Below are 71,204 nucleotides of genomic sequence, written 5' to 3'. Positions count from 1 at the left end.
GCCCAGTATTCGCCCTGGCGACGTCCTTACGGCTGGAGCACCTCCCCTCCCCCGGCTCCAAGCATCTTCCAACCTGGAGCGGAAAGCCCTAGCATGCAGTGGGGAAGCCAGAAAGGTGCCCCTGGGTGGGCTGCTGCTTCTTTCTGCGGGGCGAGCAGGAGGAGGGCCAGCTCCGGCCTTAGAAACACCTGGAAATTTGGGGGCGGCTCCCGCGAGGCGGCGGCTGAGGGAGGGACCCCCAATGATGGAACATGCAAAACAACAAAAATACCGGTGGCCCTTAAATGACCTCGAATAATTTGAAAACTTGTCTGAGTTTCCTCACCGAAAGTGTTTAATTGATTGTAGGATTTGCCTGGAGACAAGAACTGGAAACGTTTCAGTTTATACCTTCATTAGTTCAATATTAACACACCATTCCAAAAATTAGCAACTTATACAAAATTGGAGAAATTTTACACAAATTTTACACCCTTCAGCGTACTAAAGTACAATCAGTTGTGAAGACACAGTAGTTGAAAACATCTATATTGTTCATATAACAAAAAAAAAGTTCTGTGATAACAATTAAAATTCATTTTGGCTGCCCTGGTACATGGGCTGGCTGTTAAGATACCATATCTGGGATGGGCAGCGTAGAGGGATAGGGATTGGGAGGGAGGAACCAGTGGGGCACAAGGCCTTAGTGCAGCGGTCCCCACCCTGAGGCTCACGGGCTGCATGCGCCCCTCCCCCCACCTTTCTGTGCGGCCCTCCCACCTGCTTGCCTGCTGCTATCACCCTCAGGGCATTTTCCCCCAGACCCATACTGGTCTTCCTGCCTCAAGAAGCACCATCTACAGCTGTTCCTCCTGTCCCTTTCTTGTAAGAAAGACAAAGCAACATTGTTGGGTTTTGTCTCTATGGTACCTTCTGTCAGCCCCCTCTTGTTCTCATCCTCCACAATAGCATTTTGGCCACTACAGGTGTTTTGCTAGCTAGCAAAGCTCAGGCACTCAGACCACTCGGCTTTTTAACTCCCCCTCTCCACTCACTCACTCACTCACTCACTCACTCACTTCCCACCACTCCCAACAATAACATCAATTATTATTGAATCAGAGTCCAGTGGTACATTTAAGACGCAACAAAGATTTATTCAGGGCATGAGCTTTTGAGTGCAAGCACCCTTCGTCCTTCTTGAAGTGAGGCCTCCAGAACTGCACACAGTACTCCAGGTGTGGTCTGATCCGTGCCGTATACAATGGGACTATGACATCTTGTGATTTTGATGTGATGCCTCTGTTGATACAGCCCAAAATGGCATTTGCCTTTTTTACCGCTGCATCACACTGCCTGCTCATGTTTAGTTTACAATCCACAAGTACCCCAAGGTCTCGTTCACACACAGTGTTACCTAGAAGCGTATCCCCCATCCAGTAGGCATGCTTTTCATTTTTCTGACCCAGATGCAGAACTTTACACTTATCTTTATTAAATTGCATCTTGTTCTCATTACATGAACTCCTTACATGACCGTGGGAATATATAGCAAAACTGAATTCTGTTACATTAGTAAACTGTGTCACACATCCAAATACAGCCAATGATAATTCTTTGCCAACAGCCAATCATTCCCCTTGAAATTCAGTTGTTATTCACACAAACATGGGAGAAATAAAACTGTCTGGGAAAGTGAGCAAAGGCTATCACATCGCCATATGTTGCTTGCCCCATCTGTTCCCATACCTGTGTGAAACATTCTTACAAGGTAATTGCCGGTAACTATCTTATCCCAATTATTATTATTATCCTTTAATTTATTACCCACCTTACCCTGGAGGCTAAGGCGAGTTACAATACTCCATAAAACCCCCAAAATACAATTAAATAAAACAATATAAAACCAATACATATAAAAATATCCTCCCCCATAAAACCAAGATGAAACGGCAAAAAAACTCCTGCCCTAAAACCCCGAGGTCCATTCCGCACGACTTTCATGTAGCAGAAGGCTTGCAAATTGTAAATGCTACTAATTTGCAGTTCCGCAAGACGTCGCACACAATCTGCAACACTCCTGCAACAATTCTACGAAAAGCGATTCGTTGTAGCGCTTCAAGGGAAAAGTGGTTTCACCCTCAGAAAAGTGCTACACTCTTGCGAACAATCTGCAACACTAGCGAAAAAGACCTGTGTGTTCCCATTGTTGCGGTTCCAACAAAGTCCCTCCCCCTGGCTCTCTCCTCCGAACTTCCGGTGAAGCGATTGCCATTTTTCCCCCCTCGGAGCGAGCGGAAAGCAACGAACCAGCGAGGCTTCATTCACTCAGTGAGGCTTCTCCGGCAACAGTCCCTCCACATAAGTGCTTTAAAGCCCACCTAAGTCCCCAAGCACAACACAGCCCCGTTTGCAAGTTCTTAAAGAGAAAGGGGCTTTTCTGGAGCATGATAACAACCACCCATTGGCTGTTCGTTTGTTTGACGGCCAGGGGCGGGACCAAGCACAGAAAGAATCGCTTCCTTTCTAGCTATTTTTGCGAGACCAGAAACCTATGGGAAACGAATGAAACGCTACTGGATTCCACTACAAAGGCAGGTATGCGTAATGCCGAGATTGCACTTTTAAAAATAGCTTTTCCGCTTTGTGGGACCAATTGGCAACATTGGCCCTTGTGCGGAAACACCCTGAATCTTCACCACCTAGAGGGGACAGTGCAGAGGGTGCTGATTAACTTTGCTACCACCACTCCTCCGGGGGGGGGGGGCAGATCTGCCCATCCTCAACCACAGACCTGGCAGAAAAGCTCCGTTTCGCAGGCCCTACGGAATGCAGAAAGTTTCTGCAGGGCCCACAGCACAGCCAGGAGCTCATTCCACCAAGTCAGGGCCAGGACCGAAAAAGCCCTGGCCCTGGTTGAAGCCAGGCGTGCTTCACTAACAAGTCAGTACCTGTACAGCGTAAAGCCCTGTGGCAGGCATAGGGCGAAAGGCGGTCCCTTTGATATGTGGGGCCCAGACCATGAAGGGCCTGGAAGGTCAAAACCAAAACCTTGAACTTGATCTGGGCTGCAACTGGAAGACAATGCAGCTGCCTAAGCACAGGCTGGATATGGGGCCTCCCAAATGTTCCTGTGAGGACTCCCAACAGCTGCATTTTGTACCAGCTACAATTTCCAGGTCAAGGACAAGGACAGGCCTGCACAAAGCAAGTTACAGAAATCTACCCTAGAGGTGACCATTGCATGGATCATTGTGGCTTTGTGGTCAGGGGACAGGTAGGGCACTAGTAGCTGGGCCTGGTGAAGATGGAAAAAAGCCTGGCCCCGTAACCTTCTTGACCTGTGCCTCCATGGTTAGGGACGATTCCAAATTAGTGACAAAGAGAAAAAGAATCTATCCAGTGGCTTAAGTCTCTTATATTATTTATTCACTTCGACTCACAGCCTTGAATCTCCAGGATACAGAAGCGTTTATCTAAAAACATTAACAAGGACGGGCTCACTGCCACTGATGAAAGACTGAAAACGGAAAACAATCTAGAGACCGTTCTGGCAGAGTCGAAGTGAATAAATAATATAAGAGACTTAAGCCACTGGATAGATTCTTTTTTTCTCTTTGTCCATGGTTAGGGAGGCATCCATTGTCACCCCCAAATTCCTGACCTGGGAAACGGTAAGTTGCATCCCTGCCAGAGAGGGCAAGCGCGCTTCCTCACCCACCTGCCTACTTCCCAACCAAGACAAGTTAAGATTTTAACATATTTTGTATTTTTAGCAGGGTTCGTCCTCCAACAGATATCTGGATAATTGAAGATTCAAGTGGGTAGCTGTGTTTGTCTGAAGCAGCACAACAAAACAAAATCCGAGTCCAGTGGCATCTTTAAGATCAACAAAGATTTATTTAAGGCGTGAGCTTTCGACTGCTTGCACTCTTCTTAGGCACTGTCATGATGGTCAGTTCATAGTCTGACAAAGAGTGCTTGCACTCAAAAGCTCACGCCTTGAATAAATCTTTGTTGGTCTTAAAGGTGCCACTGGACTCGGATTTTTTTTTGGGTCATTGAAGTCACTCATGACCACTGTTTCCCCCCTCTTTTGCAAACTGTGCAATTTAGCAGTGTCTCATTCAAGTCCTCTGAGTGGCTTGGTGGTCTATAGCAGACCCCCATAATAATACCACTCTCAGGTCCCACTCCTTTTATATTTACCCAAATACACTCAACTGAACTTTCATGCTCAGGAACCTGTATTTCTTCACAAATATAAAGATTCTTAACATATATTGCTATACTTCCCCCCTTCTTTTCTTGTCTATCCCTGTTGAATAAATTGTACCCCTTGATTCTAGTATTCCAATTGTGAGTATTATCCCACCACGTTTCTGTGGTTCCTATTAGGTCATAGCCCCCTTCCTGTATTAGAATTACTAGTTCCTCCTGCTTGTTTTCCATACTCTGTGCATTAGTGTAGAGACATCGTAATCTATCCTTTGTTTTTTGAACTTCCTTGTAAGTTAGCAGTTCCTTGCCTATGTAACATTCCCTGTAGATTTGCAGTCTTCCCATCTTCAGTTCTTGTCATCACATCAAGTTCTGAATTTTTGTCTCGCTCCCCCTTTATATTTAGTTTAAAGCCCTCTTCACTAGGTGTGCAAGGGTTCTCCTAAAAATACATTTTCCATCCCTTGTGAGGTACTATCCCTGATAGTAGCCCCTCATATTGACATCAGAGACCATGATCCAGAAATCCAAACCGTTTCCAACAATAGCCAGTCATTTACTTGCATGATTTTTCTCTCTCTTCCTATGCCAGGAAGGACTTCCTACAACAGGAAGGACTGATAAAAACACAACATATTCAATGTATTCAATGTGGTAGGCCAGATTCTTGTGTAAGTTTATTTGCATCTACAAGCATGAGGCATGTTGAAGAACAAGAAGAGCTGCATATGTCACTGTTGATTTTTTCTTTGGCATTATAGGAGAGACATTACATTATAGACATGCTCAATTACTAAGTTTTATTAGGGGGATATTCCAACTTCAGAATTACAGAAGAGTTGTGTGCCCTGCAGAGTTTGAAAGGCACCAGAACTGCAGAAAACTTGGGGCCATTCCGCACCGGGATCCATGTTGCAAATTGGTTGCGGAACGAAAAATCGCTATTGTAAATAGTGGAATTCGTCATTATGCATACCTGCCTTTGTAGTGGAATCCAGTTGCGTTTCTATCGTTTCCCACAGGTTTCCGGTCTTGGCAAAAATCGCTAGCCAGGAAGCGATATTGCTGAGCAGTGTCCCGCCCCTGGCCGTCAAGCAGCCAATGGGCGGCCGTTATCATGCTCCCAAACAGCCCCTTTCCCTTTAAGGAAGGTTTAAAAAAATACACACACACACACGTTGCAACGAATCTGCGTTGATTTGTTGCAACGGAGAGACCCATCCAGCTAGCAGGTGGTGTTTGAGCTGCCGTTTCATCGTTGCCACGCTCCCCCCCAGTGAAAAAAAAAATACCCCCCCCACACGGGCACGATTTTCGGCCGAAAACAGTGTGAAAAATAAAGAGAAAATAAACCAGCAAACGGGCCTCTGTGTTGCTTGTGCTTGGTAACTTTAAACAGAGGGAATGCAGCCGGGGAAGCCTCGCTGGGTAAATGAAGGCTTGCCGGTGCATTGATCTCCGCTCGCTCGGAGAAAAAAAAATGGCGATCGCTTCGCTGGAAGATCAGAGAAGAGAGCCAGGGAGAGGGACTTTGTAGAAACTGCAACAATGGTAACGCACAGAACTTTTCCGCTAGTGTTGCAGATTGGTTGCAGGAGTGTAGCGCTTTCCGGAGGGTGAATCCACTTTTTGGGATTTCCCTGAAAGCGCTAGTATGAAGCGCTTTTTGCGGATCGGTTTCAGGAGTGTTGTAGATTGTCAATGGCGTTGTGCATAATGGCAAAACTGTAGCGATTTCAATTTGTAACCATTGTGCTATTTTGGACGAGTGCGGAACGGCCCTTGTTCTTGAAGGTGTGTAAATCAGTAGAAAATCTTGGTCTGAATTGGACTAAATTGAAAAGCATCACAACTAATGGTACAAGAAATATGGTACAAGAAATATTGTGGGAAGTAAAACTAGTATTTTTGCAAAAATCAATGGATACTGAAATTAAACTGTACATTTCCCATGCAATTTCACAGCATCTGCCATTAGCAAGACTTGTGTAATAAGATTCTTCAGTGGGAAAATGTGATTGTTGCATCCAGCATTAATTACAGCAGGCATCATGGCCTTGCTCATTGTTTCAGAATTTTCTCTCAGAGATAGATGCAAAATATGGGGATATATTGTACCTGCAGAAGTCAGGTGGCTTAGCAGAGCCGAAGTCCTCAAACTTTTTTTTAAGTCTTCATCATGAACCTTTCATAAGGAGAAAGGAAAAGGTCTGACCCCGAATGGATTTTTGATTTGGCATTCTTAATGGATATCACAGAGCATCTGAACACATTGAATCTAAGACTGCAGGGGAAAGGAAAGCTTGTGTGTGACATGTATAGTGAATTGGAAGCTTTTGAAGTAAAATTTAAAAAAATTCTGAAGCAAGTTAGTGAAGATAACTTTTCAAACTTCTCATGCTGCAGTGGGCTAAAATTAGAGAAGGATGGGAATTTAACGTTCAGTGTTGAAAGACACATCAAATCACTGAAGCTATTTCAGGTGGAATTTCAGAACAGATTCACTGATTGTCATAAGCTTTGAAAGGAAATAAGAATGTTTCAGAATCCATTTAAAGCAGAACCAGAAGATGCAAGTAACCTTTTCCAGATGGAACTAATTGATTTGCAAGCCAGTGATCATCTCAGAGACATTTACAAAGAAAATAGTCTGTTAGATTTCTATTCTGGTCTACCTGATATATTTATCAACCTAAAGAAATTTACTGCAGGCATATTCAGTCTTTGGCACCACATACATCTGTGAACAAACCTTTTCCAAGATGAAAATTGTGAAATCAAAGTGTAGGTCAAGGTTTACAGATGAACATTTACATGACATTTTAAGAGTGTCTGTCACAAACAATGACTTGGACATCAAGAGCCACAAAAATCACACTGACTAGGAAAGCATGTGCAGCTAAATAAAAGGATTCCACAGTAAAATATTGATCCAGAATGGATTGCGTTAAAGTTAACATTTCTTCATTTACCATTAAATGTTTACTTTTGATAATAAGTAGCTTAATAATTTTGTTATATTTTGGTTTAAGATGTGGCCCTCTTTAGGCACTAGGCAATTGAATGCAGCCCCCATGTGCCAAAAGGTTGGGGACCCCTGTCTTAAGAAATTCAGGTGGAATACCATCTTCTGGTGTTTTGTGGCTTTTTAGCTGATAAGTGCCCTAATCTCACTTTGTGATACAAGTGGCTATTCCTTCCATCATGGAATATTCCTTTGGTTAGGGGGTGTCATAACAGATCTTCTGGAAATGGATGATCCATGTATGTGGAGGGATATGCATTTCTGCCAGAGTCTTGCCTCTCAGTTTTACCCCCGATGTAAGTTTGCAGAAGAGGTATGTATTTTTTCCTTTACGGCTTTGATAAGTGTTTCCCATAACTCTAGCTATACTGATTCTTGCTTTTTAAAGTTTTTAAAAAGATTTTTTAAAGTTAGCAACCAGCAATGCTAGTGTCAGAACTCCCCTGGTTTTCTGTCATGATTTTTGGATCCTTGATGCTTGAGATCTGATGCTTCCCAGATGGCTGCCTTAGCACCTCAAGGTTGCATCCTGTTGTTTGGTTGTTTAGTTTATGACTCCTAGCTTTCCCACTGCCTTTCCCTACTCTATCTCCCCTCCCGCTCTCCTGCACACTCCCAGCTTCGCCCTTTGTAGTGTAGGTTATCTGGAATGTTGTGACTTTCTTTGAAATGCATTTTGCCCCATTCCCAGGGATGGGAGGGGGAATGGTCTTCAAAGCATTATATACTCTGTCCATGGGCAAGGCCCTCAGTTCTGTCTATGCAAGTGTGCCGGATGTCTTCTTTCCTTAATAAAGAAACTTTCTTATAGAGAAGTTTGGGAAATAGAGCACTCTGACAGTTAGAACTCAAGTCATCCTGTGCATTAATGCCCAGCCACAGACCCTACCATCAGCCCTATCACAGCCGCTGCCACAGTGGAAAGCATCTGGGTGAAAATAAGCGAGGGGAAAACAAACAGTGTGGTGGCTGGTGTCTGCTACCGACCGCCTGACCAACGAGAGGATGTGGATGCTGCACTTTGTGAGCAGCTTGAGAAATACTGACCAACAGGCAAGAGATGGTGGATGAGGTGAAGGAGGTGGGGACCCTAGGGGGAAGTGACCATGTCCTCATAGAATTCCTTTTGAGATGGGGAGCCAAGGAAGCTTGTAGCCAGACGCGGATGTTGGATTTTCGTAGGGCAAACTTTCATAAACTCAGAGACATGATGTGTCATACCATGGACGAGAATGCTGGAAGGGAAGGGCAAATGAGAACAAGATGCAATTTAATAAAGATAAGTGTAAAGTTCTGCATCTGGGTCAGAAAAATGAAAAGCATGCCTACTGGATGGGGGATATGCTTCTAGGTAACACTGTGTGTGAACGAGACCTTGGGGTACTTGTGGATTGTAAACTAAACATGAGCAGGCACTGTGATGCAGCGGTAAAAAAGGCAAATGCCATTTTGGGCATCAAAATCACAAGATGTCATAGTCCCATTGTATACAGCACTGGTCAGACCACACGGAGTACTGTGTGCAGTTTTGGAGGCCTCACTTCAAGAAGGACGTAGAAAAAATTGAAAGGGTACAGAGGAGAGCGACGAAGATGATCTGGGGCCAAGGGACCAAACCCTATGAAGATATGTTGAGGGACTTGGGAATGTTCAGCCTGGAGAAAAGGAGGTTGAGAGGGGACATGATAGCCCTCTTTAAGTATTTGAAAGGTTGTCACTTGGAGGAGGGCAGGATGCTGTTTCTGTTGGCTGCAGAGGAGAGGACACGCAGTAATGGGTTTAAACTTCAACGATATAGGCTAGATATCAGGAAAAAAATTTTCACAGTCAGAGTAGTTCAGCAGTGGAAGAGGCTGCCTAAGGAGGTGGTGAGCTCCCCCTCACTGGCAGTCTTCAAGCAAAGGTTGGATACACACTTTTCTTGGATGCTTTAGGATGCTTAGGGCTGATCCTGCGTAGAGCAGGGGGTTGGACTAGATGGCCTGTATGGCCCCTTCCAACTCTATGATTCTATGATTCTAAGGAAAAGCAATAGAAGTTGTCTCGTCAGTCCTTTACAGCAGTGGACCCCAACCTTTTTATCACCGGGGACCAGTCAACGCTTGACAATTTTACTGAGGCCTGGGGGGGGTAGTCTTTTGCCGAGGAACGTTGCCACCGCCTGAGCCCCTGCTCCACTTGCTTTCCCGCCAGCAACCGTGACTTCCCACCACCCACTGGGGGTTGCTGCCAGCAGCAGCTGCGCAGTGCCACGCTGAGGGGGAGCCCCAGCCATGGCAGCCGCCAGAGAGCACCAAAAGTGAGCCAGTGGCAGAGTGGCAGGGCAGCCCCCGAGGTAGCAGCCAAGGAGGAGTCGCAGCCCGGTACAGACTGATTCACAGACCGGTACCGGTCCCTGGACCGGGGGTTGGGGACCACTGCTTTACAGCATAGCTATTGTATGACCTTATACTCTTTCAAGAGATTCCTTAATAAGTTGAAATTGGTCCTTAAATATAAAAAAAACGTCCCTTGAAAAAGCTGTAAGGTGAAACACGGGACTTGTGTGAAATAAGAATAAAAGAATTATTGAAACTGAAGGGAAACGACTCTATATAAGTCTAATTCTGATATTTACTTGCCATATTGGTTTCCCAGTGCATCCGTATTATTCTACAAGAAACTTGGACAAAAAAGGAGCTGAGAATGGATGAGTTCTATTCATATCCTCTGGAGACATCCGAAGGGCAGGGGAGGCTGGAGGCATTTTGAATTCCTCTAAACTGGGAGCAATTTGTCCCTCTCAGAAACTTAGCATTGGCTATTCTAGTTAGCTGGGAGGAATACAAGATAATGAAATATTATACAAAGAAGGGTAGCAGACCATAAAGCCACCTGGGAGTCCATAGAGGAGTACATATAATCCTTGGGATATCCTGAATTGGGGAGATTGGTGCTAGGGGACCTGAATGCACGAATCATAGAATCATAGAGTTGGATCTTCTAATCCCCATCCCCTACTGGAGGCCTAAAGGGGCACCAAAGTGGGAAAAGAACACAATGCCACCTGGACCATGGCTTGCCCACCTACCTATTCCTCTTCCCCTGTTGCAGCAAGTGAATCATAGAATCATAGAGTTGGGAGGGGCCATACAGGCCATCTAGTCCAACCCCCTGCTAAACCCTTTGACCTGTGGGAAAAAACAGACGTAAAATAGGCGCTGAGCCTTTCTGCTTTTTCTGCATCCCCCATTAGAGTTTGTCCATCCGCACCCAACAGTGGGCCTATTGCCTCCTTTACTTTATGTTTGCTCCTCACATAACTGAAAAATATTGTATTGTTACAGTGGGCTTCCCTGGCCAATCTTAGTTCACTCTCAGCTTTGGCCTTTCTGACGATTGATCTACAGTGCCTAGTAACCTGTAGGTACTCTTCTTTAGAGCCTGTCCTTCCCTCCATTTCCTGAACATTTTCCTTTTCTTTCTTAGTTCCTCTTGAAGTTCTCTGTTCATCCAAATAGGCTTCTTAGAGCTCCTGCAGTGCTTTCGTCTTTCTGGGATAGTCATTGATTGAACATGCAATAGCTCTTGTTTGAGTAGCGCCCACCCTTCACATGCTCCCTTCCCTTTCAGCATTCTCGTCCATGGTATGACACTCATCATGTCTCTGAGTCTATTAAAGTTTGCCCTACGAAAATCCAACATCCGCGTCTGGCTACAAGCTTCCTTGGCTCCCCATCTCAAAAGGAATTCTATGAGGACATGGTCACTTCCCCCTAGGGTCCCCACCTCCTTCACCTCATCCACCAACTCTTGCCTGTTGGTCAGTATTAAGTCCAGTATGGCTGAACCTCTTGTGGGTTCATCTACCATTTGATAAATGAAATTGTCAGCCAGGCAGGTCAGAAAGTTGCATGACTGAGGACGCTTTGCAGAGTTTGTTTCCCAGCACACATCTGGGAAATTGAAGTCACCCATGATGACAAGGTCCTGCCGCGTGGATATTTTCTCAATCTGCTCACAAAATGCATCATCCACATCCTCTCGTTGGTCAGGCGGTCGGTAGCAGACACCAACTACCACACTGTTTGTTTTCCCCTCGCTTATTTTCACCCAGATGCTTTCCACTGTAGATATGCTCTCCTTCACTAGAATTTCCTGACAGGTAAGCCCTTTCCTCACATACAGTGCCACTCCTCCACCTCTTCGATCTATCCTGTTTTTTCTGAACAGTTCATATCCATCCACCATTACATTCCAGTCATGAGAATGATTCCACCAAGTTTCTGTGATGCCTTCTTGCAACATACTTGCTTGAGACTTAGGTTTTGATCATGTCTTCCTGGCATATGATTGGCAGCTAGAGGGATGAGATTCTCATGGTCCTCTAGTGTCTCATGAGTATCTCAGTGATTGGATGTAACTCTCTCACACTCTCCTCCATGCCTGAGTAGTAGGATGACTCTAATGCTGGCACTGAAGTGAAGGAAGTCGAGAAGTTGCTTAATGATTGCCTCTCTGGTGCTTCCATTTCCAATGATCTTGCTTCTGATTTTGATAGCTGAGATTTCTCTTTCGGATTTGTCTTTTCAATTGGGCTCATTCTTTTTTTTAATACTTTTGCTTTTGATTGCTGCTCTTTATCAATCTCTACTGTCTTCCACCGTGCTTGTTGTTTCTTTAAGACAGAGGCGTCTGCTCCTTTCTTTGGAGTATTGCTGAGATTGGCTAGATTGGGCCTGGAAGGCCAGTTGCAGCAGTCCCCAACCCCCAATCTGGGGACCGGGACTGGTCCATCGATCAGTCGGTACTGGGCTGCGGCTCCTCCTTGTCCTCCTCCCCGGCTGCTACCTCAGGGCCTGCCCTGCCCTGCCACTCTGCTGCTGGCTCACCTTTGGTACTCTCCAGCGGCCACCATTGCTGGGGCATCCCGTCAATGTGGCACTGCGCAGCTGCTGCTGGCAGCGCCCCCCCCCCAGCGGGCGGCGGGAAAGGAAGCAGAGCAGGGGCTCAGGCAGCGGCGACATCCCTCGGCAAAAGACTACTACCCCCCCCCCCCCCCCGGGCCTCAGTAAAATTGTCAAGCATTGACCAGTCCCCAGTGATAAAAAGGTTGGGGACCACTGGCCAGTTGGACTTTAGAGTATTGCTGAGATTGGCTAGATGTCAAGCGCTAAATAACATTATCCACCCTTTTCCCCTTGCTGAATCCGTATCAGCTGGAATGCTTCTCACACCTCTTGGCATTTGTTTTACACAGGGGAGGGGATGCTCTGTCCCTGAAAACTCTGGTTAAAAAGAGGAGGTGGTACCCAGCCAAATGTTTCCTTTTCTCTAAAAGGACAGCAGCAGACCAGTTTAACCAAAAGGTAATTACCAGCCTTTTATAATAGTTTTTACTTGGCAGCCAATATGTTTCTATTATACATTTCTCAGAGAGACTGCATTAGCTGAAACAGAGTTTGTGGCTGCTGCTTTCTTACTGTTCCATCACCCATAGTTAACCCTATGATGCCCTATGTTAAATGCCAGTTGGTTTGTTTGCAACCTGCAGATGTTTACATTTTCTTATTGTTTTTGCATATTTGTAGAATGAAAAACAGATTTGGCTTTATACATGTTTAAATGATTGCCTTTTTCTCTCTGATCTTCTAAAGTTTCTGGCACTTTAAAGGTTTTCTTTAGGTTGTTTAATTTCATGTTAATTTGATCAATTTTCATATAAAGGCTGATTATGTTCTCGGTTCTAAGGAAGGTTTGCATGATAGGTATCTTCATGTTACTTGCCTGCACTGATATTTTCTCAGGAGTCAAGTGTTCCAAGGTCAAACCCTCCTCCTCTGCTTGTCTGCTAGAGCAGTGTTCCCTAACCCCCAGCCCGGTTCCAGGCCATTGAGCCCTCAGTACCAGGCCGCGGCGGGGGAGGCGTGGGTGCTGGTGCAAGCGCCGGGAGCGCTGCGGGGGCTGCTTCTCCCTCCTGCCCCCTCCACCACGGCCCCTCGCTCGCATTCTCAACTTTCCCCGGGTGGGCTAAGCAGGGGACCCCTCTGGCCACTGCCGGAGACTTCCTCGCTGGCGCTCCGCTCCCTGCTCATTGCCGCCATCCTCCTCTGCCTCAGCCTCTCCGTCTGCTCCTTCTTTCCTGCCTCTCCCATCACACTCTGGCATTCCCTTCGCTCGCCACTGAGGAGGCTCCGTGGTGCCTTTCACCTTTGCAGGGCTATGGCAGTGCCTCCTCCTCATCCCCCCTGCGCCACCATCGCTTTCTCTGTCCCGAGTGTCAAAACTTTGTTAGGGTGGTGGGACGGGGCTGCGGCAGGCGGGGTGTGGGGAGCGATTGCTCCCAGTGCGGGGAGCACCGGGCCGTGGGGGGGAGGTGCAGGCGTGCTGGTGGGCACAAACACGCCTGCGCGTTTGTGCCCGCCAGTGCCCGAGCCTCCCCAGACCGAAAAAGGTTGGGTACCACTGTGGCTTTCCCTCTCCTTGGGGGGGGGGGGGGGCATTTCCCAAGGCAACAAATCTGTTATTGGATGAAATAACTACCGTATTTGCCGGCGTATAAGACTGACTTTTGACCCCTAAAAAACATGCCTCCAAGTGGGGGGGTCGTCTTATATGCCAGGTGCACTTCAATTGGGATAGACATAGCTGCCTCCCGATGTTCGCCCAGTGCCCATAGATTAAGGTGACCAGAATTAAGGGACGCCGAGGCAGAGGTGGCGGCGGCGGAGGTGGCGGCGCTCCCCCCCCCTGGGCTCACCAACTCTGCTGCTGTCATGTGAACTCCTCCCGGCTCGGAACTCGCTGGGCCCGCCAAACTTGTGCCTGCGTGCACGCCCCACCTCGCCATGGCAGCGACAGGCCCTCCCTCCCACAAAATACTCTGAAGCGGGAGGGGGGAGAGAGAGAGCTCCCAATGGGCCGGCCGGGTGAGCCAGGGGCAAAGGAGTGGAAAGGCGGAGGATGCTGGGGAGGGGGGGAGGTGCCAGCCTCTGCTCCCCTCCCGCGGTTTCTGGTGTTTTGAAGCCGCCCCCATTCCGGAAGAGAGCACACGCGGCCAGCCTGGCGCGCAGCCCTCCGCTCGCTTGCTCTCTCCCTGTTTGTTTGCAGTTTGCAGAGGAAGCTGTTTCAGTTCAATTCACAGAGGCGCTGGCTCTGAGAGAGAGAGAGATGACCCTTGCCTTTTTGGGGGGAAGGGAGGTAATCACTAATCCGAGCATAGTTTCTTGCTTTCTTTTCTTTTTTATTTGGTGTGTGGAAGAGTCTTATACGCTGAGTATATAACAAACTCTATATTTTGAGTGGAAATGTTGGGGGGGGGTCATCTTATACGCCGGTCGTCTTATACGCTGGCAAATACGGTACTGTTGCAACCTCATAGTTTTTGTCTGTGAAGAAGCAGTCCAACTTGGGCTGTTTTTCTGCTCTCTGGCCTGGCTGCTCTGGAGTACAGTGTCTCTGTTTCTTCATTCCCATCAGTATAGGCTTCTCCATTGCTTAAAAAAGCTAGTTTTTATTATTATTGCCTCTCTCACACTTTCCACTGCTCCTACATGAGAGAACTGGACACTCTTCCATAGCGATCCCCAACCTGTGGGCTGCGGACCACATGTGGTCCTTCGACTAATTGGAGGTGGGCCCCGAAGGACGCCTTCTCCCCCCCCCCCCCGGCCCTTTACAACACACTTTGGGTGTCATTGTCTCCCGTCACTCCCAGATGGGACTGTCTTGTTGCAGAGAAACAAGCTCAGGGTTCCCATTGATTTGTCATTGTCATGAGTTAAAATTTCCATGAAAATAAAATGTTCCTTATGTTCATTGTTGTGGCGTGTCTGTATCTTATTTTGAAGGGATGTTTAAACATTACCATAGCGATCAAAGAGTGTTAGGGCAGTGGTTGAGAGTAGAGGAATAAACTACCCCCCCCCCCCACCGGGACTCAGTAAAAGGCATTGAGTGGTCCTCGGTGATAAAAAGGTTGGGGACCACTGCTCTTCCAGATACTCTCTGAACTCCAATCACTACTGTGTAGCTGGTAAAAACAGCACAGCACAACAAAAGGCAACTGGCCTGTACAATGATACACGTTAGAACCATCACTGTATTGCAATTTATTGATTTCATTTATGTTTATAATATATCATGACCTCAGGAGAAAGCAAAAGCAGTAAGCTGTCTCACTCATTTTCACAATGGTCCCACAAGCAGACGGCTTCTATCCTCACTTTCTAGACAGGGAATTGAAGTGGAGAAAACAAGGTCTAGCTCTCCAAAGAATCCAGACCCTGAGCTGACAGTGGCATAGAGACTTCTAGGCAGAGTTCTCCATGCTGTTTCTGTCATGGAATCCATACAATTCTGTTGGGCTGAATTCTCTTCTGTTTTCCACCACCATGGGAAGGCAAAACTGATTGCCTCCCAGTTGGGCTGCCAAAAGGGGTCACATGGTAGCTCCAGAAGACCAGCATTCCAGGAAGCTGGCCACCAGGGAGGGGTATGTTGATATCCCACCAAAAGCAATTCTAATGGAGGCAGGGAAGCAGCATAAAAATAACCCAGCCCACAAGGACAGGGCTCTCATTTTCCTTTCAGGAGCTGCACAGAGTAGTCCAAACACTGCTACCTAGTTAAATTGCAGGCAGGCCAAGAAAAGAACAAAGGTGACATTTTTAGAAGAACACACATAGTGTGTTTCAAAGAAGGCATCTGTGGATTAAAGTGTTCTTTATGGCATCCATTTCTGACATCGTCCAAGACCGCTAGGTGACAAGGCTAATGTGTCCGGAGTTGATAATCTGGAACAAAATGGTAGAAGACAAGGGTAAGCTGGATCAACCACTTGGCTAGGAGGCCTGGGGGCTGGAAGAAGTTTTGCCTCTTATTTGAGCAACATTCTTTCACTGGCACTGTGAAGTCCCAGCAAGGAGGAACACTTTGCAGGGCTCGCAATTCCCATGGAATAGTAAAATCATTGGAAAAATTCAAACTCTGGGCCTCGATCCGAACCATCTAATAGAACTTGGCCTTAAAACAGCCAAAGCTGTAGTATGGCAACGTTTTTTTGATATAGACTCTCAGGAGGAATTCTCAATTCTTCCTAGAATCTATAGCACTCTGAAAGGATGGTCAGGAAATACTCCAGCTCTGTATCTCACAAACATCCCAATAGCAAAATACCATTGAGCACGTTTTAACTCATTCCCCTCAGCTTCCCTCGAGGGCAGGTTTCTCAATCGTCCGCTGGAGGTTTCTCAATCGTCCGTGTATGCCCCTGTGATAATGCCCGGCCTGAGACAATTTCACATATCTTATTATATTGCCCTTTTTATGAAACCATCTGAAAATATCTAATCCTACCCTTACTATCCCATTACACTAGACATTCATCTCTACCATCACATAACAGTGACATTCTAGTTAAATTCTTGCTAAGGGATAAAGACCCACTTATTTCTAACATGGTAGCAATATTTCTTTACATCTGTACTAGAATTAGATCAAAAAGAATGTCTGAATGATAGTAATGGATAGGTAATGGATAGGCCATCTTATCACTTGGGTTAATGGACTGCTCTAGAAGATGTATTGATTCCTTGTCCCTGCAGCTAACTTCCTTGAGGTTTCTTCCCCCTTCTCCTTTACATGTTAATAACTCTTCCCCCCTACCTACAATAACATATTATTTGTTCCCATCAATACATTGTTTTTAACATTGTTTTATTATCTTAATATTTTTATGTAGCAATACGTTTGTATTTTTACTACACATATCGATTAATTTTTATCATTGCAGTTTGTATTGATGCATTATTTATATGGGTCAATTGACTGAATAAACATACTGACTTTGCAGGGCAGTTTTAGGAGGTCCCTACCTTCAAGTTTCCAGCTAGGGAAGAATAGTTGGTTTTTATACTCTGCTTTTCACTGCCCAAAGGCATCTTAAAGCAGCTTCCAATTACCTTCCCTTCCCTAGAGTGCGGACCTCTAGGAATTTCAGGGCTCTCTCAGCCTCACCCACCTCACAGGGTGCCTGTTTGTGGGGAGAGGAAAGGGAAGGTGACTGTAAGCCACTTTGAGACTCCTTCGGGTACAGAAAAGTGGCATATAAGAACCAACTATTGTTCTTCAGTAATATCAGGGCTCTCTCAGCCTCACCTCCCTCACAAGGGGTCTGTTATGTGGAGAGGAAAGGGAAGGTGAATGTAAGCCGCTTTGAGATTCCTTCGGGTAGAGTAAAGCGGCATATAAGAACTCTTCTTCTTCCTTCCTCTTCCCACAACAGACACCCTGTGAGGTAGGTGGGGCTGAGAGCTCTGACAGGACTGCTTGGTCAGAACAGCTCTATCACAAATACCAATGACCATCCAGACAGGGCTGGGACAGGGCTACCCTACTCATTCCAGTGGCATTGGGTATCTAAAGAGCTTAGCAGACCTCCCATCCCATATTCATTTTACTTACACAGAGCAAAGCTAACTATATGCTGACATACTTTAATGACCCCACTATTTACCAGGAATGCCAGACTGTGGCCAGGCCCATCTGTCCACTGCTGGCCAGCTGGCAAGCTGTGTGTGTGTGCGCGCGCACATGTGTGTGTGTAGAATTACATGCTCTGAACGGGAGGAATGCCTGGCATTTCAGCAACATGTCTACATTAACTGGATGTGACATAGAAACATCGGGGGCCATGTTTTTTTTGGAAAAAACTAATTCTGCCATAGGTCTTTGCCCACCCCCACTCTGCCTACAGCACACCACTGGTTCGCCAGAAGTTCCACTCTGCTCCTTGGGAGTCCAACCCTGTCCCTTACTGGCTACTTAGATGGGCTGGGCAACTGTTCACTCTGGTTCACAGGGCCTTCTCAGTCCTGGCATCAAAACTTCCTCAGGGAGGTTCACCTGTATCAAGGTCTCCCACCAAATGAAGACTTTGCTCTGTTTAGCATACCCCCCCCCCTGGTTCTTGTGTTGTTTGTGTGTTTTCTTTTCCTTTTCACCCCTAGAAGCTCATAGAAATATGAACTTGAGCACCAGAACATTTCTAGATATCCTCTTTGGAATCAGGTCTCGCCCACGTAACTTACCCCCGCTCTGGGTGATGTAGCGGACCCATGGGAGAGCCTGATAACCACTTTTCTCTATTATCTTCATGTACCGCACCTGTGGGAAGAACAGCAGCCCTCCAGCACTTCCGAAACCAGCAAGCGACTGATCAGCACACACGCACCCCAATATCCAGAGTTTTAAGCACAGCCAGTGTTGGTGCCTGTCACGTGTGGGATGTTCCTCACAGGCAAAGAACTAAATTTTGAGATGAAAAACTAGTTCTGATCTCAAAGAAAGAATTGACAACTTGACCAAGGGAAGCCTCCTTCAGGCAGAGACTCAGCACTCTATTTCAAAGGGCAGTTGTATAAACACAAGGACTGGGTTCCTGACAATAAAGCTTCTTCAGATAATTAGTAAGTTTCTGGTTTCTATCTGTAACTCAATTCTGGTTCTGACTTGTCAAATGGCAAAAAGGTGTTATGTTCCAAGGTAGCTCAGATTGCAATGATACACATCTCTGTTATTGTTTCCTTTTTTATTTGGAACATTTTAAATTTCATAACTAGTATGATGTTATACACTAGAACTGAAATTATACCCTTCTATTTCTTAAAGCGGGTAAATAATTCTAGGTTTGATTAGAATTGTTGTATTTCATCACCAACCCAGTTTTCTCTCCAAACCCAATCAATGTTTTCAAAATATACAAATCTAAAGTTTTGGTCAGCAAAAGGGGTACTATCTACCTTTTAAGATTTAGGGAAATAATCAAGGGAGGTGGTTTCAGAGGGCAGTCGTGCTGGTTTGAATCTACTCTGCTAGCATCTGATGAAGGAAGCTTTGGGTCCTGAACACTTATTCCCTGGAGCCCGAGTTGGTTTTTAAGGTGCTAAGGACTTGAGCCTAGCTGGTCAAGGGAAGCTCATCTCTTATTGTATTTCTTGTATGGATTTATACAGCTCTTACTGTAGAGATCACCATCTATATATTTTTTCCCATGTGTGCCCCCTATCTGTGGATAGCTAAATCCACAGATAGGGGACACATGGAGGCTAAAGGGATTTTTCAGCACACTTGCAGAAAATTTTTAATTTAAAAAACAACCATACGGGAGAGGTTTCAATCTCCTGAAAAGTAAGAGAGAGCCGTGGCAGAACTGCAGCAGGGCCTAGCAGCTGGGGTCCATACAAAAATCCCTGCCATCACTGTCATCAACTGGGGGAATCCTCAGGGGGCTCAGCAGTTGGAAGGGGCACACAGGGATTGCCACCATTGATGGTGGGATGGAGAAGCGGCAAGAGCCATGATGGCCCTCAGGATTGCAGCAGCAACGGGAGGTAATTAAGACAGGGCGATGAACTATCACTCCCGAGTATTGTCAGTCCCCACTTATTTCATGCCAAATTTTCTAAGCCTGATGAAAAGTTCTCCTCATGGAACAGCTAGTTGTTCCTAACTTCTTAATTCCACCCCTGCCACACAGATTTGGAGCTCTGACACCAGAACCGTCCCAGCTACTGTATCACCCAGCCCATGCAACAGTCTCTTCACCACACAGAAAGAGTGACTACTGTAATCTCTCTGGCTCACCTGTATACCAGAGACTGTGAAGTAAGGGATCTCAAACCGGACCGAGATGGGTGGCCGACCCTCCAGCTCTTCATTTTCAACACTAGGAAGTCCAAAATGAGCTCGCATCAAATATTCCTTGCCACCCTGTGAAGCCAGATGCAAGAAAAGATTGAGATTAATAGGACAGCAGAGACCAATCAAGGTCATGACATAAGGCCAAGGGTCAGGAAGGATCTTCCAGGTAAAGAAATGGCAAGGAAATCCAATGGCCACAGTCTTGTCATAACAAGGAGAGCTGGGGATTTTATACCCCACTTTTCACCACCCAAAGGAGTCTCAAAGCGGTTTACACTCACCTTCCCTTCCTCTCCCCACAACAGACACCATGTGAGGTAGGTGGCAGAGAGAGAGAAAACTCTAACAGAACAGTTGTAAGAGAACTGTGAAATGCCCAAGGTCACTCAGCTGGCCGCATGTGAAGGAGAAGCAGGGAATCAAACCTGGTGTTCCATATTTTTTGAATTTAGTTATATGGTCTTAGACCAGAATACTAAAACATTTTATTGATTGATTTTTAGATTTTTACCCCACCACTCTTGACGAGTGTCGTCTCGTGACAGCTTACAATACAAGACAAAGAAACACAATATAACCCATAAACCCTCATTAAACATTAAAACATTAACACTATCCAAAACTATCAAAGATGGCGGTATAACTTCCTAATACTCCTAACCCCAATTCTGCTGTTCCAAACTACAGGCCATCATACTGGCTCTCAATGATAAAAACTTGAGGGTTCAGATGGTAAATGCTCAGGGCAAAGCTGAGCTTAAAGGATTAAAGAAAAATGCTTATAATACTCAAGCATTTGAAACAGTTCATGGGTATATTAAAATTAAGTTAAAAGATAACATTATGAAAAAATAATGGAGAAGAAAGAAAAAATTTAAGAGATTAAAAGTTCAGAATTCTAGATCTTTCAATATATTTTTTGCTTCTGGCAAGCTTGAATCACAAATGCACAACAGAGAGAGATCTTAGGCTTTTCGTAGAGAAGATGTTCTCTAATCTGCTCTGTATTGATTTGATGAGGCATCATGTCTATTAGTGCAGGGGTCCCCAACCCCCGGTCTGCGGCCCGGTACCGGGCCACAAAGGCCATCAGAGCGGGCAGCCAGCGGCCGCGCCTGCCTCCCCCCCCTGCAGCTAGAGGGGGGGAAGAGGCCAGCACGCCAGCCAGCACGCCAGCCGGTGCACCAGCGACGCTAACGCGCACGTGCGGAAGTGCCGCGCGTGCGTGTTTGGGCCCCCTGGTGGCCAAAACGCGCATGTGCGGCAACTCTGCGCATGCGTGTTAGCGCCACCTGGTGGCCAAAACGTGCATGAGTGGCAGTTCCGCGTGTGCGCGTTTTGAGCAACTGCGGCAGCCGGGCCGCTGGCTCTCCCCCACCCTCGGAGGCGGTCCCCGACCAGATGAAGGTTTGGGACCGCTGTATTAGTGGACGAATAAGTTTGGAGTGTCCTTAATAATAAAGCGGGCAGTGGGTGAGAATGTCTTCTATTGTCTCAACTTCTTTTAGAGGACAGGAACAGTTGCTCTGAAATAGGAATTCTTCTGTATTTGCCCTCCAGGACTGCAGAAAGCAAAGCAGAACATCTAGCCAAGGTGAAGGCTCTTCTGTGTTTGGTGATAGTTGATAAATAGGCAGCTGATGTTAGAATATATCTTGAAGATATCGGCGCTAAGAAGGTAGAAGCATTTGCAACGGCCCTCGGTTGTTCAGTATCTTCAGTTCTTTATTTGATAAGTCACCTTGCGTCGACCTTACCAACCCTAAGGAGGTCATTGAGGATGAGCCCCAAGTTCGCCTGTTGGATCCCATTATCTTTCAGCCAGCCTGACTGGAAAGAGTCCTTTCCAGTCAGGCTGGCTGAAAGAATGACCTAAATGTTCAGATGTAGAATGACCTAAAACAGACCCTTACATCAACCCTTACCATGCTGGTCTCAAGTAGACAAACTGGAACATGTCCAGAGGAGGGCAAAAAAAATGATGAGGGGTTTGGGGACCAGGACACATAAGGAAAGGTTGTTTAGCTTGGAGAGAAGATGACTGAGAGTTGAAGAGGAATGTAGACAACCTGGGGCATGTACAGAGGAGGGCAACAAAGATGGGGAGGGGTTTGGAGACCAAGAAGAAAGATTGGGGGAGCTTGTTCTGTTTAGCCGGGAGAGGAGACAACTGAGAGGGGATTTGATAACCATCTTCAAATATTTAAAAGGCTGCCATATAGAGGATGGAGAAGAGTTGTTCTCTCTTGCCTCAAAGGGACGGACCAGAACAAATGGGATGAAAGTAATTCAAAAGAAATTCCATCTAAACATCCAGAAGAAGTTCCTGACAGAGCGGTTTCTCAGTGGAACAGGCTTCCTCAGGAGGTGGTGGGTTCTCCATCTCCGGGAGTTCTATGAAGGTTCAAGGGGGTGGCAGGTTACAGTGGATGAGCAATAGGGTTGTGAGTGTCCTGCATAGTGCAGGGAGTTGGACTAGATGATCCAAGAAATCACTTCCAACTCTATGGTTGTATGATTCTAAGTCTGATCATAGCATTCAAGACACATCTGGGTGTTTGTAACACAGCTCTTAGGAACTTAGATTGAACTTTCTCAAGGGGCTTTAAACAGGATTCAGGGGGAACAAGGAGGAACCCATAAAGCAGTTGAGCCCAAAATTTGTCTTGAAATAACTTTAGTGCCACTAGGATAGAGTAGCCTCCCCTAGAAGAGAAACACTTTGTTATACTGAGAGCTGACTTGCCTCCTTGGTCAGCGGCATAGATGTAGTATGCACTCCTAGAGGAGGACGCTTGAAAAATCACCCCTAGATATTTAGATTTATGAAATCTGGAGAGTATCACTTGGGTTTGATTTTGGGATCACTGTGGGTAGGCAGATAAGTTGTGAGTTTCTGCATTGTGCAAGGGGCTAGAGTAGCGATCCCCAACCTGTGGGCGACGGACCACATGTGGTCCTTCAACTAATTGGAAGTGGGCCACGAAGGACGCCTTCTCCCTCCCCCCCCGGCCCTTTACTTCATCCCCCCCAGCCCTTTACAACACACTTCATTGTTGTTGCATGTCTGTATCTTATTTTGAAGGGATGTTTAAACATTACCATAGCGATCAGAGAGCGTTAGGGCAGTGGTTGAGAGTAGAGGAGTAAACTACCCCCCCCCCACCGGGCCTCAGTAAAAGGCGTTGAGTGGTCCCCGGCGTTGAGTGGTCCCCGGTGATAAAAAGGTTGGGGACCACTGGGCTAGAGGACTATCTTAAGATGTGAGCTTAAGTTGTCAGTTGGCTTCACCCTACAACTTCAGGCCATAATGGCCCAAGCAAAATCGGAAATCATAGCCCTGGTGTGGATCATCAAGGTAGCCTTGTGTGCTCTTTTCAGCGCCATCTCATTATGCCTGAAAGTGCTGTCCTTGAGGACGTTATTGCTATCTTTTGGACAGGACTGTGCCTAAGTGCAGAGGCACCAAAGGTGCATTAACCAGAGGTCCTCCATAGTTTTTGTTGGCAGATGTTTACATTTCTTTGCCAGGGATATCAGGGAAGAGCCACCTCCTGGTGTAGCGCATTCTGACCTCATAGTTCGTTGGTAGTGGCAGGGAAAGGGGAAGATGCTATTCTGCTGCGGGGATCCCTGAATATCCTGTCATTCAGGTGTACCATCTCAGGTTCCTCGAACTCCTTGGGGGGTTAAGGAGGCACTGGGAGCCCCTGAGACTCAGGTGGATCTCACCAGAGAATGCCATCCTTGTAGAAGGTTTTCAGAGCACAGGTTCTCTGATGTCTGAGGAGGCAGTAGACGAGCCCACCCCCAGTGCCCTGGGGGATTTGCTCAACAGGGCAGCCAGCTGCTGCCCTGCAGAAGCCACAAACTGCATTCCCAATACAGAATCATCAGGCCAGAGACCTAGGCAGTTGAAGGAGTCTGTATACATCTGACTCTGCCGCCTGGTAGACTCAGGCCAGGTTTCAGAGCCGTCCTTTTTGCTCTTGGGAGCAGTAGAGCCCGTCTCAGAGCCATCTTTCTTGAATATCTGGGGCCATTCCGCATAAATGTAGCAGAAGTTTTACCTTTGGTACACGCTACTAATTCAACGTTCCGCATGATGTTGCACACAATCTGCAACACTACTGCAACACTCGCTTCGTTGTAGCGCTTTTCGGGGAATCGGGAAAAGTGGATTCCCCCTGAAAAAACCACTACACTTCTGAGCACAAGCTGCAACACATCAGCAAAAGACATGTGCGTTCTCAATGTAGCGGTAGAAAGAATATCCCTTCCCCACTCTTGCCCCGAACTTCCAGAGAAGCGATCGCCATTTTTTTCTTAGACCGGGGAAAGCAATGAACGAGCGAGGCTTCTCCGGCTAAAGTCCCTTCACAGAAGTCCTTAACAGTGAAACAAAGCTCCCTACTGCAAGTGTCTTTGAAGTTCCCAAGCACAACACAGCCCCCTGTTCAGCACTGCCCATAATTTCGGCCACAAATCGTACCCATGGGGGGGGATTTTTTTTTCTACTTGAGGAGCGTGTATACGATTAATCGCTAGCTCCTATGCCAGCAAAAAAGGTCTTTCTGAAACAATTGAACACAGATTCATTGCAACTGGTGTGTTTACGTTTAAAAAAAAAACAGTTCTTATAGGGAAAGGGGGTTTTCGGGAGCATGAACACAACAGCCCATTGGCTGTTCCATTTGATTGATGGCCAGGGGCGGGAAGAAGCGCAGAAAAATCTCACTTCCTTTGTGGCGATTCCAGCGGGACCGGAAACATGTGGGGAATGAATACAACGCCACTGGTACTTCAATATTCCACTAAAATTAAAGGCATGCAAAATGGCGAAATTCCACTATTTAATATAGCGTTTCTGCATTCTGAAAACATTTGGCAACATTGGTCCTTGTGCAGAAAGCCCCCTGGTGTTGTTTTGGAAATGAGTTGAGTAAGCCACAAGCCTTCCACCTGAAAAGAGGGCTATCCAAAAACTGGAAGGCCAATCATTGGTCACCCAGATGAGGCCACCCAGTTCATTTGAATTTGAATAGCCCCACCTGACCAAGCAGAGGAATGACCTAACAATCTTTGGATGACTTCCCCCACTGAAGTAGAAGAACTAGTATTAGAGTTATGCATCAGTTCACTGGCTGACATTTTCTGGCTGGCTCTGCTTTTTGTCGCAGCAATTGTGTTATTAGCTCCACCTACTGCAGCAGCCATTTTGTGATTGCGTCCACCCTATGGTGTAATTCCAAAGGTTCCCATAGGCTCAGAAAGGTTGGGAGACACCCCCCCAGGACCATTCCCATGATGAGACAGCACCTCAGGACTCCCTAGGGAAAATAGGCATCTTATTTAGGCAGACTCAAAACTCTCACTGACTGGACCACTAATCTATAAAATCCTAGACGGCCATAGAAAAAAGAAGGGCAAACCATGCACCGGGAAGGACTTGATGCTCCAGATGACAACGTTCTTCTCTGGCATATATTTTGCATTACCAATGCTGGTTTTGAATTTGGGAGAATCAGCGTCACTTGGGACTGGCACAGCTATCTCGACACCATTAGCCACCGACTGCTTCTTGAACTGGCCCTTCGCCTTTTGAAGGAGAAAACTGAATGAGAAGGAGCCTCAAGGCAGTTTGTACCACCCCCTTCCAATGTCCCCATGCCAAAAAAGAACCACTGCCAAACTAATTCAGTTACAAATCTGAGATTTAGGACCAAGGTGGCCCAAGAGCTCAGAGATTGATTAGTCATATCTGTAGTTGAGTAGGTAGAGTCATATGGTGCAGCAGCACCCCACCCCAATATGTCATGCCCTATCTGTGAATTCACAATCATCCCCAAATAAGGAAAATCTATGGCTTTTTATTGTGTTGATAAAAGGGAATATGGGGAATCAGTTTTTATCCTGGTTACCTGAAACGAGAGGTAGAGAACCTGAAGTCACATGTGCTTGCCATGTTGTTTCCATGACTGGTATTGTATCTGTATTGTCCATGTTGCATTCCTCCTGTGTACTTTTGCGCTAAGTACTGTCTTGTTAACTGCTTGACCCAAGAAACAGGCACGGCTGGAATATGTCAACTATGTTGTTTTAAATTTGTAAACCTAGGGAGGCTGGAAGCAGTCTCCTCAGTACTTCTCTGATATCTCCTGACCTTGGGCAGCAGAGACCAGCCCCTCTCCCCTTTGCTCTAGCATACTTGTGGCTTGGAAAAGTGTCCAGAAATGGCAACCTGGGTTTTGGCACCAAAGAGTACCCGAGGAGTGGATCGGGAAGTAACCTTAAAGCCAGGTGGGCTTCTGCTAACTTTAGTTTTGGCAAAGTTTTAATGTACCTGCTTCGTTAACCCTTCAATAAAGAGATTTCTTTAACCAAGACTGCTTATTGGGGAACTCAACTGGAGCATAACCCTTGGTGACCAAAATCCATTTTTCCCTGCTGTTCTCCCTTGGCTCATCACCTGTTCTCCCTTGGCTCATTCCATTCATCGTGTATGTTTTATTCCTCTTTAATATGTTGAGTATCCTGGGAAGAAATAGGGGCAAGTTTTCGCCTTTGTATGCAGCAGGAAAGTTGCTTCAAGACTATATTAGGGCAAGGACAGAACAATGAATGGCCAACTGGATTTTAATTCAGCCTTACCTAATAAGATCCCAGCCTCAGTTGCCCTTTTCTGCACTTTTTCTAGCTATACAGTATCTATTTTGAGATGCAGGGATCAGTACCAAGAAAGGCCTCATGGTGATATGGTCATAAGTGTATCACCTTTCCTTGGAGAACGGATGTCATGCCATACTGCAGATGGATGGCTCCTTCTAAGATCTCTATACATGGTTGCTTGAGAACACTGCTGCTAATTGTTCATTGGAGAACAAAGACAGGCAATTGCCAGTTGAGCTTCTAGTCCCATTGTGCATTTAGCACGGAGTTAATTTCCATAATGTTTTCCAACCGCCCAGAGCTATAAAGAATGGGTGGTATAAAAATCCAAATAAATAAATAAATAAAATAAAGTCTCCTTTTCAGTCCTGCTCTTCAAAAACTTCTGTTCACAAGTAACATGAACGAAGAAGAGCTACTTTTAAGATTCAACATGATAACAGGCCACACTAGGGCTGTTAAGGTCCAGGTGCTGGCTGGAGAACTCCAGGCGATGAAGATCAGTTCACCTGCAGAAAATGACGGGGACAAAATGGAGAGGGAACAGAGGACAGCGACGAAGATGATCTGGGTCCTGAGGACCAAACCTTTGGAGGAAATGCTGAGGGACATGGGAATGTTCAACTTGGAGAAGAGGAGGCTGAGAAGTGACAGGATGGCTCTCTTGAAGGATATGAAAGGTTGTCACTTGGAGGAGGGCAGGGAGAAGTTCCTGTTGACAGCAGAGGACTAGGGGCAGGGAGGGCATCCAGGATGGCCCCCCGGGAGTTAGGGCCAGACACCACTTTTGGAAGGTGAACTTGATGGCATTATTTTATTTATTTATTATTCAGTTTCTATAACCACCCCTCATTGAGGTTTCTCCCTGTGCCAAACAGCTCCTCCCCCAAAAATCTCCAGATATATATCTGGAGCTGGCAGCCTTAGCCCCCTTGCAATGATAATCCAGGATATCACCCCAATTAGTTTCAAAATCTAGGATGATTTGGGGCCTGCAAAATAGAGCTCTTCCATGCGGCATTTGGTCAAGGTCAGTAACAACATTTATTGTTGAACATTAAGATTACTGATACCTGACTTTGATAATATGTTTGTTGAAGAAGTTAAAATTGTTGACACAGTTACCAAACTTATCTTGTACTCTGTTACTTATCTAATGTTCTCTGTAAATCTCTTTGTTCTGCAGGTATGAATTTGCGAGTTGTCCCCACCCCCGGGACACACACCTGGCATCAACCAGGGTCAGGACCTACTAGGTCCTGGTCCCAACCTGGTGTAATGAGCCCCCAGAAGAGCCGAAGTCCCCAATAGAGCTATCACCATTCCGCAGGGCCTGTAAGATGGCGCTCTTCTCCAGGCATTTGTTTGAGCCTGAGCTAGAAAGACGGGTCCCTCCCTCTATAGGCCCCTAGGCCAGGCACTGCCAGTAAATACCCTCCAGGCCATGTTGACTGCTGCAGTAGGGTCAATACTGGCGGCGAAAAACAATCTACAAAATGCAATCTACAAAATCCCATCCCCTCATACCTTACTGTGGAATTTAGGATTTTATTGTTCGACTAGTATTCAAGCCCGCTGTATTCTGAATACAGTGGGCGCTAGGCAAGGGAGCCCCCGGCAGCCGGGCAGCTGGCGGGGGCTCATTGGGCTGCGGCCTAACGGCCGCCGGCAAAGGAGCAACTGCGAGCCGCGCTGTGCGCGGCTCGCAGTTGCTCCGGGGCGGAAATCGGAGGGACCAATCGATGGTCCCTCCGATGGTCTGTCCGGAGGAAGGGTCCAATCCGGACCCTTCCTCATCCCGGACACATCCCGCCCCTAAAGGCCTTACTGTTTTATTTAGTCCACGGCACCGCGGGCGGTGTTCAGATTGTTCCATTATGTGGATTTTAATGTTCTTATTGTAAACCGTCATGAGTCAGCCGGGCTGGGAATGGCAGTCAACAAATATAATTATAAATAGATAGATGGATGGATGGATGGATGGATGGATGGATGGATGGATGGATGGATGGATGGATGGATGGATGGATGGATGGATGGATGGATAGATGGATAGATGGATAGATGGATAGATGGATAGATGGATAGATGGATAGATGGATAGATAGATAGCCCTGAGCTGCAAGGGCGGGCAGAATAAAAATACAAATAAATAGAAAGAAAATACAACATTTCCCCTCGTATGTGAGCCCCTTTCACCACAGAATTTCTCACTTGGGGCCTCTTTTCGGCTGTCTTGTTGCCCACTGGAACATATTATCTTTCTTTTGGAATGGTTTCAGACCAAGAGTATGTCTTGTTCCTCTGGATTAGAAGCTGAATATAAAGAAAACCCTACAGAAGCAAGTCACACATTGTGGAGACTTTGGACTGGAGCGGAGCATTCTTCAGAGGAACTCACCTTAACCATAATCTCTACTCGACTGTGAGAGAACTTCTCAATGACTGACTCAATCCAGATGAGGGGCTTCACCTTCAGAGAGAGACAGAAAAACAAACGATGTTCAGTAGCGTATGACAGAATCCTTCAGCAAGTATCAAGAGGGATTTCCACTGAAAAAAGCACACAAGGATCAGAAGTGCCTACAGGTAAGCTGATGAAGTTGTGTGTGTACAGCAAAGAAGGCACACCATCTTAGTCCATCCCATACTCTCAAGCAACCACAGCAGAGTAGTAGAGCAGGGGTAGTCAAGCTGTGGTCTTCCAGATGTCCATGGACTACAATTCCCATGTGCCCCTGCCAGCAAACGCTGCCCGGGGCTCACTGTAGTCCATGGACATCTGGAGGACCACAGGTTGACTACCCCTGCTGTAGAGGATCTGGCCCTAAACTATTGGCCAGCTTTCATCTCACAGTATGCATCACCTTGTCCTGTCCTGCACTGAATTTCTCTTGCCATGTTGTCATCCACTCACCTGGTCTGCAGAGATCTTCTTGCAGCCCCTCACAATCCACCCAGGTTCTCACCATCCTGAAAAACTGGCTGTCACTTGCCAACTTGGGCATCACAGTGCTCACCACCACCCCTGCTCCAGGTCACTGATGAAGGTCGTGAGGTCATACTAGCCTGGCCTTCTCCTCAGAGCAACAGTCACCTGTGTGTTCAGTCGATAGGACATGAGCTCAAAATCTCCATCTGGCGGTACAAAGGAGATGGTGCGGTCATTGTCAAAACGCGACAGCCGTACGCACTGGTGGAACTTGACATCCTCCAGCTCCACAGACTTATTTTTTCCACCTGGAAGTCAACATTGGAAGAGGAAGTTGTTAGAAGGGAAGAGGCAGAGGCACAACTTTGGTAATGAGAGAGCAGCCACTCACATTGCAAAGAAATGCTAAAAACAGTTAGATTTGAATCCAGTAGAACCTTAAAGACCCACAAGTTCATTGGTGGTACAAGCCTTCAAGACTCATATCTCCCTTCATATCTCCTTAGGGCCAGCTTGGTGTAGTGGTTAAGAGTAGCAGCCTCTAATCTGAAGAACTCGGTTTTATTTATTTACTAGGCGCAAAAACCGTTGTCTCCAAGAATACAACGGGCGCTAGAGCTTGGCAGTGGGAAGAGGAAGGGGAGGAGTTGTCCAGTCTGTAAGGGCATGGGGTTGAATGTGTGTGTTGTGTGGGAGATTGTGGTGGCATGGTGGCAAATGAGGCCATGGGTGTGGAGATATGGGTGTCAAGAACCTGTGGTGTGGAATGTTCGTTGAGTGTGGGAGAGGACTGACCTTTGGGAATTGTGGCATAGTGGTAACAGATGAGCTTTCCAGAGCCATGTCTTCAGATATGTGAAGGGAAAATCAGACTGGAGACTCTTCTTAGGGGAAGATTACATGGCAACCGATTCCCCCCAGTTCTGTGTCATTTCCCTTCTTGTGTGAATTAGGCCACATTCACCGAAATGCCCCTATGCCCTAATACACATAGGGTAGTCACAGTACACAGGTGTCCACCCTGTTCCTTCTGTCTCCCATATTTTCACTGTTGGTAAAATGTTATGTGGCCACATGCTTCTTTCATGGTTGCTCCTTAGAAGAACGGATTTTTGTACCCTATTGCTTAGTACCCAAAGGAGTCTCAAAGCGGTTTACAAACACCTTTTCCATTTGTCTCTCCACAATAGTCAACCTGTGAGGTATGTAGGGTTGTGAGAGATCTGAGAGAACTGGGAATGGGCCGCAGTGACCCAGCAGGCCTCAGGTGTCTCAAAGCATTTTCCAATCGTCTTCCCCTTCTGTCCCTATAGCAGACTCCCCATGAGGGAGGTGGGGTAGCGAGCCTCACAGGGAATGTGGCAACCCTAAGAGGAAGACTGTCTGTGCACACCTTAGTAAGGTTTTTAATACTGTTTTTTTATTTGCCAGGCCAAGGTTATTTGCCAGTTACTATTTCAGTTACTATGTGTCTCCAGACATTTACTTGTTCTCTATTTAGTTTCAGGCTGTAAATATTTATTTAGATCTTCCTGCACTTTCCAGACTCACAGGACTGATGCTGGTCTGCCTGTCTGCGCCCCAGAATACAAACAGTTGCTGATAAGGGCTGGCCATAACCCATAGGCCAGGAGGGACACTCCTGCACCACTCCCTACCAACTGCAGGCAAAAATGGCTCATTTGAAGGCTGGACTCTGAGGCATTGTACAATTTTGAAGTCCCACCTCCAAACCTCCTGGAATATTTCCAACCCAGGGGTAGCCAACCTACAGGTGTGTCCTGGAGAGCTCCTGGAATTACATCTCACCTGCAGAGTATAAAGATCAGCTCCCCAGGCAGAAAGGGCTACTTTGGACAGGGTTGTGGTAGAGAAGAAACATTTAAAGCTTCCCACACAGGTTGTTGTTGAATTGAAAGACTTGAGGCCTACTGCACAGGGTTGTTGTGCAGATGAAACAAGAGACAAAAGAGCCAGCTTCCTCTGCAGAATAACGCTGTGCAGTGGCCTCAAATCTGCAGAGTTGCAAAGAAGAAAGACACATGGCTTGGCTGTATCTAACCCCCGGCCAGAGCAGTATTTTAAGAGAGAAAGGGCTTTTCTGTGGCCTCCCTGTCAGGCAACTGTTTGGCAGAAGGGGAAAGTCCCCTCCCCTCAAAAGGAAGGCCCTCAGGCTCCCTTGCGTTGCTCTTGGAAATGCCTCCCTCCCCTCAGTCAGGGCCTGTCAGAGGTTCCTTCGCAGCAGGCCTGAAGGGGGGGGGGAGGGGGGGAAGCTCACTCTGCAGCCTCCTGCCAGCTCTGTCAGGTTCTGAGGCCATTTGCAGTTGGACATGGCAGTTAGGACAGCCTTGGGGTGAAAAGGGCTGGCGCAGCCTGTCCAAGCGTCTGTTCTCATCCCCCTTGGCAGCCCTACTGATCTCCTCTCCCTGCGGTGGTCAGGAGCAGACTGGCAGCCAGACTGGGCTGGGTGAATGGAATTTTGGTCTGTCCTGGTGAGGGGCCAATAGGAAGGCACTTTGCGCGCCTCCCCATTGGTTGCTTGGCCCTGGATGGACACTTGGAGGGCCCAATCAGGAGCCGCTTTGCGGCTCCTGATTGGGCCCTCTGAGTTTTTATCCTGGACAGGGCCTGCCCTAACTCCTCCCCAGCTGGCCTTGCTCTTTTATTTAATAGGACCGGTTAAAGACTAGCCTGCAAGCCCATTGCGTCCAGGAATGCAACGGGCACAAGCAGGCGCCCAACCTGCCGGAGCAGTTAGCAGTGGGGCCAATGGATCAGTGAGCGGGTGGAGGGCGTGCGGTGGTCGAGTGGGGTATCGTGCTGCTGGCTGGGGCAATGGCCCTGCAGCTGGAAGGTCTGGCGTGCAGCAGCCGAGGCGGTAGCCGCACTGAAAGTTGGGGTGACGGCTAGGCTGCTGGTTGGCCCGCCATGGCTGCTGGTGAGCGGGCCGATCAGCGGCAAAGGCATGGAGCCATGAGAGTGCCCTCCTTATCGGCCAGTCAGCGTCTGGCCGTGAGGCCAGCTGAGCGCCTCGCAGCTGGCTTATGGAGGCGGGTGCTTCAGGGACCGGCCGAAACAGGCTGCACTCAGCTTTGCTGGGTGTGCACAAATTGGCCCATGCAGGTGGAAGTGCAGGCCGGACACCCAAAGATGTCCTGGACGGCGCTCCGCCTAGAGTGGCTGTTTCGAAATATTAGAGCCACCAATGGTTAGTATTTTTGTATTTACATACCACCCTTCCCCAAGGAATCAAGGTGGTTTACATATAATTAAAAACATACAATAATATAAATAACCAAGTTAAAATCTATGTACTATACATTTTTAAATCCAGAATTAAACTAAAACTAATTTGCCTAGGCTCAGGGAAGGCGAAGGGATACCAAATACCAATTAATGAGAGGTAATAGGTGATTAGGTAGGGAGGCCAGTGGAATTTTAGACATAATTTTTGGGGACTCAACCATAGGCCTAGTAGAACAGCTGTGCCTTATAAGCCCCGCAGAACTTTCCATGAAAGAGTGTTCCACCATGCCGGGGCAGTAAACGTCAATTTGATTTCTTTAGGGCTGGGGATCCTAAGTAGATTTTGAGCAGCAGATCTTAGTGTCCTTACGGGGATAGGTAGAGTGGCCGTCCCCTCCCAATGTATTGTCCCAATGCTTGTCTGAACCAGGAGCCACAAGCTCCTCTCGGCTTAGCCATCCCACTGACTGATACCTGTGTTTTGTAATTACTTACGTCCAGTGAGTTCAAAGAGCACCCGGTCATTGAGGCCCAAGCGCAGTTCCGGCATGCCCGAGAGGAACACCTTCAGCTTGATGGAGCCCATGATTTCACTCAGGAGGACACTCCCATTGGCATTCACCTAGAAGACAGCAGTGCGTTGGCATCTGATAGAACCCTTCCCACATGCTTGGCCATAAACACGGCTGCTCCTTCCGCTGGAAGGTGGTGGAAATTGTCTTCAGGTTGCATCCAGCTCCTGGAGACTCCATGGGGTTTTCGCAATAAGAGGTGTTCTGGGGTAATTTGCTGATTCCTGCCTCAGCACAGCAACTCCTGGGTGGTCTCCGATCCAAGGACTATCCAGGGCTTGGCCTGCTTAGCAGCTGAGATCTCACAAAGGTGGGCTAGCCTGGGCCATCCCACACAGGGCTTGGATGGAGGAAATGAAACACACCGCATCTTTAAATGTGCTATATGCACATCAAGTACCAGTGCCTAGCCAGGAAAGGTTTGTGCTCAGCTGATGTAACAGGAATAGGAGAAACTGTTACTTGGGAGCAGATGAGGGGTAGCTGGAGGGGGGTACATTGTCCTAGAGCCCCAGCTGGTTACCAAAAGCTCTCCTTTGGTTGTCTGTGCCCTCAAAGGGGGTCCCTGTAAGGAAGAGGTCCCCTGTTTTTTTGAGCCTGTGGGCCCCTTTGGGATTCTGACACAGGTTGGTGGCTGGAATCACAAAATGGATACTGCAGGAGGTAAAGCCAATCACACCATGGTCAGGAAATGAGTTTGTGCATATTTCTTACAGTAACTCTTCACATTTCAGGGAGAAGCTTTATTTAACAGGATTCTTTCTAAAACTAACCTATTACTTTATTCTTCAGTCCCACAGTGGCTGTCACTGCAGTGACTGCCAAAGGAACATTTCTCAGAATTATCTAATTGGCTGATCACAAACTCTGCCAGCAAAAGCCCCATCTGCCCCCACCAGTGGGCCTCCTGCTGTAAGAGCTCAGAGCTAAATTGGCCTTCTCCTGTTTGTGCTCAGGGCCCCTTGGCTGCTCAGAGGGACAGCCAGCCCAAGAGAGGCCTACAGCCCTGCATGGCACGCCTGATGTCTGAGCTCAGGGGGGCTGAAGCTGTGCTGGTGCTAGGCAGGGAGGAAGGCGGTCAGGGCTTCTGAGCCTGTGGGCACATTTGGAAGACGAAAAATGGCTGCTACAAGAGGCGGAGCCAATTGCAAAATGTCAGGAAAGGAGGTTATGCATAGCTCTAATAGCAACTCTTCAACATTCCAGCAGAAGGTCTGCTTAACAGGAGGCCTTTTAGAACTAGCACACTGTTGACAAGTATTTTCCTGATTATACACACTGGCTCTTCAGACATGAGCTGAAGATTCTTGTGCTTTAGCATACCACAGCAAGGATTTTTTAAAATCTCCACTGCCAGACAAATCTCCAGTGGCCAATCAGAGCCTTGATGGCAAGAAGCCCCACCCATTTTCTAGAAACATGTGGTTGGCATGGCCCCTACAGACACCATGTTGGGGATCCCTGCTCCTATACCATGGCTGTAAAGCCAGTGCAGTGTAGTGGTTAAAGGAAGCAGCCTCTAATATGGAGAATCCGGTTTGATTTCCCTCTGCTCCGTGTGCAGCCACCTGGCGGGCCAGTCATGATTCTCTCAGCCCCACCTAACTCCCAAAGTGCCTGTTGCAGGGAGAAGAAGGGAAGGCGATTGTAAGCTGCCCTGGGACTCCTTTGGGAAGTGAAAAGTGGAGTGTGGTGGGTTCTCCATCTTTTGAAATTTGAAAACAGAGGCTGGATAGCCATCTGACGGAGAGGCTGATTCTGTGAAGGCTCAGGGGGTGGCAGGTTAAAGTGGATGAGTGATGGGGTTGGGATGTCCTCCAATTTGTGGGGGATTGGACTAAATGGCCATTTCCAACTCTATTATTCTATGATTCTAAGAAAGGGAGAGAGGAAGGAAAGAAGAAAAGTGGAAGGAAGGAAGGAAGAAATGAAGAAATACAGGCAGGAAGGAAAGAGGGGGGAGAAGGAAGGAAAAGGTGGGAGACTGGAAGAGAGGGAGGGAGAAAGGAAGGAAGGAAGGAAGGAAGGAAGAGAGGAAGGAAGCGAGAGAGAGAGAGAGAGATAAGAGGGAGGGATAAAGAGTATGTGGGGAGTTTTCAGTTATGTGAGGAGCAAACGTAAAGTAAAGGAGGCACCCACTGTTGGGTGCGGATGGACAAACTCTAACGGAGGATGCAGAGAAAGCAGAAAGGCTCAGCGCCTATTTTACATCTGTTTTTTCACACAGGTCAAAGGGATTAAGGCACATCTAGAGATGGCAGTAGCTAAGAGATAGTGTCTGGGTGGCAGGTTGACATGAACAGAGAGGTTGTCGAGAGGCATTTAGCTGCATTGGATGAGTTCAAATCCCCTGGACCGGATGAAATGCACCTGAGAGAGCTCAAAGAACTTTCCGGAGAACTTGCACAACCCTTGTCCATCATCTTCGGGACCGCTTTAAGGACTGGAGATGCCCCGGAGGACTGGAAGAGAGCAAACGTTATTCCGATCTTCAAAAAAGGGAGGAAGGATGACGCAGGAAACTACAGACCAGTGAGTTTGACCTCTGTTGTGGGGAAGATAATGGAGCAGATATCTGCAAACATCTGGAGGACAATTTGGTGATCCAGGGAAGTCAGCATGGATTTGTCTCCAACAGGTCCTGTCAGACCAACCTGGGTGTAAACTGCACAGAGCTTTTATTCCAACCCCAGATCGATTCAGTCCCTGCCCTCTACACAGAATGCGATTTCCATTTGGATTTTGGGCAATTTTAATTTTCCTTCTGCAGCAAGAAGGATTGATCTGGAGTGACCCTATCTTTATTGTGCGTTATCTCAGATTGCTTTTAATCCTGAATATCCAGCTTGGGAAAGAAAGCTCCGTGGTAGAGAACCTCTGATAGGCTACACCTGGTCATGTGACACGCTTGCCTTAAAGGAGAAGCCCCTAATTTCTCTCAACTTCTGTCGGTCCTGGATTTTTCCTATCTTCTCTGCCTTTTTCGATCCTCTCCCCCTCCCCTCCAAGAAAAGAAAGAGGCTCCCTGCCTGGCTTCTCTCCCCCCCCCCCCTTCAAGAAAAGAAAGAAAGAGGCTTGGCTCCCCCCCACCTTCTGAGTCTCCCTAACCAGGTGCAGAAGACTTTCCTGTTTCAATGGGGAAGGGGCGGAGAGAGGAAGACCCGAGTTCAAAGCGATCTGAATTCAACAGGATTGACAATGGAATAAAGAAAGTAAGTGCAGACTCTGCCCTGGTTTCCTTCTTTGACCATGTAACTGGTTTGCTGGATCGTGGAAATTCGGTTGATGTAGTTTACTTGGATTTTAGTAAAGCTTTTGATAAGGTTCCCCATGATGTTCTGATGGATAAATTGAAGGACTGCAATCTAGATTTTCAGATAGTTAGGTGGATAGGGAATTGGTTAGAGAACCGCACTCAAAGAGTTGTTGTCAATGGTGTTTCATCAGACTGGGGGGAGGTGAGAACAAGATGCAATTTAAAATGAAAGCATGCCTACTGGATCGGGGATACACTTCTAGGTAGCACTGTATGTGAACGAGATCTTGGGGTACTTGTGGATTGTAAACTAAACATGAGCAGGCAGTGTGATGCAGCGGTAAAAAAGGCGAATGCCATTTTGGGTTGTATCAACAGGGGCATCACATCAAAATCACAAGATGTCATAGTCCCATTATATACGGCACTGGTCAGACAACACCTGGAGTACTGTGTGCAGTTCTGGAGGCCTCACTTCAAGAAGGACGTAGATAAAATTGAAAGGGTACAGAGGAGAGCGACAAAGATTATCTGGGGCGAAGGGACCGAGCCCTATAAAGATAGGTTGAGGGATTTGGGAATGTTCAGCCTGGAGAAAAGGAGGTTGAGAGGGGACATGATAGCCCTCTTTAAGTATTTGAAAGGTTGTCACTTGGAGGAAGGCAGGATGCTGTTTCTGTTGGCTGCAGAGGAAAGGACACGCAGTAATGGGTTTAAACTTCAAGTACAACGATATAGGCTAGATATTAGGGAAAAAATTTTCACAGTCAAGAGTAGTTCAACAGTGGGATAGGCTGCCTAAGGAGGTGGTGAGCTCCCCCTCACTGGCAGTCTTCAAGCAAAGGTTGGATACACACTTTTCTTGGATGCTTAGGGCTGATCCTGCGTTGAGCAGGGGGTTGGACTAGATGGCCTGTACGGCCCTTTCCAACTCTATGATTCTATGATTTTAACTTATCTGCATAAGGTGGGGGTTGGGAGGGGGCGAACGAGCGGCAGATGCCTGTCCCAGCCCTATTCCTGGCCCAGTGGAGTAGGCTGCTGAATTGTTTCTGACCTGTGGGGTCAGGGAGTGATGGAGTGTAATGTCACTTCTGGTGGCATGAGACCTCTGGGGGCCTAGCAGGGAAATGTGGCTGCTGACTTCACTTCCGGGGTTCTTGAAGCTTGAAGAATGTTTCAGGCGTTTCTCACTGGTAAAAGGTTGGGAATAGGGATGTGCACTTCAGCTCGGTTTGGCCGCCTCCACAATCACTGAAGCCCGAAGCAGCGCGTAGGAGGCCAGCACCATGGCGCGGAGAGGTGGGGTGGCAGCGGCACACCAGCGGCGGCTGCACAGAGGCGCAGAGCTCCTAATTGGGAAAGGCTGTCTAAGACACAAACAATAGCTCTGCCTCCTTCATGCCAGAAAAGTTTTGGCAGCCAGTCAGAGAAACAGGTGGGCAAATTGGCAGTTGGGGACCAAGACAATAAGTCCTATGAGGTTCAATTTAGGATGGCTCAATTGAAGTCCCTCCTTAGCCTCAAATTCTGCCCTCCTCAGGATCCACTCAGGATCCACTCCCAAAATCTCCAGGTATACCTGAAACCTGAGCTGGCAATGCTAGCTTACTTTCTTGCTGAAGGCAAGGGTCGCCATGCCAACTTCCCTCTGAAACGGTAGGCTAAGAGAGCCCATACTGGCCTGATTCAACATGGCTTCAAACCCAGAGATGTCATATTCACCTCTGGCTCTTGCCATGGCAGCTTGACCAATGTCCCCAGATCTTCTTGGGCAGCCAGCTGCCCCCCTCCCTTCTGTTCTGTCCTCCCAGGTTCTCTGGCCCTTGGGCCATCTGGTCTCTTATCATATTCTTAATATTATGGCAGCCTCTTCCTGCCTCTGGGTGAATTGTGTATACTCTTTGAAGATAAAAGGGGTACCTTATGCAAGATCACACACTGTGGGAACAAATGGCCCGGGAGGGGGCAAATTGGGACCTATATCTGCAGCTCCTGAATGTTGTTATCTTCAGCAACTAAGCCTTCTCTGTAGCTGTTAGTAGGCTCTTAATAAACTACTGAATTTCTTTCTATGACTCAAAGTTTGCCTTCTTGGGGAGAATTGTCATGGAACATGATAAGAGATCGCTAGGTCCCTTTCCTAAAGGGCTCACTTTGACAGCCAGAATTTTCACATTTTTTTTAATATGCCACCACCTTCAGAGATCTGCTTGAGGCAAAGTGTTTGAATAATGCACTTTCAATCATGCTGAATAATGCACTTCCAATGCACTTTGGAACTGGAAATAGCAAAATCCATTTGCAAACCATCATGAAAATGTATTGAAAGTGGACTGAAAGTCAGCATGTATGAAAGCGCCTTAAAAACATAAACTCACAAAACTGCCAATAAAAGTCCCCCCTCACCAAAAACATATTTGAGTAGGCACCACTTCCTCACTGAACTCCCATCAAACTGTTTTATCTATGGCTGTACGCTTGTAACTGCAGAGCCAGTTCAGAGGCAGGAGGGGGAAAGTTAAGAAGGCCTTGGCCACCCTATCTCAATCTCAACTCAATCTCAATACCTGCACTTTCAGGTATTTTTCAAAAAGAGAGGAGAAATGTAAAAGAATGAAATATGCTCTGTTGCTTCATCTTTAGAGCAGTGGTCCCCAACCACCGGGCCGGGCCATGAAGGCCCTGGCACAGGGCCGCGGCTCCCTCTCCCCGCTCCCCCCCCCCCCCGCAGTAAGAAACTTCCCAGGCCGCAAGCTTGCGGCCCGGGAAGCTTCTTACTGCGGGAGGGCGGGGAGAGGGAAGCAGGGCATGCATACGTGAAAGTGCTGCACATTTTTGGCTGCACATGGCGCATGTGCGGCATGCGCGGCCGGGCAATCGCCCTCCCTGGTGCCAGCAGTCCCCAGCCTGAAAAAGGTTGGGGACCACTACTTTAGAGAACTCTCACAGAAAGGAAGACCCATACCTACATCCAAAAACTTTGTAGGTGCATGAAATCTTCCATACATGCTCATGCCCCCCCCCCTCAGCAAGCAGCACTTGCCAAAATACCTTATTTAACACAACTATTGAGGATTGAGATCCCTGTACTCCATTGTCTCTGGTAATCTTGAACCAGATGGGTAATAGAGGCAAAATTTTTCCCAGTCAGAATAGTTCAGCAATGGAATTGGCTGCCTAGGGAGGGGGTGAGCTGCTCTTCACCAGCGGTCTTCAAGCAGCAGCTGGACTTGTCAGGGATGCTTTAGGCTGATCCTGCTCTAAGTAGGGGGTTGGACGAGGTAGCCTCAATGGACCCTTCCAACTCTAGGATCCTAGGAATCTATGGTCCCCAAAGCGAGTGCAAATCATAGTGCTGAGACCATGCCAAACTCTGCATGGCACAGTGAGCCACAGCTCATGAATCTCTAGCATAACCAACCATAAGCATATTACAGGTATACATGTTGGAAATTTTGGCAGTCACATTATGGCTGAGAAACCCCTGAACATTCCTCAGGCTTTGAGAAACCCCAGAAGTGGCATGATTGTGCAGAATATGGTTGGGAAACACAGCTGTGTTCATGCCCACCCAGGGCCCCTCCCCTTCCCACCTCTTCGAGGCCCCTCATTGGCTATTTTGGGAGTGTGGGAACAGGTCAACAGGACCATATATGGTCATATAATCTAATAAACTTAATTAACTCCCACCCATTCAGGAAAATATTCCAAGACTGTCAAGAAACCCCAGGGTTTCACAAAACCCCGGTTGAGAAAGCCTGGTCTAAAAAGAAGAGGAGGAGGTTTTTATACCTTCTTTTCTATACCCTGAGCGGTCTCACCGTGACAATCACCTTCCCTTCCTCTCCCCACAAAAGGCACCTTGTGAGGCAGGTGTGGCTGAGAGGTCACCCAGCAGGCTTCATGTGGAAGATGGGATCAAACCTGATTCTCCAGATTAGAGACTGCTGCTTTTAACCATTACACCATGTTGGCACATTAAGGAAATAAATAAATGATTTATTTGTTTTATGGGTACAATTTGCCTGTACTTGTAATCACTTGTATTATAAGTAATTGAACACTTAGAGCATGTGTACTGCAAACATTTGTCCAGGAAGTCAGAGATGGGTCGCATTCTACTTCCCAGGCTGCTATCACAATATTGACCTGGCCTCTCTGAAGCCAGCTAGGCAACCTGTTCTCTCCCCACCTGCAGGGCAACACAAGTATTCCTCCCTTGACTCACCAGGAGGTTGACCGACTCAATAACATCAATGAAGACTTCGTTCTTCTTGTACTTGAGGCCCTCTGACCGCCAGGAAACTGCATTGGTGACAGTGGATGGGACACGGGATTTGGCGGTCTCCAGCTTGTTGCCCTGCTGCGTGATATATCTACAGTGGGGAAAAGAACACAATCAGAGCTGCTGCTGGACCATCTAGAATTGACTTTGTGGAATCCCCACCTCTCCTGTCTGATGGAGTTTCCAGTTGCATCTTGGCCAAATATTGCCAGCCCTAACATACTAGGCTATGTTGCTAGGAGCATAGAATCCAGAGCTATTATAATACCCCTCTATTCCACTTTGGTTAGACCCCATTTGGAATATTGTGACTAGTTCTGGGCACCGAGGATATTGACAAGTTGGAGTGTGTTCAGGTGACTAGGATGGTTGAGGGGTTGGAATCTGTGTCTTAGGATGAGAGGAAGAGAGAGAGATGGGCGGGTGTAGCTTGGAGAAGAAGAGAGCAAGGGGTGAGGACTCCTGTGTTTAATTACATAAAAGGTAGATTTGTTGAAGAGGGGGCCAACTTTTCTACTGCATCTTTAGAGACAAGGACTAGGAGCCATAGGTTCAAAGTGGAGAAAAGGAGGTTGAGAGGGGACATGATAGCCCTCTTTAAGTATTTGAAAGGTTGTCATTTGGAGGAGGGCAGGATGCTGTTTCCGTTGGCTGCAGAGGAGAGGACACGCAGTAATGGGTTTAAACTTCAAGTACAACGATATAGGCTAGATATCAGGAAAAAAATTTTCACAGTCAGAGTAGTTCAACAGTGGAATAGGCTGCCTAAGGAGGTGGTGAGCTCCCCCTCACTGGCAGTCTTCAAGCAAAGGTTGGATACACACTTTTCTTGGATGCTTTAGGATGATTAGGGCTAATCCTGCGTTGAGCAGGGGGTTGTACTAGATGGCCTGTATGGCCCCTTCCAACTCTATGATTCTATGAAATTACAGGAAAGGAAGTTCCATTTAAATATTAGGAAGCATTTTCTGATGGTGAGGGCTGTTTGTAGATGGAATAGGCTGCCTTGGAGGGTGGTGGACTCTCCTTAGTTAGAGGTTTTTAGGAGGAGATTGGATGACCACCTGTCAGGAGTTTGTGATTTTTAAGTCCCCAAGAAGATGGGGGGCTGGGCTGGATAGCCCCCTGTGGTCTCTCCCAGCTTTGGGAGATTCTGATTCTGTAAAGGACAGTATCTGGAATGTCATGTACATACGACAGCATCAGGTTTGAAACTTTCAAATTCTGATTGAGATGCCCTTGAAGACTGTTTGGAAGCTGCAGTCAGTACAGCAAAATGTTGCCTGGAATGGGCCGGAGGGACTCCATCAGTCCAGTCCATTTACACTGGCTTTCAATTTACGTCTGGGCTCAATTCAAGATGACCTTTTAAGTCCCATATGGCCTGGGACCACCTCCTCCCATATAAACCGAACTTTCTGGTCATTTTTAAACATCTTGCTTTGGTTGACTCCACATGTGGTAATGTAAGACAGGGCCTTTTCAGTCATGGCACCAAAATTCTGGATCTCCTTCCCCAGGGAGGTTTGTCTGTCTCCCTCTAATGGTGTCTTTGGCCAGCTGGTGAAGACCTCTTTTCTTTTGTTGGGCATACATCCCGATAGCAGTTTTTATTTATTTACTTACCACCCATTCTTTGAGGCTCTGGCCAGTTTACATGGAACACTGCATAAATTTACATGGAACATTATAACAATCTATAACATTATATAATTTTCAATAAACCATCACAATCTAACAGTAACAATTACAACACAGCATGAATAACAACAGCACTGGGATGATCAAATTGTTCAGTCATGGCAGGGGCGGGGGCAGTAGATGTTCTGAGTCGGTCAGCCTCAAACAAATGCCTGGTGGAGGAGCTCCCTTTTGCAGGCCCTGCAGAACTGTGGGAATTCAGGCAGGGCTCTGATCTCCTCAGGGAGCTCGTTCCACCAGGTGGGGGCCAGGACCGAGAAGTCTCTGGCCCTCGTTGAGTTCCAATGCGCTTTTCTGGCCAGGAATCCACAGCCAGTTAGAGGTGGAATGTAAGGCTCTTTTGGGGGTATAAGCAGGGAGGCTGTCTCTCAGATATACTGGGCCAAAATCACCTTAAAGGTGATAACCAAAACCTTAAGCTTAATCCGGAATTCAACTGGGAGCCAGCCAAGTTGTTGGAATACCGGTCAGATGTGGGATCTCCATTATGTTTTAGTGAGAATCCTGGCCACGGCATTCTGCACCAGTTGTAGTTTCCAGATCAAGGATAAGGGTAGGCCTACGTAGAGTGAGTTGCAGAAGTCCAGTCTAGAGGTGACCATCGCATGGATCACTGTGGCTTAGTGCTCTGCGTCCAGGTAGGTAGTAGCTTGGATTAGCGGAGGTGGTAAAATGCCAGCCGCTCTACCTTTGTAACCTGGGCTTCCACTGTGAGGGAAGCATCCAGGATCACGCCCAGGTTCCTGGCGGAGTGAGTCGCTAGGAGCTGCACACCGTCCAGAGTGAGCAGACGCACTTCCTCCCATGGTCCCTTCCTACCCAAACACAGGACCTCCGTCTTTGCAGGGTTGAGCTTCAGATGACTCTGCTTGATCCATTTTGTCACTGCTTCCAGACATCTGGCTAAGGATTCTGGGGGGGAGTCAGGGCAGTCATCCATCAGGAGGAAGAGCTGGGTGACATCCGCATATTGGTGGCAACCCAGCCCAAACCTCCACAGCAGCTGAGCCACCTTAGCATAAAGATGTTAAATAAGTTAGGAGAGAGGACTGCTCCTTGTGGGACTCCACATGTGAGCTGGTGCTCGTTAGATATTCTCTCTCCTATAGCTACCCTCTGTGACCCCAGAGGAAGGAAATCAGCCATTTAAGGGCTGTTCCCCATATCCCAGTGTCAGCTAGGTGGTGGGCTAGGAGCTCATGAACTACTGTGTCAAACGCTGCTGACAGGTCTAATAGTATGAGCAGCGCTGACCCACCTCGGTCTGGCCCTCCTTCTTGTGTTGTTTAATTGAATTATTTTTTTTACTGTAGTCCTATTTGTTCAAATGTTTTATTGTATGCTACGTTCACCATTTTGCAGTTCCTGATTAAGTGGAAAGATGGAATAAAGGAAGCATAGGCTTTACTACTACTACTACTACTACTACTACTACAATGGGCCAAGCCCATTGCATTCAGGAACTCCACAGGTACTAGATTGGGGGATGGAGTGGAAGAACTTGGCAGATGGCTTCTCCCTCCCCCCAGGACCTGGAAAGGCTCCAGACTGGAGGTTCCTGAGAAGTGAACTCACCGGCTGGGTCAGCTCTCACATGGCAGGGATCTGCAGCCTCTGAGCTTTGGAGGGAAGTGGAAGGAGGAGGGGGAGGTCAGGAGTGGGGGACAGAAGGCGATTGGCTGGCCCATGGACAGACAGGAAAGCCAGTTGGAGGTGGGGGCACTCAGGAGTGGGACAGCCGGCCTGAGTGGGTGTTAAGCGGTAAGTGGCAATTAAGCCATGAGACACACTCCTCCCCCAAGGCCTTACCAGAAATATATTATGTGTTGTTGTAAGCCAGATTGTTGTAAGCCAGTGTGATGTAGTGGTTAAGAGCAGCGGCCTGTAATCTGGTGAGACAGGTTTGATTTCCCATTCCTCCACATGCAGCCAACTGGATGACCTTGGGCTAGTCACAGTCCTATTACAGCTGTTCTCACCCAGCACTCCTGTCAAAGTTCTCTCAGCCCCACCTACCTCAACGGTGTCTGTGGTAGGGAGAGGAAGGGAAGGTGATTGTAAGTCACTTGGAGACTCCTATGGATCATGAAACCAGGTTATAAAAACCAACTCTTCTTAGTATAAGCATAATAATAATAGAGATGGACAGTTCACACTCTTAGTAACTGACTACTTTGTCACTGGAATTCAGATCTGAGTCAAACACTGAGACTTGCCACTAAAATTTGAGTGATTGCCTCGCATCGTACTTTGCTAGCTTCACTTCCCAATTCTTCCTCCACCTGAAGACTACTGGGTGACCTTGGGCCAGTCACAGTTCTCTCTGAACTCTCTCAGCCCCACCTACCTCACAAGGTGCCTGTTGTGGGAAGCGGAAGAGAGGGCAATTGTAAGTCAGTCTGAGACTCCTTAAGGTACTGAAAAGTGGGGCATAAAATCCTGCTCTCCTTCTTCTCCAGGTTCCTGCCTACCCAGACAGAAACATGAACCTCTGCATTGAATATTGGGGACTTTACACACATTCAAGCATTTTGTTCCAGCTCCCTTTCTGTAGCCATTATCCCTGGGAGTCATCGTTTGCAGATTTTGCCTGGTGCTTTGTATGGAAACAAAGTCCAAGCTAAAAAGATTTAAAGGATCTTTAAAAGTCCAGGGACTTACTCTTGCAGTATTTTACTGTCTGTTGTCTGGGGAAACCCAAAATCCATCAGCTCGTCTAGCAGTTCATACACAATGACAAAATTGTCACGAATGCTCTCTTCCTCCAACTCTTTGAAGTATTCAGTAAAGACCTGACAAGAGAAATCAGAGGTCAGGAGGCATCCACATGGACTGGAGGGTGAAAGCAACCAGGACCCTGTGATTTTGCACCCACGTTTCCTAGATCTGCAAGCAAAATAAACTTAGTACATTTGGTTCACTTAAATGAATTTTCCGGCAGAATTTCCAATTTGCTGAGTGAACAAAAATTCCAATGGCATGTATTAGGGCTACTGGGGTCTGAACTCACTGAAACTCAGAGGGTTGTAACGGAAAACTCAATCAATCCAACGTTTATGGGCCTCTCAATGGAAAGGTATACTCAATAAAGCTACGGTCAGCAGCCATTAGTCAACAGAATAAACATGATACACAATGTCCACCCAGCATGCTGCAATGGTGAAAAAGGCAAACTGTGTTAGAAATTTTTAGGAAAAGGAATGAGACCAAAACAGCCAATACTGAAATGCCCCTGTATAGATCTATGGTGTGGCCTCTTTTGGGATGCTGTGGGCGGTTCTAGTTCCCAAACCTCCAAGAGGACATTGCGGAGCTGGCAAAAGTGCAAAGGAGGGCAACCAAGACAGTTTCAGGGCTGGAGCACCTTTCCTCCGAGGAAAGACAGAAGAGTCTGGGACTTCTTGGTTTAGAAAAGAGATGACTAAAGGGGCACACTATCAAAGTTTCCAAAATTATGCATGGAGTGTAGAGATTTGACAAAAAGAACATCCAATGAAGCTGATGAGCAGTAGGTTCAGGACAGACCAAAGGAAAGACTACTTGACAAAGTGAATTATTAAAATGTGGAGTGCCAGAGGATGTAGTGATAGCCACAAGAAAAAAATAGCTTTAAAAGGGGATTAGACAGGTTCATGGAGAGGTCTAGCAGTGGCTAGTAGTCATGGTGGCTGAGGGTAACCTCCACATTCAGAGGCACTCAACCTCTGAAGCCCAGAGTCAGGAGGCAATCTCAGAGGAAGGCCGCTCTGCCCTGTAGTTGACCATGCAGAAGAACTGGTTGGCCACTGTGTGAGGCAGGATACTGGACTAGAGGGACGCTCCCGAGTCTGATCCAACAGGGTTCTTCTGATGTTCTTAACTGGAAATGTCAAATAGAATGGGTGTTTACGCATAAAGTTGGCTGCAGGGACTAATTGCTGAGTCAAGAAAAATCCATCCTCCTTCCCTCCCACCCATCTTGACCACTGAAAGACTTCCACCACACCTACACCTGTCAGCAGGTAAGGACATTTTTTTTGTTTTGTTTGGCATTCCCTCAGTGACTCCTCCTTCCTCACCAATGTTTTAATTGCTGTCTTTCTGTTTTGCATATATTTTAACTCTGTTCCTTAATTACTTTAATCACAGAATCATAGAGTTGGATCCTGGATAATCTAGTCCAACCCCCTGCACTGTGCAGGACACTCACAACCCTCTCGCTCTTCCACTGTAACCTGCCATACCCTTGAATCTTCACAGAATCAATGATGTGCTTGTTTTAAGGATATGATTGTTTTAATGGTGTGTTGAGGGGCTTAGTTTTAATGGCTTAAAACATGGTTTTATTCTGCATGTTTTCAATCGTTGGTCCCCTTGGCAGCCTTTGTAGGCACAGAAATAATTTTGCAAATGAATAATAAATATAGACACAAGTGTCTAGTAGAAAAAGGTGCACTTTCAGTTGGCATGAGAGGAATCTGTAGTTCTTACTCCCCAATATCAGAGCAGCTTAGAGCAGCCAGGTCATGCCCACGGTAAAGCTGCCAGACACAGGTTGGGAAACTCCTGGAGATCTGGGAGTGGACCTTGGAGAGTACAGGGACTTCAGTGGGATATAATGCCATAGGGATGGCAAACTCCAGACGGGATCTGGGAATCTCCCAGAATTACAATTTATCTCCAGAATACAAAAATCAGTTCCCCTGGAGATAATGGATGTTTTGGGGGGTGGATTCTATCCCTTTGTACTCCATGAGGTCCCTGTCTTCCATCATGAGCCTCGAGAAGTTCCCCAACCTGGATCTAGCAAACCTACCTTCTCATCCCGTCGTGGCCATGGGGGGACGTGGGAACCCTACAAAGAGTCCACCCCCAAAGCGTCCATTTACTCCAGGGGAACTGATCCATGAAGCCTGGAGTTATAATTCCCCTGTGTGACACAGAGTGCTGGACTGGATGGGCCACTGGCCTGATCCAACATGGCTTCTCTTCTGTGCTTATAATCAGCACCCTCCACTTCCAGTTGGACAGCCAGTTGGTCTTGCTGGCTCTGGCCTTTCTTAGGGCAATGTGTGTGGGGGCAGCACAAGACACCTTTCCCCACTTTTCTTCCTCCGCTTTTTGGTAGCGAATCCAAGCTTAAGCCACTTAAGCTTCAATATAGGCTAGATATCAGGAAAAAAATTTTCACAGTCAGAGTAGTTCAGCAGTGGAATAGGCTGCCTAAGGAGGTGGTGAGCTCCCCCTCACTGGCAGTCTTCAAGCAAAGGTTGGATACACACTTTTCTTGGATGCTTTAGGATGCTTAGGGCTAATCCTGCGTTGAGCAGGGGGTTGGACTAGATGGCCTGTATGGCCCCTTCCAACTCTATGATTATATGATTCACTTGCTGCAACAGGGGAAGAGGAATAGGTAGGTGGGCAAGCCATGGTCCAGGTCCCATTGTGTTCTTTTCCCACTTTGGTGCCCCTTTAGGCCTCCAGTAGGGGATGGGGATTAGAAGATCCAGTCTGAGAAACTCTGGAGATATAGCCTGGGAGGGGCAGGGCCACATCGTGCCACAGAGTCCCCCCTCCAAAGCAGCCATTTTCTCCAGGGGAATTGATCTCTTTCATCTGGAGAAGAGCTGGAATTCCAAATGATCCCCAAGTCCCACCTGGAGGCTGCCATCCCTTGGCCCTATGAATGGGCTAAATTTCCAGAGGCCTGAAAATGGCTTCTTACCTCAACCACTTTGTAGAGAAAAGAGTACACCAGCGAGGCATTGGCGTTCTTCATGGTGGTAGCCACCACGTCAGAGAAGGTTAAGAATCTGAACATGGAAAGAAGAGATCCCAGAGCTGCTCCCCCCTCTTTGGCAACTTGTCCCCCCCCCCCACTGAGGGATACGATTGAAAGCCATGGAAGAGTCACAGAGAGAGGGCATTAATCAGTCTAAATCTCCACAAGAGTGCAGGTGTGTGCTGTGCATTTTTTGGAATGATACACATTTATAACCCACTTAAAAGAACTTGGCAATGGTTAAGTTCTCTAATTCCACTGGACCACCAGTGGCCAAGCCACTAGCTGTGGGATTCCCTGCTGACACACAAAACACAGGCTCTGACCTCTACAGACTTGCACAAAAGGGCTTTGTTATCAGAAGCTACTTGGAGGACTGGATATTTGAGTAACAACTGAATCCAGAAGGACTGAAAACTGGATGTGGAAGGATCCTGTTCTGGTTTGATGGTTGCCTCTTCTTCACGCTTATTGTCAAGAGGGTCTCTTGATTAGTCTAAAACAACCTTTCACAACCTTTTTACTATTGAGAAGCACCTGAATATTCTTCAGCCTTCGAGAAACCCCAGAAGTGGAGCAATCGTGCAGAATATTTTTGGGAAGCACAGTTGTGCACATGCCCACCATGGGTCCCTCCTCCTCCCACCCCCTCCAGACCCATCACTGACCATTGGGGAGGAGCAGGGGAGAGATCAACATGACCATATATGGTCCTATCACCCAATAAATGCTTAACAAATTTAAATATATGATGTAGTAAACTAGATAGTAAAGAGTTAACTGAAGCCTTATTAGGAGTGGAGGGAAACTCCACCCCTCAATTTATTCTTTTTCCTTGCTTTCATTTTCCTAAGTTAGTTGGAACTAAGTTCCAAATAAAGAAGTTGTGTTCTGCAGCTCCTTTGAGTATCTAGATTTATTGATTACAAAATTGGCAACGAAGGTACAAACATGGCTTCATATGGCAAAATTGAGGGATTTGATTCAGAAAAGGAGGAATGGCAACTATATATGGAACGCTTAGATCACTATTTTTTGGCTAATGGAATCACAGATGCTGCTAAACAGAAAGCAGTATTTCTCAGTCTATGTGGCAGCAAAACTTATTCCCTCTTCTGAGGCCTGGTGCATCCTCAGAAGTCTGGAGACAAAAAGTCTCCCAGATTTGCAAAAGGTTTTGACTGAACATTATACGCCAAGGCTTAATACCATTGTGGAATGCTTTAAATTCTATAACAGAATGAGGAAAGAAGGTGAATCTATATTAGACTATATAGCTGAGCTCAGAAAACTTAACAGAACATTGCTCCTTTGGAAATGTTTTGGAGGATATGTTAAGAGATAGACTTGTGTGTGGAGCGCAGGATAAGAAAATTCAACGGCAGTTATTGTCAGAAAACAATCTGACTTGGCCCAAAGCTGTAGAACCATGGAGGCTACAATGAAAAATGTCAAGGATTTACAACTTAACACCCAAAAGGTGCAGATGGACTCCTTACATAAAATACAAAGTCAGAAGCCTCAAGCCCAAGGGGGATGTTTCTGGTGTGGAGGGAGTCACTCAGGCTTGATTTGCCGGCATAAAGTTTCCCAGTGCCACAAATGTTTGAAGGTGGGGCATCTAGCCAGAAAATGTAGAGCAAAATTTCAGAGGGGTCAACAAGGCCCTACAAAAAGACTTACCCATTCCTAAAGGGAAGACGCTGGAACCTTGTTATTTGGAAGAGGCCGAAAAGGAAGAAGTCCTGGTTCACACCCTGCATTCTATTAAGGGACAAAGAGTAGTACCCTCTACAGTCACTGTGGGCTTGGATAATGAACCTGTGTGTATGGAAATAGATACAGGGGCCTCAGTGACAGTGATTAATGGAAAGACTGACCAACAGAGGAAGGTAGGCCTCAAGCCCCTGGAAAATGTGAACATTAAATTGCAGACATACACTGGGGAAAATATTCCTGTAGTGGGGTCAGTGTGGATCCCAGTGAAGTATAAAGGGCAACAGTGGCATTTTACAAGCTGTGGTCATAAAGGGGGATAGACCAAATTTACTTGGCAGGAACTGGTTGAAGGAACTGATTGTGAAGAAATATGTAACTTGGACCTGAAGGGAATGCCAGCAGTAAAAAAATACTAAGTACTCATTCTGCAGTGTTTCAAGAGGGACTGGGGACTTTAAAAGGCATTATTCTTATCACTGATAAAGATGAAAACGCACACCTTTTGACACTTGAACTGGTACTTCGAAGATTGCAGGAATCTGGCCTGCACTTAAGACAGAACAAATGCTTTTTCATGCAGCCTGCAGTATCTAGGATATAAAATCAACCAAGAAGAGTTGCAGCCCCTCGCTGATAAAGTTACACACAAAGCACCGGCACCACAAAACACAACAGAGCTCCAAGCCTATTTGGGAATGTTGAATTATTACCATTGGTTCCTCCCAAATCCTTGAACTCTATTAGAACCCCTATATTCCCTCCTGAGGAAAGAGACTGGTACTGGGGGCCGAAGCAAGAAGAAGCTTTTCAGAAATCTAAGAGGCTACTCAAATCTTCTAATCTACTAGTCCATTTTGACCCTACAAAGGAATTGATCCTATCTTGTGATGCTTGCTTATATGGTGTCAACCCAGTATTGTTCCACATCATAGTCATGTAATACAGCAGAGCGAGTTTATTCACAAGTGGAGAAAGAGAGCTTAGCTATTAACGACTGGAGAAAGAAGGCATACCATTTGTAATGGTCCATGTGGGAACGAATGACATGTCCCTGAATACCATCACTCCTATTAAAACAGACTATCAAGATCTAGGGAGGAAGCTCAAGCAAAAGGGGGCACAAGTGGTATTCTCTTCAATCTTGCCTGTCAAGGGAAGAGGAATGCGTCGGGAGAGGAAGATAATGGAGGTGAATCACTGGCTGCGTAGTTGGTGCTGGCAGGAGAGATTTGGTTTCTGGGACCATGGGATAGGCTTTCTTGAAGAAGGTCTACTAGCACCTGATGGACTGCACTTATCGAAGCTGGGGAAGAATGTGTTTGGCAGGAATCTGGGGAGATTCATCAGGAGAATAGGCAGTGGAATAAGCTGCCTAAGGAGGTGGTGAGTTCCCCCTCACTGGCAGTCTTCAAGCAAAGGTTGGATACACACTTTTCTTGGATGCTTTGGGCTGATCCTGCGTTGAGCAGGGGGTTGGACTAGATGGCCTGTATGGGCCCTTCCAACTCTATGATTCTATGATTCTATGTTTATTCTTGGTGTGAAAAAATGCCATCAGTTCAGAGGAAGCCTGTTCCACTGAGAAACCGCTCTGTCAGGAACTTCTTCCGGATGTTTAGATGGAATTTCTTTTGAATTAATTTCATCCCATTCATTCTGGTCTGTCCCTCCGGGGCAAGAGAGAACAATGGAGCTCCATCCTCCATATGGCACCTTTTTAAATACTTGAAGATCCCCTCTCTGTCATCTCCTCTCTAGGCTAAACATATCAAGCTCCCCCAACCTTTCTTCATATGTCTTGCTCTCCAAACCCCTCACCATATTTGTTGCCCTCCTCTGGACACGTTCCAGTTTGTCAACATCCCTCTTCAACTGGGGTGCCCAAAACTGAACACAGTACTGCAAGTGAGGCTCAACCAGAGCAGAGTAAAGCGGTACCATCACCTCCTGTGATCTGGATGCGATAACTCCGTTTGATACAGCCCAAAATCCCATTTGCCTTCTTAGCCACTCAGTCACATTGCTCACTCATGTTCAATGTATGGTCTACTAAGACTCTTAGATCCTTTTCGCACATGCTACTGCCAAGACAAGTTTTTCCGACCTAAATGCAGAACTTTACATTTGTCCCTATTGAACTTCATTTTATTCAGTTTAGCCCATTTCTCGAGCCTATCAAGATCATCCTGTATTCTGTTGCTGTCTTCAATTGTGTTTGCTACCCCTCCCAGTTTAGTATCATCTGCAAATTTAATAAGCATCCCCTCTAATCCTTCATCCAAGTCATTTATAAATATGTTGAATAACACAAGCCCCAGGACAGATCCTTAGGGTACTCCACTTGTCACTCTTTTCCAAGAAGATGCTGAACCATTAACAAGTACCCTCTGAGTACGATTTGTCAACCAGTTATTGATCCCCCTGACAGAATTAGGATCCGTACCGCATTTTACCAACTTGTGAACAAGAATATCATGTGGAACCTTATCAAAAGCTTTACTGAAATCCAGATAAACTATGTCCACGGCATTCCCCTGATCCAGCAAAGTAGTCTCACTTTTTCCTTGCTTCCATTTTCTTAGGAAATTGGAGCTAGGTTGCAAATAAATAAGTTGTGTTCTACAGCTCCTGTGAGTATCTAGATTTATTGCAAAATATATATACCTAAATAAAATTCATTAACTCCCACCCTTTCAGGAAACCCTCCCAGTGCCGTCATGAAACTGCAGGATTCCCTGAAACCCTGGTTGAAAACTACTGGTCTGAAGCATTAGAACAAAATCTGAGTCCATGGCCACCTTTAAGACTGAAGAAGTAGAAGAGTTGGTTCTTATATGCCACTTTTCTCTACTCAAAGGAGGCTCAGTGGCTTACAGTCACCTTCCCTTTCCTGTCCCCACAACAGACACCCTGTGAGGTGGGTGAGGCTGAGAGAGCCCTGATATCACTGCTCAGTCAGAGCAGTTTTATCAGCGCCGTGGTGAGCCCAAGGTCACCCAGCTGGCTACATGGCCTGCCAGATTAGAATTCCACACTCCTAACAACTACACCAAACTGGCTCTGACAAAGTTCAGTTATGGATATAAGCTGTTGTGTGCATGCATCTGAAGAAGTATATACGCACACAAAAGCTTGTTGTTGTTAGGTGCGAAGTCGTGTCCGACCCATCGCGACCCCACGGACAATGATCCTCCAGGCCTTCCTGTCCTCTACCATTCCCCGGAGTCCATTTAAGTTTGCACCTACTGCTTAAGTGACTCCATCCAGCCACCTCATTCTCTGTCGTCCCCTTTTTCTTTTGCCCTTGATCGCTCCCAGCATTAGGCTCTTCCTTCTCATGAGGTGGCCAAAGTATTTGAGTTTCATCTTCAGGATCTGGCCTTCTAAGGAGCAGTCAGGGCTGATCTCCTCTAGGACTGACCGGTTTGTTCGCCTTGCAGTCCAAGGGACTCGCAAGAGTCTTCTCCAGCACCAGAGTTCTAAAGCCTCAATTCTTTGACGTTCGGCCTTCCTTATGGTCCAACTTTCACAGCCATACATTGCAACTGGGAATACCATAGCCTGCCTTGACTAAGCTCACTTTTGTTGGCAGGGTGATATCTCTGCTTTTTAGGATGCTGTCTAGATTTGCCATAGCTTTCCACCCCAGGAACAAGCGTCTTTTAATTTCTTTGCTGCAGTCCCCATCTGCAGTGATCTTGGAGCCCAGGAAAATAAAATCTGTCACTATCTCCATTTCTTCCCCATCTATTTGCCAGGAATTGAGAGGGCCAGATGCCATGATCTTTGTTTTCTTGATGTTGAGTTTCAAGCCAACTTTTGCACTCTCCTCCTTCACCCGCATCAACAGGCTCTTTAGTTCCTCTTCACTTTCTGCCATTAGAGTGGTATCATCTGCATATCTGAGGTTGTTGATATTTCTCCCTGCAATCTTGATCCCAATTTGTGACTCCTCTAATCCCGCCTTTCTCATGATGTGCTCCGCATACAAGTTAAATAGGCAAGGCGACAGTGCAAACAAATAGAAGTTGCCGAACTCCTTTCTCAATTTTGAACCAATCAGTGATTCCATGTTCAGTTCTCACTGTTGCTTCTTGACCTGCATGTAAGTTTCTCAAGAGACTAATAAGATGCTCTGGTATTCCCATCTCTTTAAGAACTTGCCACAATTTGTTGTGCTCCACACAATCAAAGGCATAGTCAAAAGCATAGTCAATGAAGCAGAAGTATATGTTCTTCTGGAACTCCCTAGCTTTCTCCATGATCCAGCATATGTTGGCAATTTGATCTCTAGTTCCTCTGCCTCTTCAAAATCCTGCCTGTACTTCTGGAAGTTCTCGGTCCACATATTGCTGGAGCCTAGCTTGAAGGATTTTGAGCATAACTTTGCTAGCATGAGAAATGAGTACAATGGTGCGGTAGTTTGAACATTCTTTGGCATTGCCCTTCTTTGGGATTGGAATGTAAACTGACCTTTTCCAATCCTGTGGCCATTGTTGAGTTTTCCAAATTTGCTGGCAAATTTGCTGGCATCGTCTTTTAAGATTTTGAATAGTTCAACTGGAATGCTGTCACCACCACTAGCTTTATTGTTGCTTAGACTTCCTAAGGCCCATTTGACTTCTCATTCCAGGATGTCTGGCTCCAGGTCAGTAACTACCCCATTGTGGTTATCAGGGATGTTAAGCTCGCTCTTGTATAGTTCTTCTGTATAATTTTGCCACCTTTGTTTAATCTCTTCTGCTTCTGTGAGGTCCCTACCATTTTGGTCCCTTATCATACCCATCTTTGCATGAAACGTTCTCTTCATATCTCCAATTTTCTTGAAAAGATATCTGGTCTTCCCCATTCTATTGCTTTCTTCTATTTGTTTGCACTGTTCATTTAAGAAGGCATTCTTTTCTAGCTTTTCTCTGGAATTCTGCATTCAGTTGGGTGTATCTTTCTCTTTCTCCCTTGCCTTTCACTTCCCTTCTCTCCTTAGCTATTTGTAAAGCTTCCTCAGATAGCCATTTTGATTTCTTTCATTTCTTTTTCTTTGGGATGGTTTTAGTTAGAATCATAGAATCAAAGAGTTGGAAGGGGCCATACAGGCCATCTAGTCCAACCCCCTGCTCAACGCAGGATCAGCCCTAAGCATCCTAAAGCATCCAAGAAAAGTGTGCATCCAACCTTTGCTTGAAGACTGCCAGTGAGGGGGAGCTCACCACCTCCTTAGGCAGCCTATTCCACTGCTGAACTACTCTGACTGTGAAAAATTTTTTTCCTGATATCTAGCCTATATCGTTGTACTTGAAGTTTAAACCCATTGCTGCGTGTCCTCTCCTCTGCAGCCAACAGAAACAGCATCCTGCCCTCCTCCAAGTGACAACTTTTCAAATACTTAAAGAGGGCTATCATGTCCCCTCTCAACCTCCTTTTCTCCAGGCTGAACATTCCCAAGTCCCTCAGCCTATCTTCATAGGGCTTGGTCCCTTGACCCCAGATCATCTTTGTCGCTCTCCTCTGTACTCTTTCAATTTTATCTACGTCCTTCTTGAAGTGAGGCCTCCAGAACTGCACACAGTACTCCAGGTGTGGTCTGACCAGTGCCGTATAGAATGGGCCTATGACATCTTGTGATTTTGATGTGATGCCCCTATTCTAACTTCTATTTAAGTTGATACAGCCCAAAATGGCATTTGCCTTTTTTACCACTGCATCACACTGCCTGCTCATATTTAGCTTACAATCCACAAGTACCCCAAGGTCTCGTTCACACACAGTGTTACCTAGAAGCGTATCCCCCATCCAGTAGGCATGCTTTTCATTTTTCTGACCCAGATGCAGAACTTCACTTATCTTTATTAAATTGCATCTTATTCTCATTTGCCCATTTTTCCATTATGTTCAGATCTCGTTGAACTCTGTCTGTATCTTCCGGAGTATTTAAGAGTCCTACCAATTTGGTGTCATCTGCAAACTTGATGAGTAGTCCCTCCACCCCCTCATCTAGATCATTAATAAATAAATCTTGCTACCTCTTGTACAATGTTGCAAACCTCCGTCCATAGTTCTTCTAGGCACTCTGTCTATCAGATCTAATTCCTTAAATCTATTTGTCACCTCTACTGTATATTTGTCGGGAATATGATTTAGTTCATACCTGAGTGGCCTAGTGCTTTTCACTACTTTCTTCTTATCTTTTGGCTTCCTACTTTAGCATTCCAATCCCCCATGATGATAAGTACATCATTTTTGGCGTTGCTTCTAGAAGGTGTTGTAGGGCTTCATAGAACTGGTCAACTTCATCCTCTTCAGCAGCAGTGGTTGGGGCATAGACCTGGATTACTGTGATGTTGAATGGTTTGCCTTGGATTCGAACTGAGATCATTTTGGGGATTGTATCCCAAGACTGCTTTTCCTACTCTCTTATTGATTATGAAGGCTACTCCATTTCTTCTGCGAGATTCTTGTCCACAGTAGTATACCTGATGGATATCTGAATTAAATTCACCCATTCCTGTCCATTTTAGTTCACTGATTCCTAAAATGTCGATGTTCAGTCTTGTCATCTCTTGTTTAACCACATCCAGCTTGCCTTGATTCATGGATCTGACGTTCCAGGTTCCTATGGAATAAAAATCTTTACAGCATCGGACTGTCTTTTCGCCACCAGTTACTTCCACAACTGAGTGTCCTTTCAGCTTTGGTCCAGTCGCTTCATTCATTCTGGCGCTACTCGTACTAGCCGTATGCTCATCCCCAGTAGCATATTGGACACCTTCCAACCTGAGGGGCTCATCTTCCGGCGTCATATCGTTTTGCCTTTTGTAAATGTCCATAGAGTTTTCATGGCAAAGATACTGGAGTGGTTTGCCATTTCCTTCTCCAGGGGATCACCTTTTGTCAGAGCTCTCAGCTATGACCTGTCTGTCTTGGGTAGCCCTACACGGCATAGCTCAAAGCTTCACTGAGCTACACAAGCCCCTTCGCCATGTCAAGGCAGCGATCCTTGAAGGGGGCAAAAACTTGTACCTCGACTTAAACATTGTTGGGCTTAGCCTTATTTTCTGCCTCTCTGCCATCAGCTAGTTGTTTTCCCCATGGAGAAATGGCCTCATCCCTGCTCCATTCGGTGCCCTCACATGGCCTCCCCGCAGTATCAGCTGGGCCAATTGCAGATATAGAAAAGTTTCCCTAGAAACTTTAAACACCTCCAACATGACCTACCAAGAGACTTAATTCTAAACAAGCCAGAACTGCCTGTGTGGATCTTGCCAAGGTTTGTGAACTATTTTTAAAATTCAGTAAGAAGTGAACATTTACTTGTTTTGCCACACGAGTGTTCATCTAACCCTTGAAAACCAGGGCTGGGAGGGAGGGTTCCCCACTCCTTCCCCACAAGGGATGATCAGCATGGGCTTCATGGTGACACTCTTTCCGTCAACAAGCACAGCACCTATATGACAACCTCCTTGGGATGCCTCTATCCAGTCATTGTCCCCATCACCACCATTCTCTCACAGCCCCTGTGGTGGCTAGGGTTGCCAACTGCCAGGAGAAAAAAAATATCCTGATCCTTGACCCAAACTAATTGGCTGGGTGACAATATTTACTTCTGTTCCACAAAAAGATTCAGCTGCCCACTTCTTCACATGAAGACACTACTAAACAGACAGAAGGCCTCAACAATTCCAGTGACAGCCACTCCCCCACCGGGAGGGCTTTAAAAGTGTCATAGATATAACTATAGTATTATAAGGTTACAATGATCTACTACAACAACATAGTTGTTGTATTAGCCCCAAGATTTCATTTCTTTAGAAAAGTATATAACTAACCCTTTTAGCTGTGTAAGGGGAAAGGTTCTGGCTGCATGTTTCTCTTTATAACTGCCCCACCGAAAGGAAGCACTTCTTCACTCAAAGAGTAATTAATACGTGGAACTCGTTGCTGAAAGAAGTGCCGACAGACAGACCACTGCAAGAGGGGACTGGAAGGACATCGGGAACAGAAGCCACAGGGTCTATGGAGCACTCTATCTATAGAAGTGATGCTCCATACTCCTGGTGTTTGCGGGGGCAGTAGTGGGAGGGCTTCTGGAGTTCTGACCCCACTGGAGGAATTCCTGAGGGATACTTGGTTTGGGCCACCAGGTGGCCCAGAGTGCTGGCTGGATGAATCATAGAATCATAGAGTTGGAAGGGGCCATACAGGCCATCTAGTCCAACCCCCTGCTCAACGCAGGATCAGCTCTAAGCATCCTAAAGCATCCAAGAAAAGTGAGCATCCAACCTTTGCTTGAAGACTGCCAGTGAGGGGGAGCTCACCACCTCCTTAGGCAGCCTATTCTACTGCTGAACTACTCTGACTGTGAAAATTTTTTTCCTGATATCTAGCCTATATCGTTGTAGTTTAAACCCATTACTGCGTGTCCTCTCCTCTGCAGCCAACGGAAACAGCATCCTGCCCTCCTCCAAGTGACAACCTTTCAAATACTTAAAGAGGGCTATCATGTCCCCTCTCAACCTCCTTTTTTCCAGGCTGAACATTCCCAAGTCCCTCAGCCTATCTTCATTGGGCTTGGTCCCTTGGCCCCAGATCATCCTCGTCGCTCTCCTCTGTACCCTTTCAATTTTATCTACGTCCTTCTTGAAGTGAGGCCTCCAGAACTGCACACAGTACTCCAGGTGTGGTCTGACCAGTGCCGTATACAATGGGTCTATGACATCTTGTGATTTTGATGTGATGCCCCTGTTGATACAGCCCAAAATGGCATATGCCTTTTTTACTGCTGCATCACACTGCCTGTGATGAGCTTGATCCAACATGGCTTCTCCCATGTTCTTAACTAGAAACTTTCTGGTGGTGAAAAAAAATAAAGCTGGGAGCAAGTGAATTGTTGCAATAAGTTGTTATAACATTATAATGCTACGGTGATACATATATTATCCATGCAAACAAATCCCTGAAAAAAACTTACAAGGGTTTTTTCTTAGGGGGGGGGGCAGCTGAGGAAAGGAAACAGTGGGGACATTTTTTATGCAGACGTACTATTCCTACGGTAAATGCAGAGGTATTTGCAGCAGCAACCAGAATGACGCGGACAAGAGTACCCATGTACCAAAGGAAGGGAAGAGATTTCCACTAAAGAACTGAGAGTCTCAAAATGCAGGAAATACATTGGAAAATTCCCTGCAGATAGTATCGTACGCCCAGAGCCGTAAGGAAAGGGTGGTATAAAAATATAAACAAATAAATAAATAAATAAATAAATATCATATACAATGGGCAGAGAGTTGTGGTTAGAGTGTCAGACTATGAACTGGAAGGCCCAGGTTCAAATCCCCGGTCTGCCATGGAAGATCAAGGATTCAGATGTCTCCTGGGGAGATTCATCAGGAGAGCTTTAAACTGAAGCCACAAGGGGAAGGAGACAATCAACATAGGGAGTATAAGGAAGGAGAACGATCAGGGGCAGCCCAACCGGCAAGGCCAGCTCATAGGGAACCAAAAGTAAAAGGATTCAGATGTCTTTATACTAACGCCCGAAGCATGGGCAATAAGAAGGAAGAGCTGGAACTTCTCATGCTGATGGAAAGGTATGATCTAGTAGGCATCACAGAAACTTGGTGGAATTATTCTCATGACTGGAATGTAATAGTGGATGGATATGAATTGTTCAGACTAAACAAAATAGATCGAAGAGGTGGAGGGGTTCCACTGTATGTGAGGAAAGGGCTTACCTGTCAGGAAATTCTAGTGAAGGAGAGCATATCTACAGTGGAAAGCATCTGGGTGAAAATAAGCGAGGGGAAAACAAACAGTGTGGTGGTTGGTGCCTGCTACCAACCGCCTGACCAACGAGAGGATATGGATGCTGCACTTTGTGAGCAGCTTGAGAAAATATCCAAGCGGCAGGACCTTGTCATCATGGGTGACTTCAATTTCCCAGATGTGTGCTGGGAAACAAACTCTGCGAAGCGTCCTCAGCCATGCAACTTTCTGACCTGCCTGGCTGACAATTTCATTTATCAAATGGTAGATGAACCCACAAGAGGTTCAGCCATACTGGACATAATACTGACCAACAGGCAAGAGTTGGTGGATGAGGTGAAGGAGGTGGGGACCCTAGGGGGAAGTGACCATGTCCTCATAGAATTCCTTTTGAGATGGGGAGCCAAGGAAGCTTGTAGCCAGACGCGGATGTTGGATTTTCGTAGGGCAAACTTTAATAAACTCAGAGACATGATGAGTGTCATACCATGGACGAGAATGCTGGAAGGGAAGGGAGCATGTGACGGGTGGGTGCTACTCAAACACGAGCTATTGCATGCTCAATCAATGACTATCCCAGAAAGACGAAAACACTGCAGGAGCTCTAAGAAGACTATTTGGATGAACAGAGAACTTCAAGAGGAACTAAGAAAGAAAAGGGTGATGTTCAGGAAATGGAGGGAAGGACAGAGCTCTAAAGAAGAGTACCTACAGGTTACTAGGCACTGTAGCTCAATCATCAGAAAGTCCAAAGCTGAGAGTGAGCTAAGATTGGCCAGGGAAGCCCACTGTAACAAGAAAAGATTTTTCAGTTATGTGAGAAGCAAACGTAAAGGAAAGGAGGCAATAGGCCCACTGTTGGGTGCGGATGGACAAACTCTAACGGAAGATGCAGAGAAAGCAGAAAGGCTTAGTGCCTATTTTGCATCTGTTTTTTTCCCACAGGTCAAAGGGTTTAGGCACATCTAGAGATGGCAGTAGCCAAAGGATAGTGTCTGAGTGGCAGGTTAACACGGATAGGGAGGTTGTCGAGAGGCATTTAGCTGCACTGGATGAGTTCAAATCCCCAGGGCCGGATGAAATGCACCCGAGAGTGCTCAAAGAACTTTCCAGAGAACTTGCACAGCCCTTGTCCATCATCTTTGGGACCTCTTTAAGGACTGGAGATGTCCCGGAGGACTGGAAGAGAGCAAACATTGTTCCGATCTTCAAGAAAGGGAGGAAGGATGACCCGGGAAACTATAGACCTGTGAGTCTGACCTCTGTTGTGGGGAAGTTAATGGAGCAGATATTAAAGGGAGCGATCTACAAACATCTGGACGACAATTTGGCGATCCAAAGAAGTCAGCATGGATTTGTCTCCAACAGGTCATGTCAGACCAACCTGGTTTCCTTTTTTGACCAAGTAACAGGTTTGCTGGATCGGGGAAATTCAGTTGATGTCATTTACTTGGATTTTAGTAAAGCTTTTGACAAGGTTCCCCATGATGTTCTGATGGATAAGTTGAAGGACCGCACTCAAAGAGTTGTTGTCAATGGTGTTTCATCAGACTGGAGAGAGGTGAGTAGCAGGGTACCTCAGGGCTCGGTGCTCGGCCCGGTACTTTTTAACATATTTATTAATTATCTAGATGAGGGGGTGGGGGGACTACTCATCATGTTTGCAGATGACACCAAATTGGGAGGACTGGCAAATACTCAGGAAGATAGAGACAGAGTTCAACGAGATCTGAACACAATGGAAAAATGGGCAAATGAGAACAAGATGCAATTTAATAAAGATGTGCAAAGTCCTGCATCTGGGCCAGAAAAATCCCCCATCTGGATGGGGGATATGCTTCTAGGTAACACTGTGTGTGAACGAGACCTTGGGGTACTTGTGGATTGTAAACTAAACATGAGTAGGCAGTGTGATGCAGCGGTAAAAAAGGCGAATGCCATTTTGGGCTGTATCAACAGGGGCATCACATCAAAATCACAAGATGTCATAGTCCCATTGTATACGGCACTGGTCAGACCACACCTGGAGTACAATGATATAGGCTAGATATCAGAAAAAATTTTTTCACAGTCAGAGTAGTTCAGCAGTGGAATAGGCTGCCTAAGGAGGTGGTGAGCTCCCCCTCACTTGCAGCCTTCAAGCAAAGGTTGGATACACACTTCTCTTGGATGCTTTAGGACAGTGGTCCACAACCTTTTTATCACCAGGGACCAGTCAACGCTTGACAATTTTACTGAGGCCCTGTGGGGGGGGGGCTAGTCTTTTGCCAAGGGACGTTGCCGCCGCCTGAGCCCCTGCTCCACTTGCTTTATGCTGGCGCCCCTGACTTCTCGCCGCCCACTGGGGGGCGCTGCCAGCAGCAGCTGCTCAGTGGCACACCGAAGGGGAGCCCCAGCCATGGCAGCCGCTGGAGAGCACCAAAGGTGAGCTGGCGGCAGAGTGGCACGGTAGCCCCCGAGGCAGAAGCTGGGGAGGAGGATGAGGAGGAGCCACGGCCCGGTACCAACTGATCTGTGGCCTGGTACTGGTCCCCGGACCAGGGGTTGGGGACCACTGCTTTAGGATGCTTAGGGCTGATCCTGCGTTGAGCGGGGGGTTGGACTAGATGGCCTGTATGGACCCTTCCAACTCTATGATTCTATGATCACTGGATGACCTTGGCCAGTCACACATACAGCCTCACCTCCATCGCGGGGTTGCTGTGTTTATTAAAGGAAAGAGAGTAGAATGATATAAGCTGCTTTGGACCCTCCCTGGGGAGAAAAGCAGGATACAAATCAAGTAAATAAATAATATTAAGGCTTTTGAAAACCACTTTGGCTAAGATATCACTTTGCAAGGGACTGTGAAACGCAGGCACGAAGGTACCTTGGCAGCTAACATGCCTTGGACACACACACTCCTCCAGTGTTGGCAACAGTAGCACCCAAGAGGAACCCAGTGTCATATCTCTGGAGCTGCTGCTCACTCCAGCCCACAAGCAGTCTTGAAAGGGCTGCCTTGAAAGGATACAGTAGAGGTTGCTGTGCTTGATCCAGAGAAAATGGACCTTCCCGTGGGACAGGAGTGGCGTCAGGGCACACTCCTCCTCCTTCAGCATCAGCAGCGGCATGAAGTGGTCGATTTCCGATATGCTCACATCCCCTTTGTAATTGCGGCTGATCAGAGGCTGAGAAACAGAGGGGCAGTTCCACAAGGCTGAGTGTGCATTATTTCAACCATCCTTGTCTCATTTGTTCTCCCACCACTCCACAGAGTCCATGCAATAAGATCCAGTGATGATGAAGATAACTGCAGGGGCTTTGGGTTTTGTTGCAGGGGGGGGGGCAATTTGGATTAGGTCACACAGTGCTGCGTATGAGGGTTTTAACTATCCCCCTCCCAAATACCAAATCCCAGCCCTGGTTGAGCAACTGGCTGGAACCTCTGCAGGAAACTGTATCTTTGCCTTTCTTCATGAAACAAATAGTGGCTCCACGAGGAGAGGCCGTTTGAGCTGGGGAAATGGAAGGGATTAACCTTCTAGCGTCTGCCAAGGTCCCAATCTTTCCGCTGCAGCTGCTCTTCAAAAGGCTTCCACCACAGTTGCTATGGGAAATCTCCCACTCTCATGTCTTCTTCTTCCCCAAAGGGTTCTCTGAGTTCCAGAGTTCTCCAACACGGTGGCTACTGACCCCTTTCCTAGCACTCAGCAAGGGCTTTTAGAGAAGGGAACCAGAAAAACTCAACAGGTGGCCATTAGGACCTTCAAAGGTTGAATGTCTGTATTGTTGCTAAGATTATATTACTTTTATTGCTTTTATTGCGCACAATTAAAAAAAAACTTTAGGCATTACAAACACGTATACAGCCCACAGGCTATTGCAAAACTGTGCTATGCACTATATGAACCGACAGACCAACATGTTTTGGCTCTTATGGCATCTTCTTCAGAGGCCTGGTTTTAACACACGCCAGTTCTTAACACGTATAAAATATGTCCTGCAGCCAATAAAAGCTCCAAGGTAAGAGCTGCAAAGTACCAGAGTGACTTAATGAAAGAAGATGTCTCCTTATCGGTCATTAGCTCTCTTCCGAAGGCTGCCCTAAATGTCAACAGCATATTCTCTCATTCGTGCATTTATTGCTATGAGTGATTTGCAATCCGTGCACTAATAAGAGAACACACCATTGAAAATTTTGGGCAGCCTTTGGAAGAGAACTAACTAGGGCCGATACGTGTCGGTGTATCGATTCATATAGTGCCTAGCACACGGCTTTGCAGTAGCCTGTGGGCTGTATATATGTTTTTAATTCCTAACGTTTTTTTTTAATTGTGCACAAGAAAATTTTAACATTTATACAGACATTCAACCTTTGAAGGTCCTAACTGTCACCGGTTGGGTTTTTATAGTTCCAGTTCCATTCCCCCCTCCCTTTTTTGTTTTTGTTCTTTTAGAAAGGAGTCTGCTTTTGCCCAGTAGAGCTTCTGATTGGCCACTGGAGATCTGATTGGCTGTTCAGGTTTTCTAAAAGTTGCTTTGGAAGCAACTGCAAAAGTATTTTCACTGTATGGCTGAAGATTAGCTGTGTGTCTGCAAAAGAATGTTTTTAAGCAATGTTTTCATTTTTAAAAAGAACAGAACTTCTGCCTGCAATGCTGAAGAGTTATGCATGATGACCCCACTCTTGTGGCAGCTATTTTGTGCTTGCACCACCACCCTGAGCCAGATTTTCAAATGGACCAGTAAGGCTCAACAAAGACCTTTGCTGCATTCCAGCTGTGGGTCACAGGTTTTAGCCAAATAACAAAATGTCCCTGGCTTGCCAGTAGGGATGCCAGCCTCCAGGTGAGAACTTGGGGGTCCCCCAGAATTACAGCTCAAATCCAGGTTGGCCTGAAGCAGAACAAAGGATCTATAAACTCTCTGTTTAGAGGTATGAACTTCCATTTCAGTGGATCCAGAAGAAACGTATGAAAGCTCATACTTTAAATTAAACTTTGTTGGTCTTAAAGGTGTCCCTGGACACAAACCCTGTTTCTCTCCAATCCAGACTTCAGAGATCAGTTTCCGTTGAGAACATGGATGCTTTGCAGAGTGAGCTCTCTGGCATCCACTGAGGACCCTGTTCTCCTCAGACTCTGCCCCCAACTCTCCAGCAGTTTTCTCAGCCTCAACCTTGCAGCTTGTCTTGTTGGGCATCTTCTGGCTGTTCAGATTCTCATTGGGGGGGGGGGGGGGATAAGCAGCACTGATGTTTAGGACAGACAGCAAGGAGAAGCTGATGAGACATGCACAAAAGTCACCCATGAGTCTGCCACAAAGTCCAGGTTGCCTTTACTCACCCCCCCCCAAAAAAAACACTTTAGCTATTGTTTTAAAGAATCAGGCCCACCCTCCAGCATTTCTGTGGTGTGCAAAAAAACACCGGTTGTGTAAGAATCACGGCTGGCCACTGGAGGGGAAGGGGGTGGGGTTTTCAAATTTAAGCCGGGAAAATCCTAGAGGGTTGGGGAAAGACAGGGACCCCAGTGCGCCATGGTAGCGCACTGTCGTCTGCAGATGAGCTCCAATTGCAGGGTATCCCCGGCCGCCAGCCCCCCACCCACGCCCAGGCGGGCAGCCTCGCTTAGCCTCCAGCCATCCCGTTGCGGGCTCCTGAGCACCTGGCCAACCCTAAGGGCCCGTGTCGCCCCCGGGGCAGCCGTCCTGAGCTGCAGGCGCTGCTGACAGGCTGACCCAAAATGGCTGCCGCAGGGGGTGGAGCCGGCCGCGCAATGTCAGGGAGCGAGGCTTTGCCGTCAGGCAGCGACTCCTTTGAACAGGATGCCTCTCGGAGAAGCATCTTTCAGCGTCTTTTCTCGCGTCTCTCCCCCCCCCCCCCCAGAAGACAAGCACATCTTTAAAAACCTGCGCGGCCAATCCCATCTCCAGTGGGCAATCGGAAGCCCGTCCAACAAACACCAGGACAAGGGCTGAGAGGGCCCCGTGGCGCCCCTGGGCTCGGGCTTCCTGCTGCCCCGACGACCCAGGCCCACCTCGCGCGGTTCCCCCAAACTGGAGCGGCCGCCCTGGGACTCTCTCGCCCCCCGCGTGGCCCCAGGCAGGCAGCCCCCGCCGGCCAAGGAGCGCGCGGAGGAGGAGAGGAGGGCGAAGGGCGGCCGCGCCATCGGGCGGGCGGGCGGGAGGCCTCCGTCGAGGGTGGGCTCCCGGCCTCACCTTGCCTTTCAGGTCAAGGATGAACACGGCGGAGGCCGACATGGCCGGGGCTGCTGCTGCTGCTGCTGCTGCTGCGGCCGCTTCCTCCTCCTCCCCTCGGATCCTCCGCCTTCCTCTCGCGGCCGGCAGCCACCTGAGCCAGGTGCCCCGGCCGCGCCTACAGGTGAACCTGGAAGGGGCGGAGACGGCCGCGGGCGGGGAGAGAGCGGCCCTCCGACTGGAGCCCGAAGCCCGGGCACGAAGAGCCCAGCGCCACCCGGAGGCAGCTTTCCCGGGCCAGGGGAAGGCTCTTTGCACATGCCTAGAGGCGCTCTGTCAGAAGGGGATTTGGGCAGCCACTTGCTCAGGTCCAGGACAGGGAAAAGAGGGACTCAAACGTGGGAACTGGTTGGTCACTCTGTGAGATGGTAAGCTGAACCAGATGAACCACTGGACAGATCCCGCAGGACTCTCCTTGTGTTCTTAGGAAGGCCCTGTTTGTTAGCCTTGCAGAGGAACTGGTTGGCCCCTGGGTGAAATGAGATGCTGGACTAGAAGGACCACTGGGCTGACTCAGCAGGGCTCTTCTTATTTATTTATACACGCACACATATATACATACTTCACTTTATATACCACCACTCCCTTTAAAAGGTTCGAGGCAGTTCTCTACATCTCACCTGGCTCCTTCTCTGGTTGGCTCTGCCATCAGCTGTTCCAGTGCACAGTCATTGATGACCTATCTCCAACCCTCGGGGGGCCTGTGGGCACATTTGGGACTTTGAGAGGGATGGTGAATACCTCTGCAAACAATGGCTTCTGTTTGTGGAGCCAAACCCAAAATGGCTCTCACAGACACTGGACAAGATGGCCTACTGGTCTGATCTTCTTGATGTTCTTATGGTTATTACTAAAAAAGAAAGAAGCCAACTGAACTCAGTGGGTGAGACTTCTGAGTAAACACTGTGTGGTCAAGCAGCCTTTAGGTTGTCCTATAATTATGGCCACTCTCCTGAGGTCAGTTTCCCCTGGAGAAAATGGGTACTTTGGAGGATGACTCTGGCATTATACTTTGCTGAGCACTCTCCCCTCCCCAAGCTCCACCCTTTCCAGGATCCAGACCCCACTTCCAAGAGTTTCTCACTCTAGTTAGCAACCTTGGCAAACCTTTATAGCAGGGGTGGCCACATTGTGTCTCTCCAGATGTACATGGACTGCAAATCCATGTACCTGCCAGCCCATGCTGGTAGTCTGGACATCTGGCAGCCACAGTGTGGCCACCCCTGGCCTATAGGCTTGTGCTGCATAGAGGTCAACAGGGAGTCCAGGCATCAGGATGTGGTGGCCAAGGGGCTGGGCTTGAATTCCCACCCCCTATCTGATCTCTGCCTGGAAGCCTCCAGGTGGGTTGGGTGAGCCACATTGCCCTGCCTCTCCCCACCCACCCCCCAAGCGAAAAGTTCTTTGTAGACCTTCTAAGCACGGGGGAGAGAGGGCTGTAATGGTAAGCTCTGCCTCCCCATGCGCACTTTCACTGGAACTTATACTTCTGCTGAGGACAGGCTGCCTCCACACCTCTGGGTGCTACACCCATATCAGGAAACTGGCTTTTCCAGATGTCCTGAATGAATGGCAAGAGACCCACCTATGTACACACCTTGGCTTTATGAGTATGATCCAATAAATGCATGCAAGTTAAGTGCAGATCTTACCAAAGAAAGAGATCCAGGACTCAGAGGCAGAGTCCCTGGTTGACATGCAGTAAGCCCAGGGTTCAATCCCTGACATTGCCAAGAGGTAGGTAATGTGACAGACCTCAGCCAGAGACCCTGAAGACCCACGGACACTTTGAATAGAGAATAACAACCTTGGTGGACCAAGGATCTGATTCAGTATGAGGCACCTTCATGTGTGTTTTCCTTTCTTGCGCCTTCGCCCTAAGTTGATTGTACATATTTCCTTTGGAAAGGCTTTTGTGCACCTAACAGTGTCACTGAGCACATAGGCGAAGTGGTATTACAGAAGCAGGTGGCTGTGATTATTAAGAGTCAGCACAGCTTTCGCAAGAACAAGTCATGTCAGACTAACCTTATCTCTCTTTTTTTGAGAAAGTTTCTACCTTGCTGGATCAGAAGAATGCTGTAGACATAGTTTATCTTGATTTCAGTAAAGCTTTTGATAAGGTTCCAAATTAATTAATTCATTGCATTGCATTGCATTGCATTGCATTTGTACACTGCTCTCCCCTAAGGTTCAGGGTGGTTCACAGAACTAAAGAGAACAATATATAGTTATTATAGCAAATTAGAGATAATAATAACAACAATAAACAGAGAAGTACCATTTTAACGTAGCAAACAATCTAACAGGGCCATGGTTGATGATATCTGTCACATGGGTTCAGGGGAGGGAGGTTCAGGGGCCCAGGAGATGTTGTTTAGCTTCGGTTAACTTCAACCAAATGCCTGGTGGAGCTCCCTTTTAAAGGCCCTGGGAAACTATTAGTTCCGTTATGGTTCTGATCTCTCTGGGAGCTTGTTCCATGAGATGGGGGGCTGGACAGAGAAGACTATGGCCGAGGTCAAACAGTGGAGGACGGTGGAGTGCAGATCTCTTTGAGGGGCGTAGGAAGAGACACGGTCCTTCAAGTACATTGGGCCCAGACCTTGAAGGTAATTACCAAGACCTTAAACCTGATCTGGAATTTGACTGTGAGGACCCTGGTCGTTGCATTCTGGACCAGTTGCAGTTTCTGGATCAAAGTTAAGGGCAAGTCTGCGTAGACTGAGTTGCAGAAGTCTGGCCTAGAAGTGACCGTCGCATGAATCACTGCAGCTAGGTGTTCCTGGGCCAAGTAGGGAACCAGTAGTTCGGCTGGGCGGAGATGGTAGAAGGCCAGCCATGCTTCTCTTGTGACTTGAGCCTCCATGGAGAGGGAAGCATTCAGGATTATGCCCAGGTTCCTGGCGGAGTGAGCCACTGATAGCTGCATACCGTCCAGGTTGGGCAGCCACGCTTCCTCTCTTGGACCCTTCCTGCCCAGCCACTGGACCTCCATCTTTGAATGGATGAGCTTCAGATGACTCTGCTTGAGCTACTTCATCACAGCTTCCAGGCAGCTGGCTAATTTTTCTGGGGGGGAATCAGGGCAGTCATCCATTAGGAGGAAGTGCTGAATGTCATCCGCATACTGGTGACAACCCAGCCCGAACTTCCGTACCAGTTGGGCAAGAGGGCACATGAAGATGTTGAATAGGATTGGGGAGTAGACCTCTCCTTGCGGGACTCCGCAGCTTGAAGATCTCTCTCCCTGTGCTACTCTCAGCCTGCGACTCTAGAGGAAGGAGATCAACCATTGGAGGGTTATCCCCTGAATTCTGGTGTAGGCGAGGTGGTGAGCTAGAAGCTCATGTTTGACTGTGTCAAACACTGCTGAACGATCTAATAAAACAAGCAGCATTGACCTGCCTCAGTCCAGCTGGCAATGGAGGCCACCCATCAGGGTGACTAGTGCTGTTTCTACCCCATGGCCAGACCAGAAACCTGACTGGGATGGGTCTAGGACTGAAGCTTTGTCCAGGAATACTGATATTTGGTCCATGACAGCCCTTGCTACCATTTTTCCCAGGAATGCTTGGTGCAAGACAGGTCAATAGTTGTCAGCCTCTCTCGGGTCTCACAAGCTGGTAAAATGCAGTGTGGATCCTTTTACTGTTGACCATACTGGTTAACAAATTGCAGACAAAGGGTGCTTGTTGATGGTACGTCTTGGAGAGGAGTGATGAGTGGAGTGCCTCATGGATCTGCTCTGGGCCCTGCGTTGTTCAATATATTCATAAATTATTTAGATACTTACTGGGAGTGGTAGCAAATGCACCAGAAGACAGAATCAAAATACAAGATGATCTTGACAGGATGGAAAAGTGGGTTATAATGAATTTCAATAGTGAAAAATGTAAACTTCTGCATTTAGGTAGGAAAAAATCAAATGCATCATTATAGGATGTGGGAGACCTGTCTTGGCAGTAGTATGTTTGAAAAGGATCTAGGGGACTTAGTAGACCATACACTGAACATGAGTCAGCATTGTGACTCAGTGGCTAAAAAGGCAAACAGGATTTTGAGTTGCATCAAAAGGCGTATAGCAGGGGTCCTCAGACTTTTTAAATAGGGGGCCAGTTCACTGTCCCTCAGACCGTTGGAGGGCTGGACTATAGTTAAAAAACAAACAAACTATGAACAAATTCCAACTCTATGCTCCAGAGGAACTATGTGACTACTATCCCGGTGCCAGCTAGTGACAAGACCTGCTCAACTTGCCCGCTCTGACAAAATGTGAGCTCCTCCACCCGCCAATGCACTGGCTGCTGCACTGTCAGGCAGTGAGCTAAATCTGGGAGATCTGCCTACCATGATTAGTCCTGTCATGGACTTGCCGACTGCTGTGAATGCAAAAAGCTGTTGCAGAGGAGTTGGTTCGTATATGCGGCTTTTCTCTACCTGAAGGGGTCTCAAAGCAGCTTCCTGTTCCCTTTCCTCTCCCCACAACAGACACCCTGTGAGGGAGGGGAGGCTGAGAGAGCCCCGATGGTACTGCAGAGGAACAGCTTGCAGTGCTATGGAAAGCAAAAGTGACCCAGACGGCTGCATGTGTAGAAGAGCAGGGAGGGACCCCCAGCTCACCATGTAGCTGTCGGGCCACCTGATCACCCCAAAATCCTGGGTCAATAGAAGCCCTTGGAACGCATGTCTGCAAGAGCTCATGCAGCTGTCCTAAAATGTTTATTCCTGCTCCCCATCTTGAATGTCTTGGCTCTTGGGAACCTGGGGTCCAGCTCCCCTGCTTCCAACATTTGCCCAAAAGGATCGCTAGTCTCAGCTCTGTGGAGCGAAGCCAGCCACTCTCCTGGCGACTGGCCCTGGTTGGGCTGCACCAACACTCTCCTGCTACCCGCTGACGTGAGCCCACCTCTCTGAAAGAGCTTTGCACTGTGGGCTAGCATCCCATAGGGCAGGGATGCTCCGGGAGAAGAAAAGGGAGGTGAGATGACTGGAGCCAGTGTGGCGGAAGACTCGTGATGAGGCTACAAGAAACATTGCATGCTTATGAGGGCGTATGAGATGGCGGTGAAAGTGGCGAAACAAGGCTTTTTTGCCACAAAAATCGTGTCCGCAAGCTCTCGCCCAGCCCAATTATTTAGGGTAGTTCGATCCC

General features: G+C 47.2%; 2 protein-coding genes across 5 annotated transcripts in view; both read right to left on the bottom strand.

Moving 5' to 3' along the window:
- Positions 1 to 255, bottom strand: part of CDKN2D (cyclin dependent kinase inhibitor 2D) — a 2,553-nt gene extending 2,298 nt beyond the window's left edge. Inside the window, exon 1 of the mRNA XM_077346134.1 lies at positions 1 to 255. This exon is cut by the window's left edge and continues 667 nt beyond it. The gene's annotated coding sequence lies outside the window, so the exon portion shown is untranslated.
- Positions 256 to 15,300: 15,045 nt separating this feature from the next.
- Positions 15,301 to 66,185, bottom strand: AP1M2 (adaptor related protein complex 1 subunit mu 2). 4 transcript variants are annotated; one of them, XM_077346130.1, is made up of 12 exons: positions 66,011 to 66,185; positions 62,823 to 62,979; positions 48,275 to 48,342; positions 45,232 to 45,362; positions 40,813 to 40,960; positions 33,249 to 33,375; positions 29,673 to 29,815; positions 28,977 to 29,048; positions 25,346 to 25,504; positions 19,850 to 19,975; positions 18,295 to 18,370; positions 15,301 to 15,999 (listed from the first exon to the last, which is right to left on the bottom strand). In XM_077346130.1, exons 1-12 carry the CDS (start codon positions 66,050 to 66,052, stop codon positions 15,977 to 15,979), a joined length of 1,272 nt encoding a protein of 423 aa, XP_077202245.1. In that variant the 5' UTR covers positions 66,053 to 66,185; the 3' UTR covers positions 15,301 to 15,976. The 4 variants fall into 4 exon arrangements, with proteins under 4 accessions (XP_077202245.1, XP_077202246.1, XP_077202247.1 ...); XM_077346131.1 differs by having other exon boundaries at positions 48,275 to 48,339; XM_077346132.1 differs by lacking the exon at positions 25,346 to 25,504.
- Between the last annotated feature and the right edge of the window lie 5,019 nt (positions 66,186 to 71,204).

This window comes from Paroedura picta, chromosome 7 (genome assembly GCF_049243985.1).
Source record: "Paroedura picta isolate Pp20150507F chromosome 7, Ppicta_v3.0, whole genome shotgun sequence".
Classification (NCBI taxonomy): domain Eukaryota; kingdom Metazoa; phylum Chordata; class Lepidosauria; order Squamata; family Gekkonidae; genus Paroedura; species Paroedura picta.
This window is presented reverse-complemented; position numbering and strand designations above follow the sequence as displayed.

Excerpts from the sequence above, each read along its gene's own strand:
- AP1M2 (XM_077346130.1), bottom strand. The coding sequence starts at position 66,052 with ATGTCGGCCTCCGCCGTGTTCATCCTTGACCTGAAAGGCAAG. Across the intron at positions 40,961-45,231 it reads GACAGTAAAATACTGCAAGA|ATATATCACGCAGCAGGGCA; the intron begins GTAAGTCCCTGG and ends TCCCCACTGTAG. Across the intron at positions 19,976-25,345 it reads GGAGCATCAAGTCCTTCCCG|GGTGGCAAGGAATATTTGAT; the intron begins GTGCATGGTTTG and ends CTGGCTTCACAG.